The sequence below is a fragment of the Lontra canadensis genome, unplaced genomic scaffold (genome assembly GCF_010015895.1).
Source record: "Lontra canadensis isolate GAN:19392208 unplaced genomic scaffold, GSC_riverotter_1.0 scaffold101, whole genome shotgun sequence".
NCBI lineage: Eukaryota > Metazoa > Chordata > Mammalia > Carnivora > Mustelidae > Lontra > Lontra canadensis.
The window spans coordinates 1,170,976-1,224,449 of NW_022631095.1; the positions used below are offsets into that span (position 1 = coordinate 1,170,976).

Genomic DNA, 53,474 nt, shown 5'->3' on the forward strand with positions numbered 1-53,474 from the left:
TATTTGAGAGAGAGATGGAACCAGAGAGAGAGAGAGAGAGAGAGAGCAGGAATTCTGGGGGGAGGGAGAAGGAGATGCAGACTCTCCGTGAAGCAGGGAACCCAACACAGGGCTCCATACCAGGACCCTGAGATTATGACCTGAGCCAAAGGCAGGTGCTTAAACCACTGAGCCACCCAGGTGTCCCATGTTACCTTTTATTCTTAACTACATTTTTACCACGTAAGTTGAGTCTCCCCAGTTAGGGTGGAGGGCAGCATAAGAACAACAACTATCATACCTTTTAGTACCTTGGTGGCTTGATTATATATTAGCAGATGCCCAATAAATAATCAGATTCTACAATCATGCCAGTGACCCTTGCTCAGGTTGCTCTCTGCCTGGGATACACTTCTAGCTCCCTTCTACCTATTATCACTACTCCTAGCCTTCCATCAATACCCAAACCAGTTTGTAGTTCCTTGTGAGATCTTTCCCAACTGTTCTGGCCGACATTAAGGTTATTCTTCTCTAAATTCTTGACATATGTACTGTTCATATAATCTACGTGGCTTTTTATTATATTCAACCTTGAAATGTTGCTTAACTTTCATAGGACTAAGTCTCATCTCTCAATTAAACTATAAGCTTCTGGAGAAAAAGCACTGGATTGTACCTGGTTTTTTTTGCCTTCCCTTTGATGCCCAGATGCTATGATCTAAATGTTCGTGTTCTCTCAAAAGTCATATGTTGAACCCTAATCTCCAATGTGATGGTGTTTGGATGTGGTTAGATCATGGAGGCAGAGCCCTCATGAATAGTATTAGTGCCTTTATGAAAGAAGCCCTAGGGAGACCCCCTGCTTCTTCCACCATGTGATGTTCTAGTTAGAAGACGCTGTTTATGAACCAGGAGGAGGGCCTTCACCAGACACTGAATGGTTGGTATTTTGGTATAGTAGCCCAAACAAACTAAGGCACCTGATCAGGACCTTAATATAGTGTTCAATAAATATGAGATGGTCATTGAAGATAGACATTCCCTTCTTCTCTGGGCCTTTTTAACCTCTCTTTGCTGAGGCCAGACCAATGCTTCATAAACAGGTGGGAAGAGAGAAATGAACTGCAGCAATGAATAATCAGCAAAGAATTTTTGCGAAGACTAAAGTTTTTTATTCCAACCGAGGCTCATCAATTTTCTGAAGACATTAGTCCAAGCCCTTGGTGGAGAGGACAGCCTCGTTGATGCTCTGAGTGATATAATCTATGTTGTGGGCATTGATACAGGTGAAGTTGATCCGACTGTTCTTGGGGAGGTAGATATGCTTTTTCTTGACCAGGTATTCCACCTGCTGGACTGGTGATAATCCCAGGGTCTGAGATACTAACTCCCCTCTAACCCAGGGGGCATGACAGGGAATAGGAAATGTCAGCATTTCTGGGGATCCAGAAGGGTCTTTAAAGCAACTCATCTTCCCTCCAATCAAACTCTGAGGTGAAGCTAGGGACTGGTCACCCAGTCAGTGAAGTTTAATGCTCAAACACAATCCCAAGGTCAGAAAAGAGGGAGCTACCCTCTCCTAGACACTTACCATTGAGTCCGAGATAGCTATGGGACCCATTCTGGTCTGTGATGTGATCCCAGGAGCCAGGCGTTCCCAGGAGTCGGAGCTTCTCCTTCACCTTTTCCTTGATCAGCATGATGTTCTCTACAAGCCCTTTCAGACTCTGCTTCCTGCCAAAGAAAAGACAGCAGGAAATTAAAGTATGAGGTTTCCCTGCTGTTAAACTCCTCATTGCCATTGTACTCTTCTTGCCTTCCAAAGCCCCAACCACAGTGCCTGAGGGCGTCCCAGTGGAGCACGGGATCTTGTTACAAGTGGGAGAGGAGTTTCAGCCCATATTAATTTAAGCAAGCCAAGCAGGCTCATAGGCAGATTTTGCCAGAGTCGCAAGTCCTTGAGCCTGCTTAATCTTCTCCACCTGGAAGAGTTCAAATAATTCATTGGACTGTGTCCGAAAAGAACATCCCATGGTCCACTCCCCCAAGGTAAGGCAACCTTGGGCACAGCCCCTGCTGCTGATACACAATGAGTCCTCAGCAAATGTTGATGAATGAATGAAGTCAAAGCAAATTGCCTCCTCAAGGCAACTAAGCAGGAAGAATCTTGTGAATGGGCAAGTCTGTACATATGTCTAGAGGCTCTGCCATCCTTTCCCGCCCTATACTTTACTCTTACCATTCTTCCTGAAGAGCAGGGTTACAGAGGATGGAGGTGATAATTCGAGCACCAGTAGTAGGAGGGTTTAGCCACAGGGCCTGGGTGAGTTTCATCAGCTGGGAGAGGACGCAGAGCAGGAGCTCGTTGTTGAGTGCCACCACGACCAGGATCCCTACTCCTTCATCTGCAGCATTGGGACAGACAGCCCCTCAGTGTCCTCTGTTACCAGAGCCTTCTCTTACGACTTTACATCCAACATTGCAGAAGAGAGGGTTGGACCACTGCCCCCCCCACCCTTCCCAGCCAAGTCTGTATCCAGACCCCAGGAAGTGGCCAGAGGCTCTTCTTCCAGAAAAAGTAGCTATAAGTAAGAGCCTCAAAGATGGAAAGCACTTGAAAGATCACTAAGCCCTCCCCCTCATCTTTTGGATGAGGAAACAGAGGCCCAAAGGGGCAAAATGATTTAACTGGAGTCGGTCTTGGGGCATGTGGGTGGCTCAGTCAGTTAAATGTATGACTCTTGATTTCAGTTCAGGTCATGATCTCAGGGTCATGAGATCAAGCCCCTTGAGTTTCTCTCTCTCTCTTTCTCTCCCTCTCCCCCTTCTTTAAGCAAATAAACAAATAAATAAATTAAATGTAAAAAAAGAACTAGAGTCAGTTTTAGTAGCCAGTTTTAGGAATTGAGCTGAGATGATACCACAAAACCTGACTTGTAGCTCAATGCTCTTCCCTTCTGCCTCCATGGTGCTCTCTCTGGAGTCCTTGGCTCTCTCCAGAGCATAGGAGTTACCAAGCACATCATTTGTGCCATGGCTAAGTCACCACTTCAGCATAAGGCCTTTCCTTTCCTTTCTGCCCATTCCATACCATAGATGCCAAAAGTCTTGGACAGAGACTGGCTGCAGAAGAACTCAAAGCCTTGAGACACAAAGTACTGTAAGAATCCAGTATCTTTTTCCAGGTCCCCGGTGGATAAACCTTGATTGGAAATGTCAAAAAATAGGAATATCTGCTTGCTCTGTAGGAGAAAGGAGAATGGGAAAAGGATGAGGTTGATGGAGGAGATGACAGACGGTATAAGGGAAGAAAGTTGGGCAGATGTTGGGCTCACCTTCAAGCTAGCCATCAACGTTGCCCACTGACTTTGTGTCAAGTTGCAGTCACAAATGTTCCCAATCACAAAGATACAGCCATGCGGGGCCTGCTGCAGGTAGACACCGTCTCATCAGGCACTTCCCCTACCAAGTGGGAGTGGCACCAGGGCATGTGGAGGAGAAGTCGTCCTCCATGTTGGTTCCTACTAAAGGGCCAGGCAAATTCAAGCCTAGGAAAGGCCTTTCATGACAACAGGGTCAGCGGGGACAAAAGGCAAATAAAACTGTAATCAGGTCTGAGGAGAAGTTTCTGAGTGGGGCCTCTCTACCTCCGCCACATTGAGGAGCACGTTGGCGTCCATGCACAGCTGCTTGGAGTCCCAGAAGGAGTATTCGCGAACTGTAAAGCCCATGTCCTGGAAGACGAGTCCATAGGGTTCTGTGGGAACACAGCCCCCCTCCAGCTGGTACTGAGGAAATGGAGGCAAACATGTCAGGGAATGGGTCTGAGGGTCACTGGCAGAAGGTGGGACGATAACAGGAAATGGACAAGCATACTTGGCTTGTCCGCCATCTTGCTCATGACAGAGAGTGAGAAGGGCAACAGTGAAGATGGCAAATGGGGTGGGACTCGGGAACAGGAGCGAAGGATCTTCTGTCACCCCCATTTTGCATAATAACTCACCTTTTTTAGAAGAAATAATGTAAACTATCTGAGAATCTTTACGCCAGATTTTGAGGAACTGGGCCCCAAGTTGGAAGGCACCATTGTCACCAACAGTGTGCACACCCCCTACCTGCCAGCAGAAAATAAACAGAAATAACTCTTTAAAAGAGTAATAATGATGAAGTCCTGCCTCAGACCCAAGTGATTCCTTTCTGGAAAGAGCTTGGACATCAGCAGAGTGATGCAAAGAAAGGTGGCTTCAGGTTTGGATCCTGACTCCGTCCTCCACTGATTAAGTCTCCAGACTCTGAGTCTCAGGGCCCCCTCTGTCAATGCCCAGGAGCCCTCCAAGGCACCCCTTTCTGGTTAAGGACTGTGTAATCCCAGAGCTCCACTCCCTGTGTCTGGATAAGTAAGCAAAGGGCCCTTCTTCTCACCCTGTTCTCCACAATGACTTGGTTGTGCTTTCCAAAAAGGAGTTTCAAGGCCGCCTCAGTGAATGACTTCATGCCGTTCACCGGTAGGTACTCGTAGTTCAGAGATGGATCCTGGGCAATCTGCAGGCGCATCTTGGGCACCACAGAAGACACCCAGGGATGGCCTTTGCTGGTCTGGCAGACTGTGAGGGAAGCCACAGGGGCACTCTGGATGGCTGACCTCAGGGCCTCTGAGTCTGGGCTCTGCAGATAGCCCACAAACAACTCATCGGTCCTGGCTTTATAGGGGCTTTGGAAAGTTGCCTAGGAAAAGACAACTTTCTTTCTTTTTTTTTCCTTCCCCTTTATAAAAACAATGTGCTGGGAGTGAATGTCTATTTTTTGTCTTTTTAAAGTATACAGCTGAAGCCATGCTTTCTTTTTTTTTTTTTAAGCCTGTGCCATTTTAAAGGGCAAATATGACATATCACATGGGAGTTCTAGACCCATGAGACTAAACAAAGGTAACCCCGACTTTCACAGTGGCAAGGGCTGGTTGCATTTCAGAAGAGTCATTTTGGGGTGCCCTTCTTAATTCAGGAACAGAAAAGGGGAGGGGAGGGGAGAAGGAAGAGGCTGAAGAAAGTATAGTGCCCATGCAGACCCCGAAGCATGGAGCTGGAGGAGAAGACGTAGCTCTTACCAAACCCCTGGAAGCCCCCAGCTAAGGGCAAAGGGCACAGAATGACCCATAGCATTTTTTGTACTTTTCCCACAGGACAATTCTGTTAACAAAAACAGAGCTCTCTACTTGCGGAGGCGTGACCATCTCCAGGTTCCTCTGCAGCAGGGGCAGACTGTCCTCCTAGAGGCAATCAGGATATGAGTACTAAGTCTTATAACACTCCCAAACCACAAGGCATCTACCTCTAAAAGCCAGGAAAATCTTGTTAGGACAACTGTCTTGCTTATAGGTCTTTAACAAGCTGCCTTCTAGCTTCTGGGCTAGGGGCACATCCATGAACACCGAAAGAGTAGTCATCACTGAAACACAAGTACAACCAAGCCTAGGCTGTTCTGGGCTCCTGCTCCAAAGCCTTCCTCCAAGCCTGGCCCAGCCAGACCTGCCTCTTTCCAGAACCCTGTCAGATCCAATGCGGAAGCTCTGGACAACTGGTCACCAGAGCAACAGAACGCTACAATTCCCAGTCTCCGTGGTGGCAGTCCCCAAAGGCTATGGGAATATTCCATGGAAGTTGAGGACCATTCCCTGAGAGAGCTCACAGAGATGGGAGAGGAGAGGGGAGGACCTGGAATTCCCAAGCACCTCTCTCTAACTCACTGCCTTCTCTGGCCCCCCTGTTGCCCAGACCAAAGTAGCAAGGCAGCCCTTGGAAGACAGGGCAAGGCAGGCTGCCCAGAAGCCAGGTGCAGAAGTGAAAACCTCAGACCCAGCAATAATCCAAGTTGAGGGATACATTTAAAAAGCTTCTACTTTTGTTTTGCTAAGGATCCCGGATTTTAAAAGGAATAGAAAGAAAGCAATGTTTCCTTCCATAGTTATTTTAAATAAAGACTCCTAGGTTTAGAAACAGGATAATCTGCAATTCCGTAGGCCAATCCTATTTTCTCTCAGATCTAGAGCCAAGACTTCTATATTGGTTAACCATTTTATCAGGCCCAGCAGCAAGTGTAGATGGCAGAAACCAAGGGCGCAAAGAGCCAGCCTCTGGAGGATCAGTCTTACGATTTGCTTTCTTTTTTTTATTTCTTAAAAATAACTTTGTAAGTGATTGTTGTAGACATCGCTGGTGTCTCACGCAGATATCCTTTACCTGACCTGCTGGCAGATAAGGCTCCTCTTCCAGATCCAGTTCTCTGGAGAGTAGCCCTCTGCTGACAGACACTTGCTCACCCAAAAACAACCTGCAGTTTACGCCCTCACCAACCGGGGGCAGCCAATGACTCTCTAACCCAGGCATGCAAAAGGCCAGGGCTCTTGTCTTGGGGTATCTCTTGGCTCAATTTGCACTCCACGGCCCACCCCCCAAATCAGCTCAAGGCTAGACTTGACTTGGAACCACATCTTTGAAAAGCCTCTTTCCCCTTCACAATGCCACTTCTTACAGTCTCCTCCTACAGTGTGCTCCCTCTGCAAATCATGAACCCCAAATCCCTATCTCAGGCTGTGCCTCCAGGGAACCTACCTTGCGACAAATGATTATGACAATCATCCCCATTATTGTAGAAATTTTTAAAACCTCAAGAAACTATAATGAAGAGGCGCCTGGGTGGCTCAGTCAGTTAAGTGTCTGCCTTTGTCTCAGATCATGATCCCAGGGTCCTGGGGTTGAGCCCGGCGTCGGGCTCCCTGCTCCATGGGGAGCCTGCTTCTCCCTCTCCCTCTGCCTGCTCCCCCTGCTTGCATTCTCTCTCTCTGTCAAATAAATAAATAAAATATTTTTAAAAAGAAACAACTATAATGAAGAACATCGATTTGCTACAAACAATCTACAACCACACTTAACATTTTGGTATTACCCTCTTCCAGTTTCTCTTCTGTGATGTTTATATTTTAAGACAATTGAAATCAAAATGTACATGTCATTGTCATCACACAGTTTTCACTTCACATTTCAGTTGTGAGAATTCTAACATGTGTGCCAAACAGAACTGTTTCCGTTGCAAGTAATGAAAAACCCAACCCAAACTAGCCTGAGCAAGAGAGATCACTTATTTGCTCTGTAACTGGGCAGCCCACCGTACATCTGACTTCGATCACAGTTCAGCCCAGAGTGTCAGTGTGTCGCCAGGGCTCCGGCTTCATTCCCTGTGATTTCCTTGACTCTGCTCTTCTGGATGCTTCAGTTTGGTTCTCCAGCCAACTCTGGGCACAGGAGCAAAAGTGAATGTAGCAAGTACAATATGATACACATTTGAAAGAAGTTTACAGAGCAGTTCTATTTGTAAAGAAACAATGCCATTACTAAAGGCATGTTTGAATTAATAATGGGACATCCATAGGGGTGCCTGGTGGCTCAGTGGGTTAAGCCTCTGCCTTCCACCCGGGTCATGGTCTCAGGGTCCTGAGATCGAGCCCCACATCAGGCTCTCTGCTCAGCGAGGAGCCTGCTTCCCTCTCTCTCTCCGTCTACCTCTCTGCCTACTTGTGATCTCTCTCTCTGTGTCAAATAAATAAATAAAATCTTTAAAAAAAATAATGGAACATCCATATAATAGAATTCTATGCAGCTGTTAAAAGTAGCCCTCTGACATGGGCGGATGGAGAGGAGAAGGGAGTTGGAAATTGGAGGGGGAGATGAACCATGAGAGACTATGGACTCTGAAAAACAATCTGAGGGTTTTGAAGGGGTGGGGGGTGAGAAGTTGGGTGAGCCTGGTGGTGGGTATTATGGAGGGCATGTATTGCATGGAGCGCTGGGTGTGATGCATAAACAATGAATTCTGGTACACTGAAAAGAAATTTTAAAAGTTAATTTTTTTTAAAGTAGCCCTCTGCGTACCTTTGTGGAAAAATCTCCAAGATACCACCTTAAGTAAAAACCAGGGAGGTACAGAATAGAGAGCAAAGTGGAGGAACATTTGGGGGGAGGGTGTGGGGAGAATAAAAAATACATTTGCATGTATATGCATGGAAAATCTCTGGAAGGATACATACCAGTAGCAGGTAACTATGACTGCCTCTGGAGAGTAGAAATGGGTGGTTGATGGATAAGGACAGGGAGGAAGACTAACCTGCTTTTCATTGTACACCATTTTGTACTTGGGAAATGTTAAACCAAACACATAGATCTCGCATTCAAATACTGTGTTTATGTTTTTAAAAATGGCCGCAGCCTTTCCAGACTTTATATCCTTACAATCCAGAGGAAGGGAGAGCACCTCTTCTCTTAGGTCCCTGGAGGAATGAGAACGTTTCCTTCCCTAAAGCCCCCAGTCTCCTTTTTCCCTTCTCTTGGCTGCATTGAGTCACTGGCCCATCTCTGACCTGATCATGGGGGAGGATGGGATACTCTACTGGGTTTAAACCAACTGCCTAGAGCTGGAGCTGAGGTGGATCCTTCCCAGACCACACGAGAGAGAGGGGACAGAAGGTTTCCTTAAAAGAGATCTCCAGTGTTCTTAAAAATGGGAATGGGCGGGGAAGGGACGCTAGGAAAGCGGTCAGCAAGGGTTCACTGCATCATCCATTCTGAAGTCTTAAAAATCGCCAGTTTTGGGGCGCCTGGGTGGCTCAGTGGGTTAAAGCCTCTGCCTTCGGCTTGGGTCATGATCCCAGGGTCCTGGGATCGAGCCCTGCATCAGGCTTTCTGCTTGGCAGGGAGCCTGCTTCCCCCTCTCTCTCTCTGCCTGCCTCTCTGCCTGCTTGTGATCTCTGTCAAATAAATAAATAAAATCTTAAAAAAAAACCACCAGTTTTAATGCCTATTTTTATATGTGTTGTCCTTGTACTTCTAAATCTGTTAAACTTCCAGGGTCTCCGTTGCTGTCTCAGCAGCCATGGGATGCAGGGAAGGTGCTCTCTGGATGACCCCAAGGCTATGGAGTGTGACAGCAGGAGGGCAGTCACCATGGAGGAGTTGGCTGGCTCATGCCAGAGGCTCTGTCTGGGAGCTGAGAACTGGAGTGGAGTGTTTATGGCCCCATGTTCGCTTCTCTCAGCAGCCCAGGTACAGACATGGTTCAACGAATTAGAATAACCTGCCTTTTCCTACACAGTATGGACCACTAGCTGATCTTAATCTTCCCCAATTGTTCCTGACCATTCTCAGGGTGTTCTTGTGTGACTTTGGGGAACGTTCTTTCACATTCATCCAGTGCAGTCATACCCCTCATCCACATCTGTTTCGTAGGACATCACTTGTGTCCAGCATTTCCTTATTGCCACAGTGACCAGTGACCACTCTGACAACTACAGGACACCAGTGTGAACGCCGAGGACCCATTCTCCTAAAGCTTCCAAAGCCATAAACTCTCACCTACCAGAGCAGTCAGTACATGTCTATAACCCTCAGAGTCCCCTGGAAATAGTTCCTTCAGCTCTTACCTACCTTCCCTCTTGGCCACAGCACTCAGACGTAAGACCCGCCAACCCTGCCCCCCGACTGTCAACTAGAGCCTCATAGTAGAGCGGACAGAAGAGCTAGGCAGATCTGGCTTTCCATCTCAGCTTTCCCCCTTAATACTTATATACCCTTAGGTAAGTGGTTTAAACTCTCTCCACCTCAGTGTATGCATTTTATTTAAGATTTATTTATTTATTTTGAGAGAGAGAAAGAGAGCGCAAGTGTGTGCATGAGCCCAACATGGGCTTCAACCTCATGACCTTGAGATCACGACCTGAGCCAAAACCAAGAGTCCAATGTTTAACTGACTGTACCACCTAGGAGCCCCTATGCATTTTTAAATGGGGATAAACAAATATTATAGAATTGTGTGAGGTTTATTATGGAAAAGAGCATGTCCCTCAGGCTACCAAGAGACAGAAACCACCGTATCAATATCCAAGGAAGTTTTGAGTCTAGAGTTTATAACACAGAGTATTTGGGAAGTTCAAACTAACATTTGAACAGACTAGTTTTTAAAGGGTCCCCCCCCCCCACACACAGGAAATTGCAAGACCCCAATCTTCAGGTTCTAGTAACCATGGTCACAGAAGTTGGCTGCTAAAGTGGAGTAGTCCTCATGGGAAAATTTCCCCATAGACCCCTCAGGCTCAGTCAAGGAGGACAAAAGGTAAAGAAAAATCATAAAGGGCTGGGAGAGAGGGGTGTCCTTATAACTGATCCAAAGAGCTCATTCCATTGCTAGGAACGCGGATCAAACAAATGGTTTCTCCTTATGTCCCTGTCCACATAAACGTGCTATGTGCTCTGGACCAGTGATCACTGTGTGTTGCTCCCCTTCCCTGCTTTTCTAGATGGCCTTCATAGCCATTTCCCTCCCAGCACTGAACACTGGATATATTAGGGAATAGTTAAATTCTGTTTCAGTCCATAACCTGCAGTATTATGGGTAGCCGCTTTCAGATGAGGAAAATTCACCTCACCCAGAGATCCTAACTCTGTGCTGGATGTTGGATGTGAGTTTGGGTTGTTCCTTTTGGGAGGAGAGAGCAAGTTTTTACTTGCATGCAGAAACACTGCATTCTGTTAGTTTTGACCATTCTTAAAATTACATGTTTGGAGAAAAATATGGGCTGATGAGCTTCCAAAAGGTGGAAGGTAGTGATTTTTCTCTAAGTCCACCCAGAAACCCTTTTCCTACTCTTTCTGATAGCAGGCCCCAGCCCTCTCTGCAGCTTTGGTCCGTGAATCCTGAGTGACAGCGCTTCCTGGGAGAAGAGGCACGTGGCTCAAGCCTGGGCTCCTGGAGTCCTACTGGAGCTGGCAGAGAAGAGCTGTCCATTACTCTCTAGTCATAGAGCTGTATGCAAACGATCCTAAAGCTCTCAGAAGCTACTGGCCCCGCCACGTAGGAAACCCCCAAAATGACGTCAACTGCCTGTGAAAAGAAATCGGAAAAGAAGAATGTCTGTTAGTTGGCTCAAGTCTCTGATTCCGGTCAATATCCGTTTAGGGTCTTGGTGACAAGCAACAGAAATGGACTCTAGCTGGTTCGTGTATAAGAGGAATTTATAGAAAAGATCTATGGTAGCTCGCGTAAGCGATAGGGAGGCTGGAGATTTGGGAGCAGGAAGCACGGCCACCATCAGACCACGAAAGGAAGCAGGTGGGGATCCTACTGCTGAACATCAGAGGACGCAGTGACTGGTCCCACCTTCACAGTCCTCTGCTTGGCCACCAGAAGGCCGGCTGCCACGGCAGGTCCCAGACATGGGTCTTCGCTGCCACAGCTACTGCTGTGGATCAGCACCCTCCACGGTCGTTCCATCGCAGCTCGCATCTCCGAAGGCCCACGGACCAGGAAGTCCGTGCCTGATTGGCTGAGCCCACTCACGTGATCCCGTGCCCCGCCCCCCCGCCCCCCAAGCTCTAGCTAAAGGGTGGGAGGACAGCGGGTCTGGTCATTACAGCTTCAGTTAGGGCAGGTGGGTGCTGCCTTACAGCGAAAGTCAGAAAAGGAAGACTTTCTTCTAGAAAGAAGTACACAGGCTGGGCATCCAAAAAAGACAAATTTTCACAATTTTATCACCCCTTTCCCTCTCTTCTCCGATACGCCCATACTTCCTCCCACACTACTGAGGGTACTTATTTCACAGAGACAGGAAAAGCTATCAGAAGAGGGTTTCATGGGCGCCCATCACAGCTGCCCATCTACTGACGTAAGTACCCACCTACTCTCTTTTCTCTTAGTAGGGTGCTTGAACCCCCCTCTTCTGGGCCCCATCTCAGTCCACCCTCTGCCTTTGTTGCCTGGGTCCTGGCTACACTGTCCTGCAGTTGTCCTTCCTCTCCTCCATCGCCAATCACCCCTCTTCCCTAGAACATTCTCTCAGGCATACAAACAGGCAGCGAAACTCCCATCTTAAAAACAAACACCGCTCTGGAGACCTCTCCTCCCCTCTCCAGCTGTTACCCCATGAGTCAGTCAGGGCTCAACCAGAGAAGCAGAACTGCTGTGAGCGATGTGGGTATTGTGGCAATTAGACCTCACACAATTGCAAGAGGACCCAGGGAAAGGATGGTCCCCGCAAGGGAGTTGGAGATTTAAAGAAAAATCCTTTGTCAGGCTGCCTGAAACCCCCCTGGTGGACAAATCAGAGCCTACAGGGAAATCTGAGAAGCCAGACACATCATTTGCAGAATTGGGACTCAGAAGGTGTAATGCGTGGAGGGGTCTATGAGAAGATAGGGCTTCTGCACAGCTCCCACATCTGCGGGTGTGCAGCCAAGTCCCCAGTGGTGTGGCATCCTGGTCGGCAGAGCCCACACTCTGGAAGCAGAGCACCTGCTCTGGGCCTGGCATGGAGGAGAGTCTGAAGACAAGCAGCCCACCCCAACCCGTGTGCTTTCTATTCTCACTCTGAAGTCCCTGCGGTATTAAGTGGGAGCCACTTCTCTTCTGCCTCTCACATCTTTGGCAGGTTTCTCCTCTTTTGGTCAACTCTAACCCAGAATCTAACAAGAATTCTGGGAAACAGGTGCCCAGATTAATTAAGATGACAAGGAGATCATCCACCCACCACATTTCTCTGATCCTCTTCAGAACAGCACCTGTGGAGAGACTGTTTTATATTTTCTATCTCCACTTCTTCATCTCCCAAGTTCTCTTGCGCCCATTCCATCACCTCCACGCCATCAAAGCAGCTCTCATCAAGGTCAAACATGACAATGGTGCATTCTTGGTCCTCCTATTTGAGATGTCAGCAGCGTATGACACAACAGACCTCTTACTCCTTGAAACACTTTCTTCCCACGGCATCCAGGATGCTACTTACTGTGGCTTCTCCTTTCACCCCACTGCTGCTGCTCCTCAGTTGCCTTTTCTGGTCCCTTCTATTTCTGACCTCTAAATGTTAGAATGCTCCAGGACTTGATCCTCAGTATTCTTTTTTTTTTTTTAATGCCTGAAGTTGTTTTATTTTTTCCAACTTTATTGAGATCTAACTGACATATAGCCAACATTGTGTGAGTTTAAGGTATTGATTTAATACACTCTGAATTTTTCTCTTCTCTGTCTATGGTTACCATGCCTGTGAGCTCATTCCACTTCCATGAGCTTAAATATCCATCTGTCAAATTTATATATCCAGATCCAACTTTCCTCCTAACCTACAGATTTGGAAACCCACATGCCTATTGATGTTCCAACAAATAATTAATAGACTTCTCAAATTTATTGTGTCCAAAAACTAACTCATAGTTTCATATCTCACTCCTTCCCTTGTCCTACCCCCATTTTGGTCAATGGCAAGTCCATTCTGCCAGGTGGTCAGGCCAAAAATCTTGGTCTCATCCCTGACATCTTTCTTTTTCTCTTATACCCTACATTCAACTCCTTGGCAAACTGTATCCTTTTTATCTTGTAATATCTCTAGAGACTCTTCTCACTATTACTGCTGAGATGGATGGATGAGTGGATGAAAACAGTGTACAATCTGTGTTTAGATGGAGGACAGAGGCTACAGTCTGTGTGAAGACACAAAGATAAAGAAGAAAATGAGTTCATTAGTAAATATAAGTGTGGTTGGAATAATAGTGTATGGAGGAGGAGAGTGGTGAGAAATCAGGTAAGGAAGGTAGGCACATTTAATGCCACACTCTGTATGGAGGGCTCCAAATCTCACCCCAAATGCTTTAGAAAGCCACTGAATGATTTTAAGAAAGGGAATAACATTGTCAGATTTGTATTTTAGAAGAATCTCTCTGGGGTCTTATGGAGGATGAATTGGAGGGTAGCCGGAACTCAGCAGGCCAAGTGGAAACTACTTTAGTTCATTTGGTTAAGAAGGGATGAGGGCCTGAGCTATGGCAGTGGCTAATGGGTAAACTTGCCACATGTCCCCCCTAAAAATACCTGGCACAGACCAAGCATTAGGGGAGATGCTGGCAAGCAAGGGCAATCCTGAAAAATATCCACTTAATTTAAACAATATCTTATGCATCAGTAATAAGTTCCACTTATTTTTGTGCAACTTTTCTATCTCTTGCTTTTTAAAGAATTTTTCAATACAACAACTTGCAAAAAATGTTAAAGGACAGCAAAGGCAAAGTTTAAATATGTTTTTCATTTCATGAGGTCAGAAGTCCAGTGGCAGACCAACCAGGTTGATACCAGCTAGCTAGCAACCCTACCAAGGAGATGAGCATGAGAGTGGATTAGGAGTAAGAACTAGTTTGTTCTTAGGACTAGTTCTTCCCCAGGGCATCTGGGTGGCTCAGTCAGTTAAGCATCTGACTCTTGATCTCGGCTCAAGTTATGATCTTGGGGTCCTACGATCGAGCCTTGTATCCTATCCATCTGTCCGTCCATCTGTCTGTCCATCGGGCTCCACACTCAGTGGGGATTCTGCTTGAGATTCTCTCTCTCCCTCACCCTCTGCCCCTCCCCTGCTCAAGCACACTTTCTCGCTCCCGCTCATAAATAAATCTTAAAAAAAAAAAAAAAACTAGTTCCTCCCTCAAAAATGGGAGGAAGCCATCACTCAGCTAGGTTCAGGATCTTGAGGTTGCTGGAGCAGTAAAATTCACCATCAGTTCTATATGTTTCTTCTTCCCCAAGAATGGTAGGAATTTCTCCATTGGAAAAGCAGCTGCCTAAGCGTCTTCCCTTAGTTCCCCAGTCTCCCTCCCTGTGGTTCTGGGAGAATGTTGCAACATCAGTTAAGTTCAGACTTGGGCCCAGGGGGAGGCCTGGGAGGAAGGGTTCACTCATGTGATCCAGTGACTGGTGAGAAACCAGAGACACTGTGGGTGGCACGGAGCTGCTGCAAAGCTCTCCTGTTCCCACTTCTCTCTTCCCTGGGAAGGAGTGACCCATCCCTTCTCCCTTCTGGGAATACCAACAGCAGAAGCAACATTTCTTGGTTCTTGCTGAAGAAATTTTGGGAACTATGTTTGCTGTGTTTTTGTGGTAAAAAGGGTGGCTCCTCACTAGCAACTCAGAAATAATTCGCTTTTGAACTTTTAGCTCCTCGTTTTCTTAAAAAGGTATGTGTGGGCCAAGGAATCATAGAATGACTGGTTGTTCCCTCAGGCCTTCATCAAACACAAAATCTAAAGGACCCTGTTCCTCAGACACCCAAGCAAGAGTCTCCAAATGTCCTTTGGAAGAATAGTAAACCATATCTGGTCATGGGATCTTTCCTGAGCTTGTGGTTCCACTGGATTTTGGTTTCTGATGGGAAACCTTTAAAAACACCACCAGAGAAGGGCACCTGGCTGGCTCAGTTAGTGGAGTGTGCAGCTGTTGATCTCAGGGTCATGAGTTTGAGCTCCTTGTTGCAGGTAAAGACTGCTTAAGTAAATTTAAAAAATGAAACAAAACACCACCAGAGAAGGACTATTAGAAAGAACAGCCTTGGGCAGAATTGTGCAGTGAATCTGCATTTGTTTTCTATTGTTGTGTAATAAATTACTACAAACTTTAACAGCTTAGAACAACATATATTTATTACCTCACAGCTTCCATGTCTCAAGAGTCTGTGTATGGGGGAGCTGGATCTTCCATTCAGGGTCTCACGGGGCTATAGTGAAGATGTCAGCCAGGGCCACAGTCTCCTCTGATGCTCAGTGTCCTCTTCCAATTCACGTGGTTGTTGGCAGGATCCACTTCCTTGCGCTTGTGGAACTCAGGTGGCTAGCTTCCTCGAGGACAGCCAGAGTATCTTTCTGATGTCTTCCATCTCTGACCGCTGACCTTCTTTTAAAGGGCTTGCCTGATTAGGTCAGGCCCACCCTGGATAATCTGCCTTTTAATTAACCTAAATCAATTGATTAAAGACCTTAATTACATCTTTAAAGTCCTTTCACCTCTACCATGTAATACAACCTAATCACAGGAGTGATATCCCATCACCTTTGCCATATTATTATTTCTTAGAAGCAAATTATAGGTCCCACCCGCATTTAAGCAGAGGGAATTAGACAAGGACAGGAGTCTTTGGGAGCTCTCAGAATTCTGCCTCCCACAGAGTCTAAGAGCTTCTGGAGAGAACAGCCCTTTCCTGAGGGGTGACTAGAGTGGATGATAATCTTCAAGACCAGAACTCTCAGTTAAAGGATTTACAAGTGTCTCTCACTATATTGGGTCAAATGGTAGTCCCCAAATATATGTTAACCTGGAATCTCAGAATGTGGCCTTATTTGGATTAAGGTTCTTTGCAGATACAATTAAGGGTCTTGAGATGATGTTATCCTGGATTAGGATAGGCTCCAAATCCAATGACGTGTGTCCCTATAAGAGACAGAAAAGAGACACATATGGACACAGGAAGAAAGTGAGGACAGAGGTAGAGATTGGAGTGAGATATGTCTCCAAGCCAAGGAATGCTAAAAATTTCCAGAGCCACCAGAAGCTAGGAAAGAGGCATGGGACAGACTCCTCCTCAGAGCCTCCGGAAGGAGCCTGTTCTGGTGATACCTCGCTTTTAGACTTCTGGCTTCCAAAATCATGAGAGAATAAATTTCTGTTGTTTTAAGCCACAAAGATAGTGGCAACTTGTTGCAGCAGCCTTGGAAAATGAATACACTCATTGATCATTGTTCCCGTGCGAATCAACATCAAAGAGACAGATTTGGTGGTGTCGAGTGCCACATGAACTCCGACTCTATAGAGATACCAATTCCCAGAGATCAGGGAAGCCCTAAGAGGTACTAAAGCAAGGCAGCTTTGTCACCCAAGCTACATTCATCACAGAAGGTCAGCAGATCCCCATTCATTTATACCCTTTTATTATCCCTTCATTGATGAATTTGATTCGGCTGCTGTTTAAAAAAAAAAAAACTAAAATAACTCTCACTTAAATAAGCTAGGAGTTTATTTTTCTTTCATGTAAGAGTCTTAAACAGAAGCAATCCATGGTGGACATGGTGACTCCACACTGTTGAACACCCAGGCTCCTCCTCCTATCTGGTTCTTCTGCCACCTGTAAAACATAGTTGCCATCTCATGACCTAAGGTGGCTGCTTCAGTTCCTACCATCACACCTGCATTCCAGCCAGTGCAAAGGGGAGGATTGGATATGGAGGATATGCCCTTTCCCTTTAATGGCAGACCTGGAAGCTCTACACCTCAATCAGCTAGAACTTACATAGTCACACCTATGTCTGCAAGGAGGCTGCAATGTCTTAGCAAGACCATGTGCCCAGCTAAAACTTAGGGGTTCTATCACTAAAGGAAGGAGGGAAGAATGGAGAGCAACTTCTGTCCATAGGAGACAACAAACACAGTTCTGACTTGCTCAGTGGCTTCTCAAATCTGGGGCCCAGGGAGAAGGGAAGAAAGATCCAGAAGTGGAAATCCATGAATAGATAGCAACCCTACTGCACTTCTGAGTACAGGATGAAGCAGAACCTTGAAAATATGGGTTTAAAACAGCAGGAATGGGGCACCTGGGTGGCTCAGTGGGTTAAGTCATGATCTCAGGGTCTTGGGATCGAGGCCCCCATAAGCTAGGCCCGCATCGGACTCTCTGCTCAGCGGGGAGCCTGCTTCCCCTCTCTCTCTGCCTGCTTCTCTGCCTACTTGTGATCTCTCTCTCTGTGTCAAATAAACAAACAAAATCTTTTTAAAAAGACTTTTAAAAAATAATAAAACAGCAGGAATAAGATGAACACAGAAAAGCTAGAAGGATAGTATTCCTCCTTCCCCATGATACCTTCTGTTGTGGGTTGAACCGTGTCCTCCTTAAAGATACATTGAAGTCCTAACCCTCAGAACCTGAGAACATGACCTTATTTGGAAATAGGGTCTTTGCTGATATAATCAAGTTAAAATGAGCTCATACTGAATTAAGTCGGGACCTAATCCAATGACTGGTGTCCTTATAAGAAGAGGGAAAATGCGGACACAGACACACAGGGGGAGATGGCCGTGTGAAGATGGAGACAAAAGTTATAATGATGCAGCTACAAGAGAAGCAATGCCAAGATTTGCCTGCAACCATGAGAAGCTATAAGAGCCAACCAAGGAGTCCTCCTCTAGAGCCTTCAGAGAGAGAGAGTGTGATCCTGCAAACACCTTGATTTTTTTACTTCCAGCCTCTAGAACTATGAGAAAAGGAATTTGTTACACCAACCCTAGCAAACTAAGGGGCCATCTTCTTTTCTGGTTCATTAGGGCCCCATTCTAATAATCTTTCCTATAATGTGCCATAAAGCCCTGACATCCGGAAGTGTCTTGTGTCCTAAACTTCCGTCCATACTTAAGATTTAGCTCATCACAACTGCTGTGTGGGAAACGAAGGGTAAGCCAAACCAGGACTAACATGTCAGGCAGAGGCCAGACCAGAGTCTGAATGTGAAAAAAGAGCCATGTGTGTGCATGCGTAGTGACGTGGATATGAAACCAGGGGCATCCGTCTGAGGCAGGGATGAACCTGCAGAAGAAAGACCAGGCAGGATATACCCACCCAGGCCAAAGACAAGTCCAAGATCTAGGCTGTCAGTGGGAGCAGGACTACCCATAGATTAAAACCAGGAGGCTTGAGATGAATCCTTGCTCCCTGCTCTGATGACACTGTTTACATCAGAGGAACCCTATCCATTTCCACACTCTATATGCGGTCTCTCATCTGGTCTTCAAAACCCGTCTGGGTGAGCTGAGTAGAACAATAATAGAATCTCCATTTGATTCACAGGCAAACAAAATGTCAGAGAGGCCAAGTAACCTGCTCAGTGTCACATAACTGATTATCAGTGTGTGTGTCTGGGGTGGGGGGCGGGGATGAACTTTAGAGCCAGGTAGACTGAGTTAGAAGCTATGTGATTTCTGTGAGGCTCTATTATTTATTATCACTTCAACATAACATTTGCAGATCCCCTCTTACAGTATCGGCATGCGGAATGGTGCTCAGTCAATGGCTATTTCCTTCCTTCTCCCTTCCTTGCTTCTCCAGCCTCAAATTTGGTGCTCTCTATGCTACCAGTGTTGCCTTTCTCTGACTAAAGTAATCTTGGCTACTTACAGTTCACCTCCCTAGAGGCCAGTTTCTTCTTCTACTTTACCAAAGGACTGGACTAAATCATTTCTATGATCTCTCCCAGCTCTGAGAGTCCCTTAAGAAAACGCATTTCCTGCTGCCCCTCTCGAGACCGACACGGTCAAACCCACACATGTTGTACCTCCTATCACCATCAGGGGGCGCCCAGCACAGCTTATTCCCGCAGCGGGGGCCGGTTGGGGCGCGGGGAGCAAAGCCGGAGGCCGCGAAGCTGTCTCTTCCTTGGACTGCGGACTGACTCGCAGAGATTTAGGCGAGCCAGCCATCCCAGACACACTCATTCCCCCTCTAAAGGCGAGAGAGGAGAGAAAGTCAACCTTTCTCCCTTTACTTCATAGATGAGGACGCTGAGGAAAGCGTCTTGAATTTCCTTAATGTCATAATTAGATTGCCTCCTGGAGTTTCTGCTAATCTAACTGAGGTGCATATTATGTTTCAACTAATTGGCCTGCGGTGGACCACATCCAGGGCTTTTTGCATGGGGCGGGGGAGAGCATCAGCTGTACCTCCTCCCCATTGCAGGCCCCCACTTCTGGAGAGACATGCAAACACAGATACAGATCGGCAGCCTGGAAGCATGGGGGGGGGGGTGTCGGGACAGAGGATTGGCTTTCAGGATCAAAACCTAAAGAAGCACTATTCCCATGGCCTTCACCTGTGCCCCTAGAATGAAAGGGGAGAAGGTGCCCCTACTTTCTAAGAGCTGAAGAATGAAGCTGGTGTGGGATGGTAGCCCTATGACTACCCATGAGACCCACAGTCTGCAACTACCACCGTCCTCCAGAAGAAGCTACCATAGGGACAGTCCTAGGAAAAGCCTGTTCTCAATCTCCTCCTTACCTAATTCTGCCTGCTCCTTAGCGGTTCCACCTGATGACCTAATGCAGAAGGTGAGTCACCTCTGGAAAACCCAGTCACTCATTCCTTCTCCACTGAGCTCCGCCCCCTTCACCCAGTCATTTCTGCCCACACCAACCCCTGTTAACAGCCTCTGGAAAGGCCAGGGTTCCATGGGCTCTTTCCTTATCACTGGTCTGTAAGTCTTCACTTCTCTAGGTTCGAAGGATGGTTGTCTTCTAGAGTTCAAGTGCTCAGGCCCTGTGCTAACAAAAGCAGCCTGCTCAGCATCCAAGATGTAAGTCGCCCTCTTCCTGACACCTGGCCACAAGTTGCTGGAGGGATGACCAGAATGGCTGACTCCCCATCTGTCAGATGCCCTGGTGACAATTTGCAGACAGAGTCCACAGCCCTGTGCAAGTCTAAACACTCTAAAAGGGCCTGACAGCTGGCACATGGGTGTGTGTCAAGCAAGACTTGGGCAGTACGAGCTCTTGGATAAGGTTCAAGGACATTTCTATAAACCAGAGCCCCACTCCTCCCCCCACTCCCCAAATCATCCTTCTTCCCTGCCTAGGACTGACTGGACAACTTTCCTTGGTAATGTTGGAAAAATACCCAGAGATGGAGCGATGAGCCCTGGTACTTATTCCCCGGCCAAAGCAAGACTTCCTTCTCCACTAAGGATTCAAAAATGAAGGCCTTGCCAAGAAACCTCCAGCACCGCAGACCCCAGAGATCTCAGACAGTTCTGGATTGAGAAGGAGAAAGTCATCTTTGGCATGCAAACATCTGAAGATATAAAACCTGGGCTCCTGGAAAAAAGGAGCTGCAGAGGCCGGGTCCAATTCACAGGGAACACCCATATGTGGAAATCCACTGAGCTTATCCTCAAGACAGATCGAAGCTTTGTAACTCTGGAGCCCCGGAACCTAGCCGGTGCATTGCCTCTCGCTGTCACACAGTAAACATTTGATGATTTACTAGCCACCCTGTAAATCAGCTGGGACAATGCTCTCCGCTTATGGAGTTTAAATAAGAACTCACAAAACGATTCAGTGATTTCCACAGAAATTTTCTTTCCATAGAAAACTGCCTGATAAGGTTCTTAAGAATTGGAATAAGGGGGAAAAATTATCAGCTGACTCAAACTTGTAACTCCGGCTTTACTTCAAAAGGATAACTTCGATTTCTGCAGCCCAGGAAAGGGAGAGGTTGTAGAAAGGATGGGAAACATCAGAATATATTTATAACCAAAGACATTTGCCCAACACAAACAATGCTCTGTGCCTCCAGACACACACACACACACACACACACACACACACGCAACACTAGACAAAACTGGTTCCCCATGGCAATGGGATCTTACAAATGCACCCCTGGCTTATAGCATGGGGGCTGACATACACCCCATGTGCCCTGATCCTGAGCACAGCAAACTGTGTCCTCCTAGGAGCACTGCCCTCAAGCTCGTGGGCAGCTTGGCTTTGCTCCCCACTTGCAAGTGGATTCCATGAATTTTGGAAAGATGGGGATATAGGAGCAGGAAAGGCTCAAGCTCACTCCCTTTCACCCAAACAGACTTTTCATCTTTTCTTTCACCCCGATTAGGAAGAAGGGGGCAGGGGTTAGTCCTAATTTATTGTGTCTGCCACAAGCCAGCTCTAAGAAGGGAGTAAGGGGATTATGGGGGAAAGAAATGGAGAAAAGAAGGCAGGGGGTGAACCACATTTGGTAATATTTATTAATTTGATGTTCCAAGGAAGAGAAGGGATCCGTTCTAATGGTTTGCCCTCCAGCCCCTCCCCGCCTCCCCTCCCCCCTCCCCCAAAACCCTGAAGAAGTCCTTCTGGCACCAAAGTGGGGAAGCTAGTGCTTAGACATCCCTAGTGATGGAGTCAGGGACAAAACCCCAAACCCGGAACTTTTCTAGCTTTCTGCTCCCAGCCTAGGTAGGCCCCCGAACCCAAAGAACACTGCATGGTCCCTCAGGTCCAGGCAGCAGAAGGAGTGGAAGGAGGAGTGCTCTCTTTGCCTTAAGCACATAGCATGGAAGTGAGCAAGGTCATAGGTGCACCTCTAAAGCTAGTCCTGAGCTCCACGGGCAGCTGAGCTCAGGCTGCTGGGGTAGTGGTGAAGTTCAGGGATGGGGTTTAGAAAACTCTCAGAGAGACAAGAGGCTGATGAAAACCTACTTGGTAAGGATTTCCCCTCCCCCAAAGCCCCCCCCTCCCCATCCCAAAGCCAAGTCATCAGTTTCTGGAAGTCAGAGATTTCCAGCTGAGGCACTCCACAGGGCTCATTCTAAACAGGGGCCAGAGGCTTTCCAAAAGTTCTGGATCAACAGAGTTCTTTCTCCTCAACGCTCAGGACCTAAGAAATCCCCCCAGGAAGCCCTGGAAAAGGGAGATAACATATCTTGGGATGAGGGGCACGGGGTGGGGACAGGGGCACTAGAGGAAAGGAGTAAAGGTCAGGGACCCTGGAAAGCATATGTATGTAATCACACAAAGAGCATCCGGGCTGGGCTCCACCCAGCCACAAAAAACCCACCCCCAACCCTAAACCAGCCCTGCTCCTTCCAGGGAGAACCGAAACTCACTCACGGGTTCCCCCACTCCTGTTTATCCTTCATACCCAAGTGGTTTCTCACTATCCTTCCATAGCTATCAAACTTTTCAAAGAAACCAGAGCTGAGACCGAGAGTTTGGGAAGGCCTCTAGTCTTCTCTGCAAGTCAAAGCCGGCCCAACTGGTGGCAAGAAATCTGGGAGGCCAAACAAGTGAGCTAGAAAATCTAGAGCTGACCAGGCAGGCTCAGGAGACAGCCGCACTTCCTGGCGCACACTGGTTGGGTCCTGGGTTGAAGAACAATCCGCTGCCCTCCTTTGCTTTAGCCCGGGGGCAGGTGGGTCGGATGCGGGAAAAGAAAAGGTCCTGGCTTCCATTTTGGTTCCCTACTCCATGCCTCCCCTTCTTTCGCTGTAGAGACCTCTCCAAACCCACCTCATCCTACCGAACGCCAAACTCGAACTGACCAAAAGGAGACACAGAATGCTTCCTATCTTGAGGCGCCTGCCATCTTGCCTCGGTTACCTACCCGTTGAGCGGTGGGCACTGCCTGGACTCCGCGGGGCTGGCCAGTGCGGCAGGGGCGCCCGATGGGTGGCCAGGCGGGGAGGAGGCGGCCTGGTGCTCCTCACGCTGGCAGCGGCACAGGAGACGGCGGAAGGCGCTGCGAAAGTCGGGGCTGCGGCAGTAGATGAGCGGGTTGAAGGCGGAGTTGGCATAGCCTAGCCAGTTAAGGGCCAGGAAAACCGGGCTGGGAACCAGAGAGGGGCCCCCGAGAGCGCGCATCACGTTGGCCACAAAGAAGGGCAACCAGCAGAGAGTGAAGGTACCCATGATGAGACCCAAGGTGCGCAGGGCCCGGTGTTCCCGGAGAGGCAGAAGGCGCGCGGGCCGCCGACCGTAAGAGGGCACCCCTGCGGGCGAAGCGTACGGCCCAGCCGGGGCGGGGGACACAAAGCGCGACGCAGTCGGCGGAGACTCCTCGGGCGGGAAGCGGCCCAGCTCCCCGCGCAGCAGGCGCAGTTGGCGCGTAGCCACGAGGAAAACGCGCGCGTAGACGAAGAGCATCACCAGAAGCGGGAGGTAGAAGGAGACGGAGGAGGAGAGCAGCGCGTAGGGTATGTTGGAGGCGAACGCGCAGCAGTGGGGATTGGAGTGGCAACGCTGTGCCTCGGCGTCGGCTCCCACGCGCCACCATTTGCTCATGATGGGGGCAAACGACACTGCGGCGGACACGACCCACACCAGCACCACCGCTGCCCGGGCGCGCCGTTTGGTGACCAGCGCACCGTAGCGCAGCGGGTTGGTCACTGCCAGGTAACGGTCCACGGCTAGGGCGCACAGGGTTTCGATGCTGGCTGTCACACACAGCACGTCCACTGACGTCCACAGCTCGCAACCAGTGGCTCCCAGGGGCCAGTGGCCGGTCAGGGCCAAGGTGGCCCCCGGCGGCACTACCAGCAGTCCCACCACCAGGTCTGCTGTGGCCAGCGAAGTCACGAACACATTGGTCATGGTCTGGAGTCTCGGCGTCCGAGCGATGGCCACGATTACCAGCAGGTTGCCTCCCACGGTGACCAGCACCTCCAGCGCCAACAGCGCCCCCGCCAAGGCCACCGCCCACGGCACCCCTGGCAGCCCACTCGCGTTGGCAGTATTGGGCGTCGGGGTGGGGTCAGCAGGCCACGAGGCCAGAGAGCTGTTCCGGTGAGACCACGGAGACATTCCCAGGGCGTGCGTGGGCCGGGAAGGAAAGAGAGAGAGGGTCTCCCTTCTAGATGGGACCCTTCCCCCAGCTCAGGGGAGGGGACAGCGGGGCAGGGGAGCGATTTCCTCGGCCTGGGCCATCTTCCCTAGTTGACCGGCGAGAATGCTCAGCCTCTCCCCCACCCCACTCCACCCGCTTGATGCCACCGCTTGGGGTGGGGTAGTGGGGGGAGGAGTGGAGGCCCTTAAAGGGGCAGCGGCCAGTAGTCTCGATGCGTGCCGGGCGTCAGGAAGGGAATTGGAGGGAGGGGAGGGAAGACAGATGGATGCCTGAGTTTTCCTTTGACTATGTCTAGAGCCCCGACACCTGGACTTCTCTGCCACGTTGTGCCCACTCCTGCCATACCACCGCACGCACTCAGCGCAGCACTCCTTCAGCCCTGATTTCCTGGAACTCTGCACCAGTTTCCCGGGAAGATCCAGCAGCGACACTGGCTGATGGGTAACGAAGACCACTCCCTCCACACCAGTGCGGCCACCACCTTATCTTGTTAGAGGAAAAGGTAACCCTCCCAGGGCAAGCAAAATGATCCACGGTAGCATCTCATCCACCTGAGTGTCCTTCTCTAAAATATTGTAAGTAAAAGAGGGCAGTAGTGTCTTCTCTCTTCTCCCAAGACCTCAATTCCGATGAGATTTGGGCCCCTTCCCTTCTCTTATTTCCTTTACCCTCCCTGCCCCTCCGGTTTTCTGTTGTCTTTTTGCTGTTCTTGTTCTTTGCAGTTACTGGAGAAATTCGACATTTTCCAGGAGTCTTTAGCATTGCCTACTCATTTAAATTTTGATTTGGTTTCATGTAGTCCCGGATGCTGAGAGTTTCAATTTCTGCATCTTCCCCATTGCACGTAGTCCCTTCCGCACACTTTTCCACCTAGACAATTTCTAGGCAGTCCCTTATTTTAAAATTCTTTAAAATTTTTAAATTTCAAAATTCTTCAAAATTTTCCATTTAAAAATTCTTCAAAGACATGTTGAAAGTGAACGGACGGGTGTGAGGTTGAGACATGAAGCCTATCTACCATCACCGCCCAGCCACCCACAAATCTTCCATCCCTACCCTCCCGATAGTAAAATATTCACTCTACTTCCTTGAAGGTTTTATTTATGAACTTTCAAAAATTAGAAGATGTTCAGCTGAGGAATTCACATGTTGCATCTTCTGTTGTGTGGAAGGATAGGCCTGGTTTGTTGTGTGTGTGTGTGTGTGTGTGTGTGTGTTTTAAGATTTTATTTATTTGAGAGAGACAGAGATAATGGGAGAGAGCATGAGCAGGGAGGAGAGGGAGAGGCAGGCTTTCTGCTAAGCAGGGAGCCTGATGCAGGGCTTGATCCCAGGACCCTGGGATCATGACCTAAGCCAAAGGCAGAGGCTTAATTAACTGAGCCATCCAGGCACCCCAGGCCTGGTATTTTAAGGCCTCTTGAAGTTTTTCCAACAGCCCCATCAGAGCCTCCCTCACCTGACAAGCCTAAAACTCTTTCTCTCCCCCAGACTTCAGGCTGTTTCTGCCAGCCAAGCTCTCCCAATCTCTAAGCCAGTTGCTGTCAAGCAAGGTGTGGGGAGGTGAGGCTGCAAAGGAAGCCCCTGGGTTCAAGGTGAGAGGCAGGAAGACTTAATACCTTTATTAAGTTCTATCAGAGAACCTGATCCTGGAGCTGTCTTGCTTCCCCGCCTGTAACAATGGGACAAAAGGGGAAAAATTATCATGGAAAATGCCTCCAGGGCCATACCCTCACATGTCTCATTTGAACAGCTCTATATTTCAAAAGAACGCTCTATAGTCACTGGTGTAAGCAATCCCTCTGGGAGGCTGAGCCAGGGGTTGGGAGGGGACATGAGGACCTAAAATTATCCCTGAGGAGAAAGAAGCAGTTTTGTCTCCCAGGGACCCAGCAGCTCACCCACAAGCAGGGTTTGTCCTTGGCCCCCACACCAATGCCTTCCACATTCATGCAGTACCCCAAGCAGGTCTTTGGATCCATGGAGCTCCCAATGAGTCGAGGTCCAGAGCCTAGCCTCTGCCCCCAAGCCCCCAGTCCCGCCCAAGTGATGCAGGCCCCACTTGGCCTTGAGTCTTGGCTATGGCCTCCTGCAGGTCATCAGGGCAATCACTCCCCAGTTGGGTTTTGCAACACCCCAGAGTGTTGCCAGTTATCTCAAAGGGGTGTCATAAGATTCTTAAAGAATAATCTCTAAAACAAATACATGTCATTCTGCAATTTTTTTTTCCAGGACATCAGAGTTGGGTAAGTGGGCAAGGAAGTCAAGCAACTTCAAAGGATGTCATTGCTTTAGCGGGTGACCTCGATATTCTGACCAAGGGTCTAAAAATGTTTACATTTTCAAAAAAGACAAGATTTCCCAAGCCACATGAGTATGCTTGAGTTTTGGTACTGATTAGGCCAGTAACCGAAGGAGAGCATGAGTAGAGGAATTCCAGGCCCCTGTGAGAGAAGGCTTTTATGAGCAAGCAGAGAAATGCTTAAACACCTGGTGTGCTTCCCTCGGCTCACCCCCTAGTTCCTGCTCCCATTTCTAGTCTGGCCTCCCCCTGCCCAAGCAGCTGCCAGGGAGAAGGGCTCCCTCCTTTGCCACTTTGTTCTCTCTTTTCTGGACTTTTGTGTTATTTTCACTCAATCTTTTGAATAGGTAATGCATTCATGTTATCCAGCCACCAAAATGCATGTGATAGAAAGTTGCCTTCAGGGGCGCCTGGGTGGCTCAGTGGGTTAAGCCTCTGCCTTCAGCTCAGGTCGTGATCTCAGGGTCCTGGGATCGAGCCCCACATCGGGCTCTCTGCTCAGCAGGGAGCCTGCTTCCCCCTCTATCTCTGCCTGCCTCTCTACCTGACTGTGATCTCTCTCTCTGTCAAATAAATAAATAAAATATTAAAAAAAAAAAAAAAGAAAGAAAGTTGCCTTTCTTAAGGGGTTTTCAACTCCCTTATGCATAATCACCCTTGGTCTCTTGTTTTCTCTTCCAGTAATATGTTATATGTAAACAAGTCAATACGAATATATGTGTTTTCATTCTCTCCTTTCTACACAGATGGTAGTAAATTATGCCCACTCTCCTGCACCTTGCTTATTTTCACTTAATGTATATCAGGAATCCTTCCATACAATACACAATAGCATCCCATTTTTAATATTTCATTGCATAGTTATACCATACCCTATGAAACCAGTTGGTCACTAGTGGATATCCAATTCATTTCCAATTTCTACTCATAAATCATGTTGCACTGAATCACTTGAAACGTGTCCTTTCACATGTGTATGACTGTATTTGTAGAACACATTCCTAAAGATAGAATTGTTGTAGCATAAGGCACATATATTTGCAATTTAAGATTTATTGCCTAATTACCCTCCCCAGAAAATGTACCCATGTATACTCTGGCCATGGCCAGATGGAGAGTGGAGACAAGTGACCTGCTGCTCTGGGAGGTTGTCCAAATGACTGGCCCCAGGGGACTTAGTGCTGCCTAGTCTGTAAAGGTCATCCAGCTCTGGACAGAAGCACACATTGCCCAGGGAGAGCTTTACCCTGGCCCTGGGCCCCAGATGACCTTTGTTCTGTGCCCTTGGAAGCAGACAGTGAATGGGGGCCTCTGAAGCTGCCAAATTCAGGCCCCCTGGACTGTTGATGTGTTGGGGGTTCCAGGCATGCAAAGAATCCTGTAGTGTAAGAGAGCAGTTGTGTGATGGTCTGTGATTTAGAATACGTGGTCAGTAGAACTGGAAGAGGCAGAGGCTGCCTGATGGGTAGAAGTTCTGATAACAGGGTTGTAGGGGTAAGGAAGGGGGGTGGCTGTCCCTCCCTTGCTTGAGTAGCTTGTGGTCAGTCTTAATGCACATCACAGCTGTGTGTGTGTGTGTGTCTGTGATAGGGTATAAAAAAGTGTGGGGAGTTCAGATGACTGAGGCTTATATCTCCTCCAAGACTACATATGTTAGAGGTGTTCATGTGTTAGAGGTGTTATGGTCTATGATTTGTAATCTCTCCATTTTGCTTTAAAGTTGTTAAAAGAGACCATGAGTTCATGGTGGAAATTTCTTCCCTTTCTTTACCCTGCGTATCTCCTCCAATTAGTCCAGGGGGATAAGATGGTAGTGACATAGAATTGGAGATAAAGGGGTCTTAAAGATCAAATCCAACACAACATTTTATAGAATTAAAAGGCCAAGGCCCAGAGGGGAAACTGAGTCTTGGCCATGATCCCACAGTAAAGCATTCCTATCAGATGCACAGGCATCCAAGGAGCTGGATCCTTTTCCAGAGCACCTCTCCGTAAGTACTCCCCCAGCCCCCCAACTCCCCAGCCCCACTCTCAGCTGGGCCCTGGAATAGACCACTGCCCTGCCTCTGGAACTGAAAGGAAGTTCCTAACCTAAGACTTTCCTTGTGTTCTGTAACACGGCATGGCCAATTCTACACACATCTGATGTTTCCCAAGAAAAGGAACTTGAAGGGAGGCAGAGAAAGGGCCTCCATTCTTGGGACACAAAAGGTCCTCTGGTACCTAAGTGCTACCCTGGGACAGACTTTACACAGGCAGAGAGAGAGTGCACATTTAGGATTTTCTAGCAATGTCTTTTCTGTTTGTTTCTGGCCATCAATGGAAGAAGAGACCAGGAAATATTTCCTTCACTCTTGAAGGAGAAAAAGACATCCTTGTTCTAGTCTCTTGGTTTTGTTTTTTTTGTTTGTTTGTTTTTTAAGATTTTATTTATGTATTTGAGAGAGAGAGAAAGAGATACCATGCACAGAGGCAGAGGGAGAGGGGAACCAGACTGCCCACTGAGCAGGGAGCCCGATGCGGGACTCGATCCCAGGACCCTGGGATCGTGACCTGAGCTGAAGGCAGACGCTTAACCAACTGAGCCACCCAGGTGCCCCACTGAGTCATCATTAAGGTCCTTGACTCTAGGAGAAGCTGCTCCCCATGGGCTGGGAAAGGTCACACACCCTACCTGCAGCCCAGACAAGACTTCTTTGGAGTTCAGTAAGGCACCATCTTCAAGGGAGGTAGGGGAGAAATCAATCCATTATGGGAGGGAGAGAGCATGAGAGGGTGTACCCACCCACCCACAGATAAGTTTCTCTCCTGGCCTTCCAGGCATACTGCTTTGGCTGATTTCTTTGTACCTCCTTTCTTTGATCCAGAGAAAGATTCTGCTTGGAAGAGGGCAGATCCACCACACCTCTTGGATCTGTGATCTCCCTCCTTACTCTTCCCTGGGAAGGAAAGCTCAGACAAGGCTGGAGCTGGTCTGGCTCAGGAGCCTGGTCCTCAAGCTGAACGTGTTCCAGCTGCTTCTCTCACATCAACCCATCCTTTCCCCAAGGAAGCAGATCCTGAGGCGAGGGTGGCTGGTGCTTGGGAAGGAAAGGGAGCAGAACAACCAGGATGGTTTCTCCTCCGACAAAGAAACCAATGCCTCACAAGATCTGACCCGTCCAGCGGAGCCTGGAACAAGGAGTCATGCGGGCTAGAAAGAGTAAGGAAGCCAAGCCCCATGAACCCATCAGGGGAAAATTAAGTCTGGGGGTAGCTAAGATCCAGATGCCAGGCTAAAGGCTGTGGCAGGGAAAAGAGGAAAGTGTTTCCTGTGTTTGAAGAAGTCATGGGTGGGGAAAGGCCATTTTTTTTTTTTTTAATCCCAAGAGAAGGCAAGACATTTTTGCTTCTAGGCAGGAGGGGACTGTCTTCCCCTCTCATGATAAATGGGCCACAGGAGGAGGAGGAGGAGACATCCTCAGGCTCTCCATTTAGCCTGATTCATCAGGCTGGACCTCTTGGGTGGAGGTATGGCAGCCTGGGTCTCTCAGCCTCAGTCACAGCTCTGCATACTTTCTCTTGTGCCAGTCCCCAGGGAGAGTCAGGTGACTAGGACCCTTTCTACTCAGGTAGAAAGCTCCAAGCCCCAAAGAAGGAGCTGGGTTTCACTTTATTCCTCCAGTGCTGTGGTAGGCAGCTTTGGGCATAGGCCTTGGATAGGGTGGCTTTATCCCATGATAGAAAAAAGAAAAAGAAAGAAAGGAGGGCCTCTCTTAGGGATACCAAGGTGACATCTTAGAAGGGAAACTGCTGTACATTTTACCCAGCTGCCCAGGAGCAGACAGGCCCTTTCCCACTGCTGGTGAGATAGCTAGAATTTAACCCTTGGCACTCAAGCCTAGGTCACACTTGTCAACTCTCACATGCCTGAGCTTGTCCCCAGGAGTCCTGGGCTTCTGCACAGGTGTTGCTTCTTGGACGCTCCACAAGATATTAGCAGAGAGGTAGCTGGAATATTAGTGAAAGGAGGCCAGATGATCAGGTATCTTTTACAAACTGCGATATACAGACCAAGTGAGGAAATTATTTGGGGTTGCAAAGGAAATGGCACGATGAAGCTGGGAAGCAAAGCCAGTTGTCCTGGATCTCCAGCCTCTGGCCTTGGCTGGCGGCTTGTTCCATGTTCTCTGCTGGAGAACAGTTGGGGTTTAGGGTAGGGGAGTGGAGGTGCAGAGAGGGCTGGAGACCAGAAGCAAGGTCATTAACATTGATCTCCTCTGCTTCCTGGAATTGGAATTGCCCCCTGACACTCCCCCCCCCCAAGGAGATGAAGGAGTTAATGCAGTGGCGAAGAAGTGTGTAGAAGAAGAATGGGTAAAGGAAGGATGGGATTCTGAGCTGCTCCGGGTCGGGTCGGGTCGGGGTAGGGCTGTGCTCCTCCAGACCAGGAAGGAGGGCTTTGTTTATAGGGGTAGAGTTTATCTCCAAGCCCAAAGTGAGAAGGTCCTGGAAGGGGTGGGTAACAGAGAGGCAAGGAGGAAAAAAATGTAAACAGTGCTAAGAATGTCTGTTCTCTCCTGGGAGGTGGGGGCAGTGAAAGACAGCCCTGGATTTTTTAAAAGGGTCTTCCCTTTTGGCATCTGGACCCCATTAAAATATTCCAAATGATGCCAGGGACACTCAAAGCCCAGGGCTCCTGTGGGTCCCGGGGCCCTCTCAGAACCACAGAGTACCAAGAAGAAATGGCATTTGGAAGGAAAAGAGTCCTTGCTAGGGACATGGTGGGCCCCCTCCATTCCTTCATTCCCCTCTCAGGAAGGAGGAGGAGGAGCCAATGGACCAATTGGAATCTGGTTCCTGTGGCACCACGGTTAGGGTCTGAGGACAAAAAGGAGCCATTATTCTTGCAAACCAGTTGGAGAGCGGCTTACCTTCACTTTGGATGGCTACAGGTGTCACAGACACACACACACACACACACACACACACACACGCACGTGCCCATAAGCACACCCCACCTTCAGAGGCACGCACACTCAGAGATCCGTACACACAATCTACAAAAACACAAATACTCAGATGTACACCAAAGAGAGTCGTCACAGCCATATGCAGACTCAAGTGTGCCCGGCTGAAGTCTACCACCCACAGATGCAAACCCGCACCCCCACACCAAAGCCCGGAGTGTGCACATGGGCACCCTCCATCTGGCGGGCTGGGAATGAAGCTGCAAACCACAGGGCTACAAGAAGCTCCCGCCGAGCGCAGAAGCGGAACCAGGTCAGAGGCCAGCACACTTGGCTGCATCTCTCCCCACTCATCTCTCCGCAGTGGTGCTAACAGCACGAACTCCAGGTCCCGAGTCTGTCGTGGGAAAGTCCTTTTAAAGCATGAAAGGCAGCACAGGCTAAATTAAACCCAGCCCCAGCCCTGCTTGCTCAGAAGGAACCAGTCACTGGCTAGCCAGCTCTCCCTATTTCATTGTCATCAGTCCCAGGGAAATTCCACAGGCAAGTCCTTTTTTTGGAAGATGTCTTAGAAAGAATGCCTGCCCCATTGCGTTGATTATCCATCCATCTGTCAGCCCTTACGGCCCACAGCCATTCGCTGGGCACCAGGCTAGGTGCTGGGAGATGCCAAGAGCTATCAGACATTGGAGTGCCCTTCAAACAGATTCCATTCTGGAAGGTAAGACTTACACACAAGAGAATAACAGCCACGTGATGAGGACAGAAGGGTGGAAGTGGACATCAGTGATAGCCAGATTCTGAGGAAGAAGAAATTGCTTCCAGATGGGGGTGGTCAGGAAAAAACTTCACGAAGATGGGAATTGGAGTTGAGTGTTCAGCAGCTTATTGAGACAGAGAAAGGCATGGAAAAGGAAAAATGGCATCCCAGATGGTAGGACTAGCATAAGCAAACATTCTGGATTGGTGTGGCTTCTTTAAGCTGCCTTGCCTGCCTTGGTTAATACACCAGGCACAAAAAACACGGACATTTATTCACTGTTCTCAGCCTCAATCCTGGATGCCTTACCCTTATCCATTCATCCCTAGTTACATTCAAACTTACAGATATGACACTCATTGAGGTTTGGTTCTCCGCTCTCATTTTGAACTTGGCAAAAGGTAATACCTTCCTGTTGAAGTTTCCTCATTCCCAAGGCTAGATATCCCACCAGTTTTTCTTGAACACTCTTTCCCTGACTGACTTGCCCCCTTCATCCACTATCACCTCCTCCAAGGGTAGCTTGCTTGCCTGTTTCACTAGCCTAAGAGGATGGTGAGGAATCCCCTCTGGAGAAGTTCCCAAGGGGGATCTTTCCTGGATTCAGCTTCCAAGATACTGTAGCACACCAGGAAGAACAATGGATCAAAAAATGTTGTTGGATGAGGAGCTTGTCTGACTCAGAAGAGTGTGTGGCTCTTGATCTTGAGGTCATGAGTTCCAGCCCCATGATGGGTATGGAGATTATTTAAATAAGTAAAAAAAATTTTTAATTAAAAAAAGAAAGGAATTGTTGTTAGAACCATTGTCAATCCTCCTGTTTTAAGGATGATATAACATGATTTCAGGAAGATAGAAAGTTGCCTTCCTTCAAGGAAAAAAAATCTTCTTAAAATTCCATCATTATAAGTGTATACTTTTTACTGAAGCTTGTATTAAAATGAAAAGACTCTGAAAGGGAAAGTCCCTGGGTCGGTTATACTTTGGGGTGAATGATTTTACAGGATGCCTTCCTGACAAGAATTTGCCCAAGGGGTAGGTAGAACATGTGAAGATATTTGACAATCTTAGGAACAAGGGGAGAAATTTCTTTCTGCATGGCCCAAGTGTGGGCAGTGTTTGGGGGAATGAGCATTTTGATAAAGGGGTGAGATAGTCCCTTGTCTTTGAACAGCTTGTCTGAAGTGATGTCTCACGTGATAAGCATAACCATGGAAGTGCAGCAGAATGAACCATAATCTTATTTTTTTTAAGATTTTATTTATTCATTTGAGAGAGAGAGCACACAAGCAGGGAGAGAGGGAGAGGGAGAGGGAGAAGCAGACTCCCTGCTGAAACAGCCAGGGGGCCCAATGTGGGACCTGATCCCAGGACCTGGAGATCATGACCTGAGCCAAAGGCAGATGCCCAACCATCTGAGTCACCCAGGTGCCCTGAACCATAATCTTCAATGAAACTTTGAATCAAGAAACATTCTTGGGGGGACATCTGGTTGGCTCAGTTGGTAAAGCATGACACTCTTGATCTCAGGGTGGTGAGTTCAAGTGCCATGTTGGGCACAGAGACTACTTAAAACAAAAGTCTGGGTAAATAAGGTGGAGGAACTAAGGGTTCAGCATTCTGAACACTAGACTAACTGGTCATAACTATGATTACATGTAAAATTAAAATAATAGACCTCTGGAGAGTCAAAGTTGTGAGGTGCTTTGACAGGTCATCCTGGTCAATGCCCTACTTTTACAGATTGAAGCTTAAGAGGCAAGTGATTTATCTAAGTTCTTACAGCATGTGGCTGGTCTCCAGGTTCTTCACTCTTGGATGTGTTTCCTTTCTACCACACTGAGTTTCAGAACCAGAAAAATGGACTTTGAAAATATATCTTTCATTCTGTCTTGGCATATTTGAGTTCATTAAAATATGTTCTTCTTTGAAACTTCAGCATTCTCTTATGAAATATGGATGTAGGTAATGATTGTCAAAAGCTGACAAAACCATTAGGAGAGAGCTGAAGGAGAGTTTTATAATGAGCCAATTGGACTGACAATACCCAAACCCAATAATCAATTTTAATTGCCAAAAGAGAGACAGCCAGATTTTACATGCCTCCCAATGTAATGTGATAGAAGTGCATGGCACCTTGACTAAGGAAAAAAAAGAGAGAGAGAGAGAGAGAGAAGACTTAAGTTACTAAAATCAGAAATGGAAGAAGGGACATTACTACTAACTTTACAAAAATAAAAAGGATTATAAAGGATTATATGAACTACATACCAACAAAGTGGAATATAGACGAAATGGGCAAATTCCTAGAAACACAAATCTCTACCAAAACTGACTTAAGAAGAAATAGAAAATTTGGATAGATCTATAACAAGGAGACTGAATCAGTAACCAAAACCTCCCAACAGGGTGGAGGGATGGGTCAAATAAGTGATGGGAATTAAGAAGGGCACTTTTGTCATGAGCACTGGGTCTTCTATAGAAGTTATGAATCGCTAAATTCTACACCTGAAAAAAAAATTCTACACCTGAAACTAATATTACACTGCATATCAACTAGCCGGTATTTAAGTAAAAACTTAATGCAGTCAAATGCTCTACCACTAAGTAAAAACTTAATGAAAGGGAAAAAAAACCCTTCCCAGCAAAGAAAAAACAAAACAAAATCTTACGACTTCACTAGTGAATTCTACCAAAGGTTTAAAGCAGAATTAATCCTAATGCTTCTCATATTCTTCCAAAGATTTGTAGAGAAGGGAACACTTTCTAACTCATCCTATGAGGCCAGCATTATCCTGATACCAAAGCTAGATAAAGATTACAAGAAAAGAAAACTATAGAATAACGTCCCTTGTGAATATAGATGCAAAATTCCTCAACAAAATACTAGCAAACCAAGTTTAGCAACATATTAAGAGGATGATATACCATAAATAGGTAAGATTTATTCCAGGAATGCAACATTTGAAATCAATGTTATATATGACATTAATAGAATGAAGGAAAAAAAAAAACACATGGCCATCTCAATTGATGCAGAAAAAGATTGATGTTGACAAAATCCATAACTTTTTCATAGTAACAACCGTCAGGGGCACCTAGGTGGCTCAGTTGGTTAAGGGTCAGCCTTTGGCTTGGGTCATGATCTCAGCATTCTGGGATCAAATCCCACATCAGGCTCCTTGCTCTGTAGGGAGCCTACTTCTCCCTCTCCCTCTGCCCCTCCCCCAATTCATGCTCTCTCTCTCACTCTCTATCTCAAATTAAAAAAATAAAAATCTTTTAAAAAATAAGAACCCTCAATAAACTAAAGATAGAAAGGAATTTCCTCAACATGATAAAAGATTGAAAGCTTTTCCCCTAAGATCAGGAACAAGATAAGAATGCCCACTTTACCATTTCTATTCAACATATTGCTAGAAGTTCTAGCCAGACCAATTAGGCAAGAAAAAGAAATAAAAGGCATTCTAAGTGAAAAGGTAAACTATCTCTATTCACAAATAACATGATCTTACATGTAGAAAACACTAAAGTATCCACTAAAGTATGCAAAAATTCATTGTATTTCTATACACTACCCCTGAACAATCCAAAAAAGAAATGGAGAAAATAACTTCATTTACAATAGCATCAGAAAGAATTAAATATTTTGGAATAAAATTAACCAAGGAAGCAAAAGACCTGTACACTGAAAGTTATAAAAATTGCTGAAAGAAATCAGGAAAGCCTTAAAAAAATGGAAAAAATCCAATGTTCCTGGCTTGGAAGACTCACTATTGCTAAGATGACAATACTGTCTGAAGCAATCTACAGATTCAAGGCAATCCATACCAAAATCCCAATGGAGAGGTGTGTGGCTGGCTCAGCAGAAGAGCATGTGAATCTTGATCTTGGGGTTGTGAGTCTGAGCCCCACACTGGGTGTGTAGAGTACTAAAAAACAAAAACAAAAACAAAACCCAATGGAAAAAATCCCAATGATGCTTTTTTCATATTAGGGGTGACTGGGTGGCTCAGTCAGTTAAGCATCCAACTCTTGATTTTGGTGCGGGTCATGATCTCAGGGTCATGAGATTGAGCCCCGTGTCAGGCTCTGCACTGAGCGTGGAGCCTGCTTGAGATTCTTTCCTTCTCTCTCTCTGCCCCTCCCCCTCAAAAAATTAAATAAAAATGAAATTTTAAATAAAATAAATAAAATTCATATGACATCTCAAGAAACTACAGAGAGCCAAAACAAACTTGAAAAGAACAAAGTGGAGGCTTCATACTTCTTGATTTCAAAACTCATTATGAAGCAACAGTAATCAAAACAGTGTGGTACTGGCATAAAGATAAATATGCAGACCAATGGAATGGAATTGAGAGGCCAAAAATGAACCCTCACATGGTCCATGGGTTGTTAAGAAGGCGGCACAACCATTCAATAAAGAAAGAACAGTCTCTTCAACAAATGATGCTGGGGAATCTGGGTATGCACATATAAAAGCATGAACTTGGACCTTTACATTACAATTGTTAAAATCAAACACAAATAGAGACCAAACTTGAAAATTCCCTGAGCAGACAAAACCAGTTAAATCATACAAGCAAAGCTTAATTTAGCTTATTTTGCAAGACAAGTGAGACTAACTTGACCTGAGTCACTTCTTGCTTATGCCTTTGAAAAACATAAGCAAAACTTAAAACCCTTCCCCAAAATTGATATGAGGTAACCACTAACCAACTCCCTATGATTTAAAAACTTTCTAACATTGTAACCAATCACTGAGAAGAGTAACAGTCCCTGCCCTCTCACTATATAAGCTGCTTCATAACAATATACCTCTGAATCTCATTGCATGTTTGGTTTGAATGCTCCCAGTTCACGAAGTATCCTCTTTGTGTGTGGACAGTAAACTTCTACTAATTACTTCTTTGGTGATTCATTGGTTTTACTTCTGCTATTTCTGAACTTTGACACACTATATACAAAAATTAACTAAAAGTGAATCAAAGACCTAAATTTAAGAAGTAAATCTGTAAAACTTTAAAAAAAAAAAACGCACACAGGGGAAAATCTTTATGACCTTAGATTTGGCAGTTTCTTAAATATAACACCAAGAGCACAGGCATCAGGAGAAATAGATACATTGGACTTTGTTAGAATTAAAAATTTTTGTGCATCAAAGAACACTATAAAGAGAGTGAAATAACAGGGGTGCCTGGGTGGCTCAGTGAGTTAAGCATCTGCCTTTGGCTCAGGTCATGATCCCATCGTCCTGGGATCGAGCCCCACATCGGGCTCCCTGCTCACCGTTGAGCCGGCTTCTCCCTCTGCCTGCCACTGTCCCTGCTTGTGCTCTCTATCTCTGTCAAATAAATAATAAAACCTTTAAAAAAGAAAGAAGTCACAATCTTCCGTTGTGGAGAAAATATTTGTAAATCATACATATGTTAAAGGTTTAACATCCAGAATCTATAAAGAGCTTCTGCAACTCGACAACAAAAAGACAAAGCAATCCAATTTAAAAATGGGGAAAGGGGCACCTGGGTGGCTCAGTGGATTAAAGCCTCTGCCTTCGGCTCAGGTCATGATCCCAGGGTCCTGGGATCGAGCCCCACATCGGGCTCTCTGCTCAGCAGGGAAACTGCTTCCTCCTCTCTCTCTCTCTCTGCCTGCCTCTCTGCCTACTTGTGATCTCTGTCGGTCAAATAAATAAATGAAAATCTTTAAATAAATAAATAAATAAATAAATAAAAATGGGCGAAGGACTTGAATAGATATTTGTCCAAAGAAGACTTACAAATAGTCAATAAGCACAGGAAAAGGTGCTCTATATCGTAAGTCATCAGGGAAATTCATATCAAACCCACAATGAGACAGAACTTCATACCCACTAAAATGGCTGTAATTTTTGAAAATGGAGAATAACTAGTGCTGAAGAAGGTCCGGAGAAATTGAAACCCTCTGCTTGCTGGTGGGAATGTAAAATGGTGCAGCCACTGTGAAAAAGAGTTTGGCCATTGCTCAAAAATTAAACACGGAATTATCAGATGACCCAGCAATTCCACTCCTAGGTATGCACACAAAAGGACGGAAAGCATGGACTCAAACAGGTACTTGTACACCAATGTTCATAGCAGCATTATTCACAAAGCTGTCGGCAATCCGAGTGTCCATTGACGGATGAATGGATAACAAAATGCAGTATATACATATATATGTGCAATGGAATATTATTCAGCCTTAAAAAGGAATAAAGTTCTGACACATGCTAAAACATGGATGAAACTTCAAAACATTGTGCTAAGCAGAATAAGCCAGACTCCAGGGGATGAATATGCTATGATTGCCTTACATGAAATATTGAGAATAGGTAAAGTCATAGAGACAGGAAGTAGATTAGAAATTACCGGGGGGTGGGGGGTGGCACCTGGGTGGTTCAGCGGGTTAAAGCCTCTGCCTTCAGCTCAGGTCATGATCTCAGGGTCCTGGGATTGAGTCCCACATCGGGCTCTCTGCTCAGCGGGGAGCCTGCTTCCCTTCCTCTCTCTCTGCCTGCCTCTCTACCTACTTGTGATCTGTCTGTCAAATGAATAAATGAAATCTTAAAAAAAAAAAAAAGAAAGAAAGAAATTACCAGGGGGTGGTGCACCTAGGTGGCTCAGTTGGTTGAGCAACTGCCTTTGGCTCAGGTCATGATCCTGGAGTTCCAGGATCGAGTCCCACATCGGGCTATCTGCTCAGTGGGGAGTCTGCTTCTCCCTCTTACCCTCCCCCTCTCACGCTCTCTCTCTCTTTCTCTCCCATTCTCTATCTCTCAAATAAATAAATAAAATCTAAAAAAAAAAAAAAAGAAAGAAAGAAATTACCAGGGGCTGAGGGGACAAGAAGGGGAGAGTTAATGTGTAATAGGTACAGAATTTATGTTTGGGGTGATGAAAAAAATAAAAAATCATGGTAACGATTACACAATATTATGAATGTAATCAGTGTCACTGAGTTGTCCATCTAACAGTGGTTACAATAGTAAATCTTATGTTATATATGTTTTACCACAATTTAAAAAATCTAAAAAAATTTGAATAAAAATATGAGCGAATCCAAGAAATTTGAACACTGAAAGGGTATTTGATGATATTAGTTACTGATTTTTTTTTTAGGTATGATGATGTCATTGTGGTTATGTTTCTTTAATAAAAAGCCCTTCTCTTTTAGCAATACTGTATAATTATAGGTGAAATGGTAGGATCACTGAGTTTCACTTCAAAATGATCCAGTGAGTATATAGACGAAACAAGTCTGACCATGTATTGACAGTTCTGGAAGCTGGGCAATGGGTAGATGGGAGGGGAAATAGTATCTCCCATACTTTTGTGTTTATTCAAAATATTCCATAATAAAAAGTGATAACAAACCTGCTAGTCATTCTAAGTGCTCTACATATATTACTACATTGTAAAAAAGACACAAAAATTGAGATCTTATAAGAATGAGATAAACAGGGGTACCGGGGAAGCTCAGTCGGTTAAGCGTCTGCCCTTGGCTCAGGTCATGATCCTTGGGTACTGCAATGGAGTCCCACATCATGTCCTGGCTCCCTGAGCGGGTAACCTGCTTCTCCCTCTCCCTCTGCCCCTGTGCTTTCTCTCTCCTTCTCTCTCTCAAATAAATAAAAATAAAATCTTTTAGAAAAAGAATGAGAAAAATATAAATAATATTTTAAGATTTTATTTATCTGTCATAATTCAAAAGTTAGTTTTGTACCTGCTAACAAGATGTTATGAATAAAATGTTCCCAAAACAAGGGTTTCAAATGTCAGACCATGCACCATGGCCTCAAACTATTTGTAGTTACTCTTTTAAGTTCAGCTCTACACCTACAGAGAAGTTCATCATTAAGTTTAGAGGATGTGAAACCTATTTCAAGTATTCTTCTTAATTATTTTTGCTTTTTTTGGTCCAGATTGGAGTCAGATTATGGTGGGTTTTTTTTTTTTCTTGTCATGTGGCTGATGAAGGACTTGTTCTAGGGTAAGAGAAATGTACAAATTCAGATATGTAGAGGAAATGGGGGGTGGGGAGAAGGGCGTAAGTTCTGATGCAGGGGAGGCAGGGGTAAGGGAAGGCTTTCTGTGGGAAAGGATGCTGTTAGCCAGATGAAAGGAAATAGGCCATTCTAGGTAAAGGGAACAGTCTGGAACTGCATAAGCTGAGATCCGGGGGCATGAAGAAGTTGGTGGATTCAGACAGCTATTTGTTCAGTATTGCTGAGTGTAGAAATAGTAAAGATAGTCTTAAGAGTTTGGGAGTTTTTTAGATTTTGGTTTGGTTTAGTTTGGTTTGTTTTGGCGGGTAGGTGGCTGTGTTACAGTTGTTCTGGGCATGCCTGGAAAATCCTTAAGGGAACAAACAAACTGAACTGAGAGGCAAAGTTCTTCCCCACAAGAAAACCTGTTCCTCAACATTGAAGAGCATCCAAGAGGGTTGCAGAGAGCTCAGCCCCTGACACTCATGGACTTAATCCCACCCAACTACCAGGTAGGATTCTCTGCATAGGCCCATAAGTAATGCTTAGTGTCCTGAAAAATACTGGGCATTAAAGCAATTGAGCGGCCACTGACCAGCCAACCCTTTCTAAAGAGACTTCTACTAATATCCTTGATGTGGAGCTGAACCCAGGGATGCAAATCTGCTCAAAGCACTGACCAGCTTAGTTGGTCTATTTTGAAGATTCCAGCCTCTAAAACCAGTGGGAAATGAGAAGCCACCGGATCATGGTAGAGAAGATACAGAGAGATTTCCATTTCAAATCTGCTTCTGTGATAGCCACACATGGACTGATCTCCTTGAAGAAAACAGAAAAGGAATCAAGGCACTGAAGTCAGGAAACACATGTACCAAAAAGGAGCTCAAGGTTCATGGTGCCATGTTAGAAACCACTAGTGTCTGCGTGGGGCAGGTGTGATGGGAATGACTATACAAGAGTATTCCTCCAATTCTCTTACTTCCTAAAGGTCTGGCAGAAGTATGAAGACCAAGACCCAGGTCCTTGTTCTGAATGAGGACCCATCGGCCTGCCTCAGTGAGCACCATGACAGATAGAGAAGCTGAATTCTGCAGAGTGAGAGGACTCTACCTTTATCCTTGAAGAGCTTCAAGACCGTTGGTTCCATGTCTGTTGTTTTGCTGTTGCTGTAATAAAATTGCTGGTACATGTACACTCTTTTCTTATACAAAGCAAAAATGAAACTTCATTGACTCTTCCTATGTGAAACTTAAAAAAAATTTTTTTGAAGGTTCATTGACACAGAGAGAAGTAACAGAAGCAGTTAGGGATTCTTCTCTAGTGGCCCTCAGGTTCACAAAACACAAATTTGTTGTCCTTGCTTTTCAATAGTGATGCTGAAACAGAATCTTCAAAGTTGGCTTCCTTACCCAGGTTTTCTAGACCAGGGGCTGGCAAACGACAGCCCAGGAGCCAATTCTGGGACACCATCCATTTTTTTTGTATGACTTGAAAGCTAAAGGAGTTCTTAAACTTTTTATGAGTTGAAAAACAATCAAAAGACCTATAGTCAAAAAATTATATACTGTACACTTAAAATTTATTAAAATGATAGATTTCATGTTAAGTGTTTTTAACCACAATAAAAAAAGTCAAAAGGGTATTTTGTGACACATGAAAATTATATGAAATCCAATTTAAGCGTCCCTACAAAAAGTCTGGTTGAAACACAGCCACACCCATGCTCATCGGGTTCGTGACACAGCAGTGGAGTCCAAGAGAAAAATCTGCCACCAAACAGCCTTGTAAGGCTTGGAGAATCCCAAGACTGATCTGGATCTATAAGAGTAACCTGCTAATTCAGAGTTGTTAATATTAATAATAACAACAAATAATAACAGAATATTAAACCTTTAACAGCTCCATTGGTGCTTATAGGCCAAACTCCAATTGTAGACCAGTGGAGGACTCTTTTAGAGTTGACCAGCCCTCCGGGGAAATTTAAGTCAAGTGGGGACCTCCTGAGGAGTTTCTGGGTTTGTGTAATGAGGCAGTTTTCCTAAACTCCTCAGGGCCATTGCAACCAGGACCCCTGGGACACCCAGGTCTGCACAGTCTATTTGCAATCTCGGAGGCAGCCTGCAATGCCCGTATCTGTCCTTTGCTATTGCAAGCAGAGTAGAATGAGTCTATCCTTAGGAATGCAGCAAGTCAGATGGGTGGTTGCTGGGTTTTGGCTTACTTCCATACCCCCTCCTTCCTGTCTGTACCCTACCCCCACATTTTCCCCCAGTGCCCTATCTACATTTAAAAAGAAAGAAGAAGAAGAAGAAGAGGAAGAGGAGGAGGAGGAGGAGGAGGAGGAGGAGGAGGAGGAGGAGGGGAAGGGGGAGGAGGAGGCAAGTACCAGAAACTTTCTTTCTGACAGCCCATCTGCCTGTCCCCACTGCCTCCCAAATTTCATGCTGGCAGACAACTGTGTCCAATCTCTGCCCTACTGGGAATGTCTTCTCCAGGGACGGTCCTTCTGTCCCCTCAGCTTCCCTGAGGGTGAGTTGTCTTGAGAGTGGAAAGAGGGTGGCGGCTTGAGGGTGTGAGCTGGACTGGCCCCCTTCTGGACCTCCGAGTGAGGGCTGGGAGAAAGCTGGCAAGCCAAAGGGACAGCGGCCTCCAATGCCAGCTACTGCTGTCTCTTTGATTGGAAGCCTTCTCTGGGCGAAGCAGGGAGCAGGTTCATGAAAAACATAGGCCAAGGGGAAGCACGTGATGAGGTGGTGCAGTCAGTCCTGTGTTGCACAGGGTACCGGCAGCCACCAAATCAGCCCAGGTCTTGCTGGACTAATTAGGTGTCACTTAGGGCTCATATCTTACTCAGGCTTCTTTGCTTGGTTTGGTTTACCTTACGTTCCACTCCCATTCCTGAGTTCACATCTGCCTCAGATGAGTAAGTGATCCCAGTGTTGGGATGCCATTTGGGACCAAAGTCAGCAGCTCTAGGAGAGAGAAAGTCATTGGAGGACAGTGTGGTGGGAGTCAGGAATTTCAAGGCTTGTGGGGAGTGGAAAGAGCACTCAGACACCCTCTGTAATCAACAGGGAAACACAGTGGAGCCCATGGAATAGGAGCCCCTCACTCCATGGGCTAGGAAATTATCTTTTTAGCCAATTCTAAAATTGGGATCCTCTCTGTAGGCTACAGAAATTTGGTAATGCAATCCTGCATGACCTCTTCCATCTCCCCAATATCACAATGAAACGCTGCCTCTCCACAAACACATCCAGCATGGAGACCAAAGGGTCACTGGCCACTGTCTTTCATTCAGCTACTGTTCCCATTTCTCTTGCCCTCCTCCCGACCCCCCCCCCTTAACAAGCCATTGAGTACCAGAAGAGGAAATTCCAGCCCAATGGGGAGACTGGTCATCTCACTGGCTCCAAAGCAGAGTTTGGCCTGGGGAAGGGGGATTGTCCTGCTATCATTATTATTCAAGAGGCTCTTCCTGTCCAGCTCTGGGGGCTGGGACAGAGAAGAGATGAAACCTCTGAGGTCTCAAGCTGGGACCTTGGGCTGCCAATGGCCTCTGGAGACAGGATGCCTGGTGGGGACCAAGAGGCCCTGAGAAGAGTAGGGTGAGAATATTCATCTCAGGCTGTTCTAGCTGCAAAATAACCAAACACCCACTGGGTACAGAACACCTTCCTGAGCCTAGTGACATATGTGAATAAGTAGAAGATGCAACAATGCCCTCACCATGTTATTGTAGATGATTGAAGACACATCTAAAATAAAATTAGGAATAGTCACTAACCCTCATGCTAACAAAGGCAAAGTCATTTGATGCAATTCAAGTAGGGTATGAGCAGGGGCACATTAAGGAGTGTAGGAGCTAAGCCAGGAGGTTTGGGGAGGTGAGTTTTCAATTTTGAATTTTTTCTTGATGGATGAGGGGGCAAAGGTATATATACGAAGTTGAGAATTAAAAGTAATATGTTATATTCCTGCAAAGAAAAAAGGATTTTACCTAGAGAAGGAAGAACACAAGAGAAAAATTTTAAAACCAAAGATATTCTTTTGCAGCAATAAATGCCAGGGTTGAACTGATGGAAGACTGATCCTAATTAATCAGCATGTTGGTGTAATAGAATGTTCTAGTTAATCAAATTCTTTTTTTTTTTTTTAAGATTTATTTATTTATTTGTCAGAGAGAGAGAGAGAGAGCACACAAGCAGGCAGAGTGGCAGGCAGAGACAGAGAGAGAAGCAGGCTCCCTGATGAGCAAGGAGCATGATGTGAGACTCGATCCCAGGATCCTAGGATCATGACCTGACCCAAAGGCACCTGCTTAACCAAATGAACCACCCAGGTTCCCAAAATTCTTTTTTTTATAACAATGTGTGTTTACAAATTCTTTCTTACTCTAATAAATATAAGATCATGCTTATTTAGAATCCTGGGAGGATTTTATATTTATGCCAAGATATATTGTAGATACCCTAGAAGTTATTTTGTTAAATAAATTCCTCAGAAGAGGTTCCCATAACATGTGGGAATTGGTTAATGGCAACAGGTCCCCTGACCCAACAAATACCTAAACCATATAAATGTGCTAGATAAACCATCACACACACACACTCTCATTATATATATAACCAAGGTCAAAAAAAAAAAAGGGGGGGGGGAGAAAAGGGGTGGGAGAGGGAAATCCCCAAGTTCTGAAACTCACAGCTAGAGAGAGCTGTCACGTGAGTCTGATGTGGCAGTCAAGAAGCGGGTGGGGGCTGGGCCAGCCTGCGGGCTGGAACTGAGACCCTTGCATAAGCAGCACAAATGGGACTTGAAAATTTCTTCCCACCACTCCAAAGAAGCAGAAAGCAAGATTGCTGTGTCTCAGAGCTCAAGATAAAAACGGAAATACACTCTTATAAGAAATTACATAAGGGGCGCCAGCGTGGCTCAGTTGGTTAAGCGGCGGCCTTCAGCTCAGGTCATGATCCCAGGGTGTTGAGATGAACCCTACATTGGGCTGGCTGCTCCACAGGCAGCCTGCTTCTCCCTCTCCCCTTCCCTGCAGCAATCCCTGCTTGTGTTTCCGTGTGGGCTCTCTTTCTGTGTCAAATAAATAAAATCTTAAAAAAAGAAAAAAAGAAATTACCAACCCAAATCTATGTTGTGTGGATCTAAATTTGCACTACCTGTCCCATGATATGAGAATTCTAGGCCAAGAAATTAACATTAAAGTTCACCCAGGCTCTGTTTAACTCCAGGGCTCTAGCAAAAGGGGATGCAAAACAGCTCTACTTCTAGAACATTCTCACTGAACGTAAAACAGTCCTGGCAGAAGATAAATATATAGTAACAACTTAGAAACCACAAGAAGTGAACCACCTGAAGATTATTCAGTAGACACAGGTAATAGGAGAATTAGCATCCCAAGAATTAGAAACAATAGACTAATCTGAAAGACACTATACAACAAGAAAGATTAAAGTTATCAAAGAGATAACAGAATACAGCCTATAATGAAGAAAACAGGACATTTTTTAGAAAAGGACTAGCAGATTTGGAAAAGAATCAAATGGAAAACTAGAAATAAACAATCACCGAGATTCCTGATTTCACCTGTGTGTGTGACTTGTTCTAAGGAGCCCCAATTTCAATCCTGCCTCTTAACCTAAATTTAAAACAGACTCTGCACCACTCTCTTCTTTTAAAATGAGAGTTCACAGAAGGCAAAGAGCAAATGATATATTCAGAATCATGTCTAGCACACAACTATTAACTAGGAACGAGAAGATACCAGTTTACCTTCAAATTATGGGTGCTGGGCGCCTGGGTGGCTCAGTCGGTTAAGCATCTGCCTTTGGCTCAGGTCATGATCTGCAGGTCCTGGGATCCAAGCCCGCACTGGGCTTCCTGCTCAGCAGAGAGTTTGCTGCTGCTTCTCCCTCTGCATGCCGCTCACCCTGCTTGTGCTTTCTCATTCTCTCTCACTCTCTCTTGCTCTCAAATAAGTAAAGAAAATCTTTTTAAAAAATAAAATGAACAAATTATGGGTGCACTCGAGGAAAGGAGAACATATGACTCCCCATGAGGCGCACTCAGGAAACAGCAGCATTTCAGATTCTCCCTCCCAAGCATCATGGAGAAAGTCCATGCCATTCATGAAGGAGTTCAAAGAGGATGGGGAATTTTCTCTGGGAAATAGGACTTCCTGTGTCCCCTGCGACCTTCCAGGGCCCCTGTGATCATTGATGCCTCAGCCGCCAAACAGGCTCTTTAGGGGAAGGGCTGGCCAGGGTTTGGTCCTCCTTCCCTTTCATTCTGAGCTTCCCAGTATGTTTTGTCTTATATGGGGTAGAGAAATTCCTCTTAGTTTATTCCTCCCCCGCCGAGATTGTTTTTGTTATTCTAGGGCCCGTGCTTTATATCTAAATGTTAGAATAACCTTATCTATGTATACAAAATACCTTGCTAGGATTTTTTTTTTTTTTAGATCCTAGTTGGGTTGGGGAGGAGGGCACCTGGGTGACTCCATTGTTAAGTATCTGCCCTGGGCTCAGGATGACCCAGGGTCCTGGGATGGAGCCCTGCAACGGGACTGCTTCTCCTTGTCCCTCTGCTCCTCCCCACTGCTTGTGATATCTTTCAAATAAATAAAGTCTTTTTAAAAAATTTAAATTCCAGTGTAATTAACATACGATATTATTATTAGTTTCAGGTGTACAATATAGTGATTCAACTCTATACATTACTCAGTGCTCATCAGGATAAGTGTGTTCTTGATTCCTTTCACCCATTTCACCCATCCCCCCCCCCACCTCCCTCTGGTAACCAGCAGTGTGTTCTCTATAGTCAAGAGTCTGGGTTGGGGTTTTTTTGGTCTCTTTTTCTTTAATTGTTTTGTCACTTAAATTCCACGTACGAGTGAAATTATATGGTATTTGTCTTTTTCTGACTGACTTATTTCGCTTCCTTGCTAGGATTTTGAAGGAACTACATTAAACCTATAGATGAACTTGGGGAGAATTGACATCTCTACTACTCGAGATTGACATCTCGAGTCTTCCAATCTATGACCATGGTATATCCATTTATTTAGGTATTCTTTGATTATTTCATTAGCATTTTGTAGTTTTCAGCATATAGATCCTATGCATGTTTTGTTAAGTTTATACCTAAATATTTCATTTTCCTTGGGACAATTATAAATTGTAAATTATTTTAAGATTTTATTTATTTGACAGACAGAGATCACAAGCAGGCAGAGAGACAGGCAGAGAGAGGAGGAAGCAGACTCCCTGCTGAGCAGAGAGCCCAAATTCAGGGCTCGATCCCAGGACCCTGAGATCATGACCTGAGCCAAAGGCAGAGGCTTAACCCACTCAGCCGACCAGGCACCCCAATGGTAAATTACATTAAATTACAGTTTCTACATGATTGTTTTTAGTATACAGAACTGTGGTTGATTTTTTTGTGTTGATCTTTTATCCTGCATCTTTGCAGAACTCATACAGCAGTTAAAGGAATTTTTTTTTTTTGGTAGATTATTTGGGGACTTTCTTTAAGGACAATCATATCATTTACAAATAAGGACAGTTTTATTTCTTCCTTTCCACTCCGTATGCCTTTTATTCTTTTTCTTCCTTATTGCAGTGGCTAGGAATTCCAGTACTATACAGATATTGGCTTATAGTTTTCTATTTTTTGGTATTGTTTTTGTCTGACCTTATAAAATGAGTTAAAACATTCTATATCTGCCCTGTCCAGTAAGATGGCCACTAGTCATATGTGGGTATTAAGCCCTGGAAATGTGACAAGTGCAACTAAAAAAAAAAGAAACTTTTAATCTTAATTAATTTAATCTTTGCTATGTGTGACTAGCAGCTACTGTATTGGACAGCACAGACCTAGAAAAACCCCTGTAAATGCTCTCAAGAACAAACCTGAAAAGCACATGAAAGTCAGAAGCATAATCGGTAATAAAGGAAAGACGCACTAAGATACATTGCCAAGTCACTTAAAATTGAGCCAAAAACCTCACTCCTCAAATTTACACCAATATTACATGATTCTCTGGTTTCCCTTTATTTAAGCTGTATGTGTGTCAGTTTTTTACAAAATCACTTTTGGCAATATAAAAGAAGGAGTGAATAAAAGGCTTCAGGGATCCAGGGGCGCTCGGGCGCCAGTCGGTTAAGTGTCTGCCTTTGGCTCAGATCACGATCCCAGGGTCCTAGAATCAAGTCCAGCATTGGGGTGGGGGGGGGTGTCTCTGTTCCGCGGGGAGTCTCCCTCTCCCTCTCTTTGCCCCTCCCTGCCCCAACCCCGTGTGCGCTCTCTCTCTCAAATAAATAAACAAAATCTTTAAAAAATAGGCTTCAGGGATCTAAATGGAAGTTACTAAGCCTAAATCGAGTTAGTTTAGAGAAAGAACACTGCTAAGATTTGGTTGTTTTGTTCACCACTATATTCCCAGTGCCTAGACTATCCCCTGGCAAGGAACATTCTCAGTAAAAATTTGTTGAGTGAATGAAAGGAGGGGCCGACTGTCCAAGAAACTGGACTTAAGAAAAAGAAGAAAAATTTACAAAGCCAAACCTCTAGGCTCAGCGGAATGGCCACTGGAGGGCGCTCCAGCCCAGCAGCTAGCTCACAGACTGGGTGACTTGCCGCAGGCTTAATTGTTCTCCCCCTTGAGAGAATTCTCGGGTTTCCCTAGCACTTCCCACGCCCTAGGGTGGCTATAAAAGAGTAAATCCAAGCCACCACCACCCCCTTCCCATCATACTCCCAATTCTTTCTTTTTTATTTTTCTGTACGTTTCCTCATGTGTACCAGACAAGCCCTCTGGCGCAGATGTTAGGATCACAGGCTATCTACGGGCAGTGCGAGCCACCCCCCGCCCCCGACATGCTAGAACACTTAATAAATGTCACAGTTCGTGCTTCAAAGAAGGGAAATGGAGAGTCAGAGGCAGAAGCCCAGACCTGGGAATCAGGAGGCAGGTTTCCAGACAACTCTGTTCACTAGAAGTTCAACATTGTGCTGTAACATTGTGCCAAACATTGTGCTGTAATCTTTGCGTGACAGGTAGTGTTACCTCCATTTTTCGGATGAGAAAACTGAATTTTGGAGTGGTTGGAAAAGGTCACAGGATTACAAGTGGGTTTTGAACCCAGGATGCTTTGTCTACAAACCCATGGAATTAACACCATAGCATCGGTTTTGAGTTCAAACATGGTACTACCGTGAGCATTGCTTTCTGTGAGATCCAGTGAGGTTAGAAGACTGAAATTGGGCCTTCAACTAGAGTCAGGGAAAGGAAAGAAAAGATTGTTATATTGGAGCCCTTCCTGGACAGGTTGGGCAAGGGCACTGTCACCACCCAGAAGACCAGGGTGGACCTACTCTAGGCAAAAGTCCTCAAGATTTCTATCTGTTTGGGGCGCCTGGGTGGCTCATTGGGTTAAAGCCTCTGCCTTCCGCTCAGGTCATTATCCCAGGTTCCTGGATTTGAGCCCCCGCATCTGGGCTCTCTGCTCAGCAGGGAGCCTGCTTCCCTCCTCTCTTTCTGCCTGCCTCTCTGCCATCCTATGATCTCTGTCAAATAAATAAATAAAAACTTTAAAAAAAGAAAAAGAAAAAAAGAAAAGATTTCTAACTGTTTAAGGGCTGAATGTTTGTGTCAGCCTCCAAATCTACAAGTGATGGCAAGCCCCAGTGGGATGGTATTTGGAGGTGGGGCCTTTGGGAGGTAATCAGGTTTAGATGAGGTCATGAGGTAGGGCTCCCTTGGTGAGACTGGTGCCCTTGTAAGAGGGGAGAGGGGCACCTGCATGGCTCAATTGGTTAAGCGGCTACCTCCTGGTCAGGCCCCTATCCCAGGGTCCTGGGCCAAGTCAGGCTCCCTGCTCACTCTCCGTCTGCCCCTTCCCCCTGCTCTTGTGCCCGCCATGTGGATAATACTTGCCTTCTGAGGTTGTTGTGTGATTTATTGATTTTGTCAATGTCAAACCTCTTGCATTGGGTGTAGGCACAGAGTAGAAACTCAGGAAATGTTCGCTTCCTTTTTTCCTTACTTGTGGAGTCATGAATGTCAAGGACAGTTTACATTTAGCAGAACCTTCAGCTCAAAGATAAAAGCTAAAATGGAAGAAGTTCAAACACCAGTCTGTGAGTGGAGAAGACGCTTGGGGGTTTGCAGGAACATTTGGGGACGAAGGACCTTGACGTCTCACCTTGTACACAAGGGGATGGTGGGCACGGGTCATTGCCATCACCCCAAAATAAGAGTGCGTTGTGAGGCTCAGCACGCTTCCGGCACATGCACACGCATTTGCCAGACTAGGATTTACCCTGGATCGCTCCACACAGCACTCCCCTCCTGCTGTGTTCTCTACTCCACTGTGTAGTAGATTCAATCTCCACTCTTCTGTCCTATGCTCTATGCCCCAGGAGGTTGGGCTATCACTTGTCCTTTGTCTTCCAGCTGGATAAGCCCAGTGGGGAGTCAGACAAGACAGTGGAGGGCTGGAGGTTGGAGAGGTCTGAGTTTCTGTTCCCTAGCCCCCTCCCTGTGCCTGGACAGGACTGAAGGCGACAGCCCTGGTGTAGCCACTCCACATAGTGAGCCTGGGCTTGTGCTGGCAAGTGCACACTCTCGAGGACTCTCTTTCTCTCTGGATTTCAGTACCCACACCTTCCCCATGTTCCTTCAGGCCCAATTTCAGTCCCAGATACTGCAGTTGACCTTATGATTTCCCTACCTCCAGCCCACACCTTAGTAAACCATCCTTTTATCCAATTCTCTTCAAATGACTCAGTCTGAGTGACCCTGAATGTATCTCAGAGGGCTGGTTAGGTCCAAGGCGCTGGTCTCCCACTGATCTGCTCTTCAGCTGCCACCAGAGGCTCTCTGCTGCGTCGCTCTCCTGAGCAGCACACAAAACCTTCTCAGGTGGACACACACCCAGAGCCACTCACGGGGTGGGGGGGGCGGGGATGATGCAACTGCAAGCCAATCCCAGATGGCCACTCACCAGCACCAGGTGTGGTTCCCACACGGGAAGAAGATGATCTTAAGCCTGAGAACCTACTCTCGAGGTCCATTTAAAGACTGCAGACCCTGCTCTGAGCCATTAGAATTTTTTGTAATCTCTCCAGCCCAGAAACTATATTAAAATGTTAAATTCACCATTGGGAATTGTTAAAAGAGGAACGAGAAGCCTCAAATGGAGTCATGTGTCCCCAACCACAGCAAACCAAAACCTCATTGCAGTTTGAACCTCTCCCAGGAATGTGACCTTTTAACAGTGGATCTGAAATTTCCTCTGAAATCAGCTCTGGTAAGGTAATCCCCATGATAAGTACTCCGTTATCCCCTTCCCCCTCAAAAAAATGTAACCATCCTTTCCTTTGCTAGTAATACCCTTGCCCTATCCTCCTTCCTATAAAAACCCTCCATTTTGCACAACTCCTAGGGGCATCCCTCTACTTGCTAGGTCCTGCCCAGTTCGGAAATCACCTCACAAAGCCAATTAGATCTTCAAATTCACTCAGTGAAATTCTGTTTTTTAACAGACTCCTTCATGTTAGCTCATGTGACCTCCGTGCTGTGTCTTTGGGCTCCACAGCATTCAGCCCCTTAGTGCTCATGGGCCGTGATACCATGACTCTCACTTCTGCTTTGCCTCCAGTAACAAACAGCAAAGATATTTCTCGCAGTAAGATATGTTTCTTTTCAATGATAGTCTGTTTATCCTCTAGTCAGTGAAGAATCTGCCTCTTTTCTTTAATGTGTCTTTTTTTTTTTTGTAACTTTTGACCCCCTTCACCCATTCCTTCCCCCCCCCCCCCCCCCCCCCCCCTCGTCCCTGGCACCCACTATTCTTTTTTTTTATTTATGAGCTTTTTTTTTTTTTTTTTTTTTTTTGCTTTTGTTTTGAACATGTCTTTTTTAAATAGTTGAATCTTGATCTGGGGCAAGAAGCATAGGAAGCCCTATTGTATGAGAAAACGAGAAAATGCAGTAGCCTCCAGAGGCCACTGGGGCCATGGCAACAGGATGCACTGGCTAAAGTGAAGGACTCCCAGTGGTGAAGGGGGAATGTTTTCAGCATCAAATAACCTTAGGAATGGATTAAAACTAACACATGGGTCACTTTTTTTTTTTTTAACACATGGATCACTTTTCTCCCACTGCCTAGGCCCCTCAAACTCCTCCCTAACCTGAGGAGCATCCTAAAACAGCCTGTATTGTAGTGTGGTTTAAAGACTCTGAAAGCCTGTCTCACTCTTGTGGTGCCTGCCACTTCCTCCTCAAGCAGCCACTCCTGGAGACCCTCTGTTGGCACTCTTTCCCTGCATTGGTCCAGTTCAGCAGAGATGTATTGAGACCAATACCGGGAAGTCAGGGCTGCTGAAAGACTAGACCTGTGTGCCTGGTTTGCTACCCAGAGAAATTCCACTTACTTAAAATGATAAATTTCGTTCGTTGTCCCTCCCTACCTACAGGTCAAGTAGAGCAAGATGGGATGGAAACTTCTCCAACCTGTGTGTGGAGATCATTGTGAGAGTTGAGCTAAGCAGGTGCCTTCCCTGTAAGCTCAGCTCTAACCAAAAATGCACATCCAATAAGGCATCTGAACAATCCCCCTTTCAAACCAGTTCCTCCTAAAGCAGGAGGATGGGCCACTTTGTTTTCCAGTGTGTTGACAGAAGGGCAGGCCTGGAAGGGAGGGGAGCCTGGGTCTTCCAGCTTTGCCTCAGGTCTTTCATAGCTGTGTGGTCTTGGGCAAACCCCTGCATCTCGAAGACTCTGGTTTTTGTTTTTTAAACAAGACAGTGGTGAATTAAAAAAAAAAAAAAAGATGTGGTGAGTTCTGCACAGTAGAACTATAGGATTATCACATAGAATGTTAGTTTATCTTAGCTCAATTTGTAAAAACTGAAGAAAATACGTATGTAGGATCATTTGAAAGACATATTCCACTTACTATTTCAGATCATTTTAGTTTTTAATCTTTGGCCAGGACAGACTTTTAAGAAAACTGAGTTTAAATTATAAGAATTATTTTGGAATTTCTTTTTTACCTTAGTGCCAATGAAAAGTTTTCTTTCCTTAATTATTAGCTTTTACCTCATAAATATGAATGAATGAATGAGAATGAACAAATGAATGAATAAGATGGTGATGAATATTGTCCTGGACGACCTACTGTGTACCTGGCCAAAGCTAAAATTTGATGATTGTATGGTTTTCCAAGAGGAAG

The 53,474-nt window shown here is 46.0% G+C and overlaps 2 protein-coding genes across 7 annotated transcripts; both read right to left on the reverse strand.

The window, feature by feature from the left end:
* Positions 1–881: 881 nt before the first annotated feature.
* On the reverse strand, positions 882–11,266 carry GOT1L1 (glutamic-oxaloacetic transaminase 1 like 1). Of its 4 annotated transcripts, XM_032837994.1 has the most exons (9): positions 5,308–6,023; positions 4,402–4,583; positions 3,983–4,094; positions 3,627–3,736; positions 3,315–3,407; positions 3,071–3,221; positions 2,219–2,384; positions 1,571–1,713; positions 882–1,335 (listed from the first exon to the last, which is right to left on the reverse strand). In XM_032837994.1, the coding sequence occupies exons 1-9, from the start codon at positions 5,420–5,422 to the stop codon at positions 1,187–1,189; spliced, it is 1,221 nt and encodes a 406-aa protein (XP_032693885.1). In that variant the 5' UTR covers positions 5,423–6,023; the 3' UTR covers positions 882–1,186. The 4 variants fall into 4 exon arrangements, with proteins under 4 accessions (XP_032693885.1, XP_032693884.1, XP_032693886.1 ...); XM_032837993.1 differs by lacking the exon at positions 5,308–6,023 and adding an exon at positions 11,147–11,266 and having other exon boundaries at positions 3,627–4,094; positions 4,402–4,644; XM_032837995.1 differs by lacking the exon at positions 3,983–4,094 and having other exon boundaries at positions 3,627–3,767.
* A 4,221-nt stretch (positions 11,267–15,487) lies between these two features.
* ADRB3 (adrenoceptor beta 3) lies at positions 15,488–24,214 on the reverse strand. Of its 3 annotated transcripts, none has more exons than XM_032837998.1 (2): positions 22,967–24,214; positions 15,488–16,260 (listed from the first exon to the last, which is right to left on the reverse strand). In XM_032837998.1, the coding sequence occupies exons 1-2, from the start codon at positions 24,160–24,162 to the stop codon at positions 16,227–16,229; spliced, it is 1,230 nt and encodes a 409-aa protein (XP_032693889.1). In that variant the 5' UTR covers positions 24,163–24,214; the 3' UTR covers positions 15,488–16,226. The 3 variants fall into 3 exon arrangements, with proteins under 3 accessions (XP_032693889.1, XP_032693890.1, XP_032693887.1); XM_032837999.1 differs by having other exon boundaries at positions 22,963–24,214; XM_032837996.1 differs by lacking the exon at positions 15,488–16,260 and adding an exon at positions 16,851–16,951.
* Positions 24,215–53,474: the final 29,260 nt, after the last annotated feature.

Excerpts from the sequence above, each read along its gene's own strand:
- ADRB3 (XM_032837996.1), bottom strand. The coding sequence starts at position 24,162 with ATGTCTCCGTGGTCTCACCGGAACAGCTCTCTGGCCTCGTGGCCTGCT. Across the intron at positions 16,952-22,966 it reads CAGTGCCCACCGCTCAACGG|GTGGCAGAAGAACCAGATAG; the intron begins GTAGGTAACCGA and ends TATGTTTTACAG.
- GOT1L1 (XM_032837992.1), bottom strand. The coding sequence starts at position 5,422 with ATGACTACTCTTTCGGTGTTCATGGATGTGCCCCTAGCCCAGAAGCTA. Across the intron at positions 3,408-3,626 it reads TGCTCCTCAATGTGGCGGAG|CAGGCCCCGCATGGCTGTAT; the intron begins GTAGAGAGGCCC and ends GTCTACCTGCAG. Across the intron at positions 2,385-3,070 it reads CAAGACTTTTGGCATCTATG|ATGAAGGAGTAGGGATCCTG; the intron begins GTATGGAATGGG and ends CCAATGCTGCAG.